This window comes from Amblyomma americanum, chromosome 10 (genome assembly GCF_052857255.1).
Source record: "Amblyomma americanum isolate KBUSLIRL-KWMA chromosome 10, ASM5285725v1, whole genome shotgun sequence".
NCBI classification, from domain to species: Eukaryota; Metazoa; Arthropoda; class Arachnida; order Ixodida; family Ixodidae; genus Amblyomma; species Amblyomma americanum.
The window spans coordinates 84,296,332-84,368,091 of record NC_135506.1 but is presented as its reverse complement, the minus strand read 5'-3'; the positions used below and the strand labels follow the sequence as shown (position 1 = coordinate 84,368,091).

Below are 71,760 nucleotides of genomic sequence, written 5' to 3'. Positions count from 1 at the left end.
TCTGCGCACCGTAGTCAGACTAAACGCAGCGTCACGCCGAGAAGAGTTCAGCCTCGATTGCAACCCCCTTGCGTGCGCAATTACGGGAATCGAGCTGAAGGCATGGCCGCGAATATCTCGAAACACAGCTGTGCTAGGATAGCTACTCTTGTTGCTGGACGGAAGCTGCAATCACATCCGATTATTGCGATTTGCGTTTATGTCTGAGAAAGTTCAAGAATTAAGCTGATAATTTTTGAGCGTTTCTGAAAATCGAGAGGAAAAAAGCAGAAAATAGATTTGTGCTCATATTAAAAACGCTCGGTAAGCATGCGTCACGCTCTCAACAATGCGGCGGCAGCCAAGGGCAAGAAAATCCAGCCGGTTTCGATCTCCAATACTTCAGCACACTCTGGTGACTGAAGGACTTATGGCTAAACTAGCATAATTTGAGCGCATGCAATTAGCACCAGAAAAAGCAGAGGTGGCCTAATTGTCTGAGGCACCGGAAAATGAAGTTCCTTCGCGTTCGCAGACAGTAGTTCGAATCCCGCATAGGCGTGAAGTTTTCTCCGCTTGATACTGTTGCCATGACAGCGCAACGAAGATCCGGTCGGGTTTTTTTCGGCCTCTATGAGAACTGGCGCTGACGTCTGGATTATCTGGACAATGCTGTCAAAGTTCCTAACCTTGGCGGTGGCAGTTTTCTTTGAGGCAGTTTCCAAGCGCCAGCGACGGTGAATGTGTACGTCGGGACATTGCCTCGGATGACAGACATCTGGTCAGTGTCGGGCAACTGTAAACAAGTGATGCGGAAATGATGAACGTACTGTTTAGCAATATCTAAGCAAGCTCGCCGCGTACCAGCGCAGTTCGCAGTTCTTGCGCACGCTCCATGAGCATCTGCCGACGCTCGCAAAAAGACCTCGCCACGACGGAGCACCTGAAGGTGAGTGCATTTGATGAAAAATTAAATTCAAGCGAAGAAATTTGCCGACGCAGAGTGGAAAGAGTGCTGAACATCTTATTTGTTCGTGTAGAAAAAGAGATTACTTGCCTTTATTCGGACGCGTGTAACTTACACGTGTCTGACTGAAGCAAAGAAATTGATGCTTAGTATGAAAAAGGCTGCGTTTGTATTCCTAACAGGTAAGCGAATTCCGGATTCGAACCAGAGTAGGTAGTTCATGAATAGTGTCTACCTGCGGCAGCTTAGGTGATCATTCATTTGCATGCGCGGAACGATAGTGCAGTGTAATGGACATTTTGTACGCATAAAATAGAAGTGACGATACAAAAGACTGTTTACTTAGACTTTTGCCCTAGCTGAGGCACCAGCGACAGCGCTAAGATATGAACTCAGTCGAATGGTGCAAAGAGCAGCAGATCAAACGAGTAGTTTGAGTTCTGCTCGCAAGCAACGCTGGGGTGCAAGCAAGACATTTCGAAGAAATTTGGTTCTTATAACTTTCGATCAGATTGGAGGCACGAACCCACTGAGCGTGCGCTTCAGGTAGCAAGTGGTGTTGTAGCGAATGCTCACGAAAAAAAAAACAAGAATACCGAACAATCTCAGACCAGTGGCTCGTGGCGCGATTGGTGACAGGGTTGTCCTAGTTGTTCAGTGAAGCGGGTGCTCTCAAAGATGCAGAGTCCACTGGTACGCATGAGCCTAGATGATTTAAAAGTCGTGCCCTCAAGTTTTTGCACAGACGGACCAGCTAGCACAGAAGAGGGCGCAGTATTGCGGATTATTACGAAGTATATCTGGCAGGCTCACGAAGTACTGGTTGTTATTTAACGCGACAGCATTAAGGGCCCGTGTGGCAGAAAAGCCGGCGCCGTTGACTGTGAGCGAAAAATTTCAGTAGTATTCATAGATAAAACCGTGAAGGAAATTGTTAGAGTTGTGAAATCGAGGCAGAGCTTCCGAAGTGCGAAACGAGCACGCTAACCACTCCGCCACGCCATCTCGATGGTTTGGAATGAACAAAGGCGCGTCTAGTGAATACGGTGTTATATTAGAAGAGCGTTTCAGAGACATGTACTGTGGTGTATATCAGTAATTATGAGCATGGGAATTACAGAACGCGCAGTTAAGCGAGTAAGTTTTGCGCGCAGGAAGCGCCATCAGGCGGCGTTCACTAAAACCACTCCCTCAATCTCCTCCTCGCAACGTACGTCACACCGCCAGCAGATGGAGCGCGACGGTAGCGCCTCCTCTCGTCTCGTTCGGGCGCAGTGGGGTTGTGCGGGGACGCAGGAATCAGGAGGTGAGCGCCGAACAACGCAGTGCACCTCCAAGGCGCGTTCACCACGAAGCTTGCGGCTCGGTGCCCGCTCATTCGGCGCGGAAACTATGCTGGCGTTCGTGGCATGGGGTTTGTCGAGAATGATGTGCAGACGAACTACTACTGCAACTGGAGCCCCACGCGTTTCGGCAAGGAGGCTGGAAGCGCTTCTACGTCGTTTACCGCTCCACGCGTCCGCTTCACCGTACGTAGCATCAGCGGCATCAGCTTCACGCGGCGTCGAAGGCTTTGGACGTGAGCGAAAAATCCCGGAAGGACTAATAAATAAAAAAAAGAATAGCAAGTTGGTCTAGGTAGGGAATATACAACCCATTTCGTTTTCGCGACATACCCTAGAAGGGGAGCTGGAGTGTCCCTCCAATATTTTAAACCGAAGTAACCGTATCCTCGGAGGAACTCAGCGACCTTCGAGAGCAGATGACCTTTGAGAGGAAAAAGTTTAGGATGCTTTTTTCCTGTTTCTTTGTTCTGAGAGAGCGGGTGAGTGTAGTGTCCATTAATTCCTTTCGATAGACCAGACTTAGTAGGATCAACGATATAGAAGAGATTTTGGGATTTGCGTGAATAATAAAAAGAATTTTGCTAAGAGGGGCATTATGCTGATCTCTTCAAAACAGGCTCGTTTTTACTGGGTCAAGACAATTTTCTGGCAGTGCTTCCGGTTATTAAGCTAGTGAGAACTTTTTCTCCTGCCCAATTCCATCTGTCCCGCTTTTTTTTTTCTGGAGAAGATGTACGTCTGAAATTATCTGTGTAACAACGTGATATGAGAGATATTCATGTTATGGACATGAATATTTGATTTCGTTTTGCGGTGTTTAACGTCCCATAGTGAATCAGGCTATGAGGCACGGCTGACGCATTGAAAGGCTTCGGATATTTTTGGCCTCCTGGGGTTCGTTAACGTGCACTGAGATCGCGCAGTGCAGGGGCCTCTAGCACTTCGCCGCGACCGAAATGGAACCGCCACGGCAGGGATCCAAGTTGATGTGTTTCGGGTAACCAGCTGAGGACCATAACTACTGAGGCACCGAGCACCTTGGTTGAAAGCTCAAAAACATGCGGTCTGCGTGTCGAGCACGCAGTTATATTTTTTGTTCTTTACGTGCTAGTGCTTGCCGGAGAATCTATTTAATATTTAATAATTCATTACTTACTGGTAGATTAATCACGTTTTCCTCCTCTGAATAAACTGTTTCTACTTCAGAGTTTTTGTGTGTGGAAAGAAAAGTTAGACCAAGCACTGTGCGAGAAAGTACCGTAATCCACACTTGGTTTAGTCGAAGTGCAGTAAGCCATATAATCATAATTTAGGTAGTCAATCTAATGGTACTTTGAAGACTGCGTTTCCCTCAAACGGGGGCTGTCTTAGAGCATCCAGGTACGCCTCCAGGCATGAGATTCCCGGTGCAGACAATCATGAAGTGTGAACACTGGGTGTGACTGTTTCAGAAAAAAAATGTCCTTTCTGTGCATGTGGTGCTGACCGGCTGTAAAGAATGGCGCTGTCACAATGTTGCAGCTTGCAGATACAGAAAAAGAGCATATACTCCTTTGTCATTTCTTCATACACAGCTTTTCGGCACAAGAGCATTTTAAAGGATAGTAATTAAGAGGTCATTTCATATATTGCGAGATTCCACTGTAATAATCAATAAATCGGCAGATCCTTCCTCGGAAGGCTTGCATTTTTTGCAATTAAGGTTCCTGCTGTAGTCAAAGACGTTCCTGATTGGCTTACTATTGCTGTCCTAACTACCCGATGCGAATGGTGGAAAACTTGAAAAGAAAGATTTTGCCAGGCATCAGAACAATAGATCCTTGCCTCAAGTTTGTTCATAAGTGTACATTACGACATCCCACTAGTCGAAATTTTTCACTAAGAAATGTGGTCAACACCGCTAATTTCTGGCGTTTACTTACTAATTCTAGTGAAAAGTCATGGTAGTGAGCACCTCAGAGAGTGCTTTCGCCACTCTGATTTTCACCGAGCCGAAGGCAATGCAAAATAGAACACGTGCATCCGTCGTCGGAGTTCAGTGTAGGCGGCTATCTGTCGATGTGCGTGCTGTCACCTTGTGAGATTTTTTGGTTTCTGTTTCCTTAAACTATTTTCTGTAGCTCGGCTCCATGAATTATTGATACAATGTTTTTTTTTCCGCCTGCACGATTAAAACAGACGGCTTTCAGACCTAAAACGATCCGTCATGCCAATTTTAGAGTGAATAGTTGTGCAGCACAATCTCAAGCATCGGCGCAAAAGTGCTTCGAAATAAAGGAAATCTATTTCAGAAAATATCCGGCGATTGTGATGCCTTTTCTACCTTATAACAACTCCGCGTCCATTGAAATTGCCTCTTTTTTTATTAGAACGCGGAAATCTACTGATACATGCTAGCATCAACTGCCAGTTGGAGTCTTGTTAAGTGTCTGTAATCAGATTGACCCGTGAACATCCTGTTCGCGCGTATGCGAGAGTCCAATCGTATGACGTCTGCGAGTTATTTTGGCTTCGTTTTAAAATCAGATTACGTTGGGAGAAAATAAACGGAATTGTGTGGGTTTTTAAATGTTTGAGATGAAATATTCAGTGTTCATTTTTTTTTAGAATGTGTGCTTTATTTTCCATAAGCAAGCACTGGTGGAGTTTAAACTGATATAATAAATAATAAACTCTAGCTCCTCACGCGCATGGACACGATTTTTTAAATACTTTTATTTTGAAGCTATGTGGGGGCAAATTTACGTAGGTTTCTCTATGCGTCAGTCATCTTACATCAAAAAAAAAAATTGGAGGGGAGAGTTGAGGGTATCGCGTGAAAACTTTAATGGTCATTCTCTCTTTAACGATGCACCACTCCCGTCGGAGTGTTGCAGCTGTTGAGTGATGCAACACTACCCTGCGATGGCGGGCGCTGCCATCTGTGGGGCTTATGCGACCCATGTTGCTCTTCCCGAGGAACCTCTCGAGACCAATCATTAATTTAACGGCAACCTGCCACGGTGATCAGTTTTCGCGCAATCCTTTTTGCTGTGTGTTATGACACCACAAGGTAGCGTGTCCTAGGTGGCCTACCTGCCTACGACGTCGACACTGGATTTGCGACCCGATCTCCTCACAGATACCCCTTTAAGGAGTTGTGATTATCTTTCGGAGGCGGTTATCTAGCAGTATGATTTTGAAACTTGCAACCACCTGTCCGCATCTTACCAAGAGTAATTTTCTCTCAACGGGATCCGAACGGAAATACCTCAAATCCTTGCATTAATAAAACCTGCAATAAGAGTTTAAAACATCCCATTTCTCCTGGTATCCCTGTGGGGCCGACTGTATACATTATACCAAGGCACTATTGATACCATATAAGCTGTAGCGGACCCGTTGGTCCGTGTGTGCTCGTAATCCTGGCTATGCTCGTGAACGACCGAATGAGAGCGAATTAATGTCAAAGCGACTGTGTGCGGTCTTGTTCTATTTGGTGACCTGCCCTGACTGCTTGAATCGCTGTGGCTGTAATTCTTCCTTTGAGGATCTTAGCAGCTTTTCGGCGGGTTTTGTAAAGCACTTAAGGTATGGAATGTTCTGGTGCTGGGTGTATAAAGAGAAGGTTTATTGATTCTTAGTATTTCGTCGTCAACATCCTTTATAGTAAAAGCGGTCTAATGATTGCCGCACATTATAATGAATTCAGCCTCAAGCGGCATCATTAACACAACAGGCTGTAAATGCATATCTGAAAGTTTGTTGCTGTTTACAGGAATTGTCACTTTTTACTGTTGCCAAAAATAGGAATGATGTTTTAGAGCGATCGCGGTACCAAGTCCGAAACACGATTTTATTCAGCTTCGGACTGAGCGATTTCATAGCAACAGCCTTAAATGAGGTGCCGAAGCATACTTTGACTATGGCCAATGCGACGGTTTCCTCAAACTTGTCCCTGGCCAATATCAACGTTGGCCCACCTCGATTCCCAACATTTAGCCCGCCCCAACCCCTGAAATTAGTATTTCGTCGATTTAGAACAAAAGCGATAACCAGGCTAACTTGACTATGGCCAACACGATGATGGCCTCCAAATTGGACATGGGCTAATTTTACCCGGCTTAAACAATTAAATCTTGCAAATGTATAATTTAACTTTATACAAATAGCAGCCAGAAACAAGTCAAGACAAGAGATAAGAAACAGCAAAATCGTAGTAAAGCAGGCAAAGGCTTCCACTTGGCCATCGGTGCAGCTTAGGTAAAGCACTATCATTCTTTTAACAACTCGACGAACACCTTGACAGCTAAGTTTATTCTGCATCGTGGGTGCAAGAGCAATAGAACTATTCTGCCTTTTCACAAGCAAAAATTCGCTACTAAGAAACAGAAGTCAGGCACAGAGTGAGAAGAAAAAAACGCCATGTGGTGTTGCATAGGATGCAACTTTCCTCCATCACGTTGCTATAGTCCGAGGAAAGCAATTCTATTGAGAAATAGCGTTTTTTTGTCGAAAATATATTAACAGAGCTAAAAACGAGAAATAGAGGGCCGTGGTTGGCACAGAGCACCTGGTAAGTATTTTCGTCTCGCACAAAAAGCGCGTCATATGCATTTCTTCGTAATATCAGCTGTGGCCGGCTTTTCTTTAAGTGGTATAATAATTATGCTAGCTGGTGCTTGGCATTACTCCATGAGCTTCATGACAATACGTAGCTCCAATGCTCTTGTCTGGAGACCTTGTCCCGCCATTTGTGAAAGCTATAATCGCCTCCCATATCTGGGCTCGGAGGCATGCGTTAGTGAAAGGCTCCGGATGTGTTTAGAGCATTCTAAGGCGCTCGTGTGCTGTGCGATGTCAGTGCACGTTAAAGATGCCCAGGTTATCGAATTTAATTCGGAGCCCTCCACTACAGCACCTTTTACTCTCTTTCTTCTTTCACTCTCGCCTTCCTCCCTCTCCTTACAGCGCGGTTGAGGAGTCCGTCAAGGTTTGAGACAGTTGCTGGGTGATTTTTCTTTCGTTAAACAACCAAAGAATCTTATGCATTAGCTTTTTTGCTTCCGACTTGTTGAGACGCCACTTAGGTAGGAATGGCAGGTGTGTATTAATCACAGAATGAGTTCGACGCGGAACGAAGCCTAAGTTGCTGCCAGCCTTTAGGACACAGGTACCTTAGTGGGTGCTCTAGACTGTCATCAGTTGTCAGGTGCGGCAAGCTCATGATGATGAAGAGTTGTTGCCTGCAAATGGGTGCCCTCTTAGGTGTACATGTGCCACTTATTTGTCGGTGTGGGCCCTGGATAATGATAGAAGGAAAAAACTCGAAATTTGGATCAGAAAACAATTTGCTACAATTTATTACGCTATAGTCGTCATGCCACTTTTTGTGAAAGCTGAAGTTGAAAATTTTGGCCATAGCAATAACGACGTAGTTTGTGACTACTGTTCAGCGCGCCTGCACAAGATGACATTGTGGACAGCGAGCATTCGGGCGAGTTCTCATTATTCTTGAAGACTTCTTGGTTCAACTCGCCGGATATGCCGCTGTAAGCGTTACAGCCCCTGCTGGATTATTGACTACGCGCAGATTCAGGCTGATTCTCGAACTTTCGGGGCCCGGAAAAAATGGCTAGCAACACCACGTGATTTCCGACAGTATAAACTTTGATTTGAAATGGTTATCGACCATGTTGTACATCAGTTATTGGCGGTGTATCTAAGGCGAATTTCTAGTATCGGAAGCCCAGGTCGTATTTGTAGGTTTGAAAAAGATATACTTCTATTGTAAGCGTTAGAGATGAATTCAAGTGCCTCATTTTGTTTCCCTTCAATGTGGCTTATTGAGGCAACTCTCGTCAGGCCACATGAGTGTTGCAATTCAACTTGCTTTGATTGCCATTGGTGACAGTTGTGGTTAGAAGGCTTTAGTTGTGCTTATAATTGATGAATGGAATGTGCACTACTCACTCGCATGGAGTGATCATGAAACCCATTGTGGCTGCTCTTTGCCTTTCCGCTGAGCTGCCAATCCCAAGGGCGATATTATTCGATGCCCTGGGGCGCTGCCGTTAAAAAACCATAGACCTCCGAATCAATACGGAAGCCTCCATTATGGCGTCCCTCGTTGCCCGTGTGTCGCTCCGGTACGTTAAAGCCCGCAGTTTATAATTTACAAGCGACCATGAAGCTTTAGTTGCACTTGTCTGGTGGAATTCGCTAACTGCATGGATAAACCTAGCAAGTCAAAAACCCCAGCCCTATGCGGTTAATGGCTTGTTTATGGCAGATCATGCTGAAAATATGGGACAATACTTTGTCGATTAACTGGCATGATTCCCTGAAATCAGTTCATTTGTTCAGGGCTGTCCTGAGCTGTGTTATCTACTCTTTTAGCCTTTTATATGCCTAGATGCCAAAGCATAAGCTAACTACGTGTTTTGCCTTAAGTCTCATTTGGTTATGAATCCAGTGAAAAAATGCAGGAACTGACGGAATAGTGAAAGTCCAGACGCGTTATTGCAGGGACTTGTGAAACATTTGTTTTATACTGTTGAGAGCTCTTGCACTGAGGTAGTGTACTCAGTGGTGCTGCTCTTTATGTATGGTGTCTGTCTGACGATGCAAGGAAGTGGCCCCTTGGCATGTAATGCACCTTGACTTTTTCGGTAAACCATTGCAGCGTGTACACGTAGCATTGTCCCTACTTCAATATTATAATTAATTTTGGGCACAATCTGCTCAACAGTGGCCTTCAGATGACCGCCTGTTCTGCTCAATTTCTCAACTTTTCTAAACACTCATCACTGCTGATGCTGTTTTTCTTTCATTTAATTCTTTCTTGTATAGGTGCAGGCTGTTTGCTAAAGTTTGTTTCACAAATCCTGTTTGCTTGACATGATGTTTTTGTTAGATCCGCTACAGTTGTGCAGAAGAGCAAGGCATTGAGCTATTTTCATGCAGATTCGTTGTGGCAGCTTGTGCATGGTTGCTTAATGACACCTTATGCATAAACCCTATGAAAGAGGAAACAAGGAACCCAAGCCAATTAAACTTGACGGCTTATGCTCTACCAAGGTGAGAGACAAACTTGGTAGTAACAATGCAGCCATAGTGCGGTTAAGGCGCTCATTTTATGTGAATCGGCGGTGGTGTAGCTTTTGTTACACCTGGAGTGACGCGATATCTACAGATAGCCGAGTGGGACTTGGTCACGTGCCAACCACGTGACGAACCACGTGACCAACCCCGTGAAAGCGTGGCGGGGCAGCCACAGGGTAGCAGCGCCGCGATGGCGCCGCCACGCTGAAGGCTCGAAATGCTACCGTAATGTAGCTATCGCTACAAAACGCTATAATGTGTTTGCTGTGACGTGCGCAATAGGCGAAATTTTATTTTTACCGCATTTGTCACAAAGCGCAAACGTTTTTAACAGAACATGCATAATTAGCGACGCCACATGTCGCTTCATACGCGCATCCAAGAAGGAAGTCGGGCCAGGCCAAGGGGGAAAAAATGAGACGAGTGCTTCAAAGTGTGCTAAATAAATAAAAGTGTTTTATGGTGTGAAGAAAGGAGACTAAAACGCACAGCTGCTGAGATTATCTTACAATAATGGCGCTCCAATGCAGAATAATGACCCTACAAGCGAGAAAAACTTCCCTAAAAACGTTTCCTCAACACTGTACAAGTGTGTTAATACTGTTCTTTATTCCCTCCAGCGTTCAGGACAAGACTGGCCATGTCTGAAACCGGCGACACTTTTTAACACATAAAAGGCTTACCATGGCTTTTACCGAAAGTGATGCCAATTTGGGCTTCAGGTATATCTTTGAAGGCAGCCTTGTCGACGCAGAATGTGTGTCCCGCTAGTCAGAGGTGCGAGTATGCAAACACCTGCTTCGATCTGCTCAGGGCGGAGCCAAGTCGCAATTCGCAAACCAAAGTGAGCCACAAACTCACCCCCAGTTCATGATATTCTCAACTGAAGTCGCTCTGAAGGCTTTCACCATGGCGTCTTTCCTTTCTCCATCGCACATTGAGAAACAGTGGAGGCAAAAGCATAGTTGGCGCTAAGAGTATCAATTTAAAGAGGCGATTTTATAAATGATTGCACCATATCCGTTTAAAGAGAATCCAAGGCCCTCGTGTTTGACCGGAGGTGGTCAATTCTGTGGCGTGGCACATCACTCTGATGACACTGCTGGGCTTACGCAGCGTCTGCGGGCCCTCTCCCCGGCGTCTCCCCCCCCCCCCCCCCTGATCCTCTGCAGCGTTTGCCATTCACTACAGCTCAAAAAATTTGAAAATCGCCGCTTGGTGGTATGTGTTAGAAACAGTTAAGAGAAAAGCACGCAGTTCCCTCTGACCCGTGCTTATAAACCGCGGCGGTGTTTCGACCTGGCTCATACGTCATTGCTCGTACGTTGTTTTTATATCTCATGCATTTCCCACCTTGAGTGAAATGGTTGTTTACAAATATATGCGCTCCCTTTTACCCGAGTTCGAGCCCGGTGAGGCGGAGTTTGAAAACGAACCAACGCCACTAAACCTCCCATCTCATGACATTAGCGTGTAGTGTTTTGCCATCCTCCGGCTATCCTGCTATTCAGTTTCTGGCCACACCGTTCCCTCCCGAGCGGAGAGGAGGATTTCCTGTTCTTTACTTTGGAACCTGCCCACCATAACAGTTTGAAGCTGGATTTTCTTTGTACCCGCGGCTGACCGATAAAGGCACATGTCGTACTTGAGAGGTCTCTCACCAGTATGCGTGCGCATACGAACACAGACATTATAAGACGAAGCAGATGGTAAAGAACACTTGTCCTTCTTGACGGGTCACTCATCACTGTATGGTTTTGTGCTTAGTCAGTTTCTGATGAGCTGCTCCAGATAGGCACTTGTCACATTTCAAAGATATCTTGTTAGTAGGCGTGCGCTTGTGCTGAGATAGATCCAGAATGAGCAGCTGTAAAAGGGCACTAGTCGCACTTGAAGGGTCTCTCACCAGTATGTGTGCCCATATGCACAATGAGATTATAAAACCAAGGAGATGGGAAAGAACACTTGTCCTTGACAGGTCACTCGTCACTGTGTATGGGTTTGTGCTTAGTTTCAGATGAGCTGCCGGAGATGGGCACGTGTCACATTTCAAGGATCTCTTGCTAGTATGCGTGCGCTTGTGTTGAGATAGATTCAGAATGAGCAGCTGTAAAAGGGCACTAGTCGGAGTTGAAGGGTCTCTCACCAGTATGTGTGCCCATATGCACACTGAGATTATAAGACCAAGGAGATGGGAAAGAACACTTGTCCTTGGCAGGTCACTCGTCACTGTGTATGGGTTTGGGCTTAGTCAGTTTCCGATGAGCTGCCGGAGATGGGCACGTGTCACATTTCAAGGATCTCTTGCTAGTATGTGTGCGCTTGTGTTGAGATAGATCCAGAATTAGCAGCTGTAAAAGGGCACTAGTCGAAGTTGAAGGGTCTCTCACCAGTATGTGTGCCCATATGCACACTGAGATTATAAGACCAAGGAGATAGGAAAGCGCACTTGTCCTTCTTGACAAGTCACTCATTGCTGTGTATGGGTTTGTGCTTAGTCAGTTTCAGATGAGCTGCTGCAGATGGGAACTTGTCATATTTGAAGGATCTCTTGCCAGTATTCGTGCGCTTGTGCTGAGATAAATTCAGAATGAGCAGCTACAAAAGGGCACACGTCGAACATGAAGGGTGCCTCACCAGTATGTGTGCCCATATCATATGCACAATGAGATTATCAGACCAAGCACATGAGAAAGCACTGAGATTACAAGACCAACAAGATGGGAAATAACACTTGTAATTTTTGAAGGGCCTCTCTTCACTGTGGCTGCATTTGTGCTTAGTTGAGCATATTTGAGCATATGGAGACAGGTTAGCACACCAAGAGCTGAAAAAGTGCGCTTGTCCTGCTTGTCTCTCCACTATGTGTTTTCTTGAGCTGAGTTAAAGCTATAGACTGAGCACCAAAAAACTGCACAATTCACAAATGAACGGTTTCGCCATTATGCGTGCGCTTGTGGGCAGTGAGATCAGAAGACTTGGCAGGTGTATTTGAGGACTTGTGGCACTTGAAGGAGCTGTCGGCACTGTGCCTGCACTCGTGGATTATTAAATTGCAGACTTACCAGCAGCAAAACAGCACAAGTCAATCTTGAAGTGTCTCTGGCTAGTGTGCGTGCAGATATGAACACGGAGGTTATTTATGAGATGCAGAGGCTGCAAAAGAGCACTTGTCACTTTGAATAGCCGCTCGTCACTATGCGCTTGCGTTTGGGGAGCTGAATATTGAGACTGAATAGAAGCAAAAGAGCACAAGTCACCCTAGAAGGGTCCCTCGTCAGAATGCCAGCGCAGGTGGTGATTGAGAGATTGACGCGTAGTAGTCGCAAATGAGCACCGGGAACACTTGAGGGGTGCGTCCGTGTTGTGGCTGCGCTGGTGGGTTACTAAATCTGAATGCTGAGCAGCAGCAAAAGGGCATAATTCACACTTGTAGGGTTTCTCGCCAGCATGCATGCGCATGTGTAAACGCAGATTAAAAGACGAATAATTTGCAAAAGCGCAGTAGTCGCACTGGTACAGTCTCACGTCAGTGTTTGTAGGCTTCTCTGGAGCTGTAGGATTAGGCTCGACAGCTGTGGAATTGCGCATTTTGGATTTAAACGGTCGCTGTTCTGCATGGCACGGCATTCGGCTGCTATAGTCACGCTTCACAAGCGCCAGTGCATCTGTCGGGCTTTCAAAGGGCTGTGCTCCCGTGTGACACTGCTCGTGTCTCCTAACATCGGCATAGTTCGCTGAAGTGTACGCACATTCCGCGCACTTGAAGAGATCTCCTTTTCCCGGAGGTCTCCCCTCCTGATAGCTACTGCTTTCCATCAAAGAATTCGAGAACTAAGCGCCTTTGCTGGAATTGAGTTCGCTGCTCTTCCACGCTGGTCGTTGCCGCCAATGTGCCCGGAACCGAACTTGCGTGACGAAATTGAGGAAAGCACGCCGCTTCTGGAAATAAAGTTAGCAAAATTAGCACGGTAAAAAAATCGGTGTGTTTGTTTGTCTTTCTTAATCCTACATCATCATTTACATTCAAAGGCCCAATCGTGGCGGCCATTTGGCTGCAGGGAAATAATATTCGGACAGAGACTGATGCTCAGTTAACACAGAAAAAAGGACAAATTGAGGAAGTACACTACGTCGACGACATAAAGAGCTATAAGCAGTGTATTTATGCAGTCTTTCAAATTATGCCTGTTATCTGTGAACAGTGTTCGAAGAATTTTCAATTAGGCCAGTGCAAATGTGTCTCCATATAATAACGAACTGTACGACTATGTCTTTAAAATTATGGCGGAGCAGAACGCAATAGAGGCGACGGTCTTTCGCCTCAACGATGATTATTATGCTAGAGCCTTCAGCAGGCCTAGCTGCAGAGAAATCTGCCTTCTTTGGGAAGAACGTTTGCAAAGCGGGCATTTCTAAAGAGCACTGTTCCGAAAAAGTTGAAAATATTTGCCTGCTTCGCTTCATTGCTAAGAAAACGGTACATTATTCGATGAGGCATTCCCTGTTGACGAATGAAATTATTGTTGCATGTAAGCCCATCCCAGTATCTATATGTTTAGCACAAATCTCACAGCATGCCAGAAGGCCATCTATAGTGTGGCAATTAAACACAGCTGGTGCAATAAAAATGTTACATACAATACCAAAACTCAATGCAATGTGCAACCCATTGAAGTACTATACAGAAAAAAACAAATTAATGCTCTTGAAAGAGCTGCAAATCTTGAAATTTACCCTAAACACTGGAAAAAACAACTCAGCCGAGAAAAGAGCGATTCTCCTAAGCAAAAAGTAATGCGTCTCATCCTGAAGATATGTGGCTAAGTTCCAAAGCTCCCGCCGCCGCGCAACCCATTTCACATGACGGTAGCCGCTCGTTCTGCGTTGTAGGCCTCTGCAAAACCCTGAAAAAAGTATATTCGATACCGGTACTCGATACAAGCGATAATTGTATTTCCGATACTGATAAAAGGTACATAGTTTAAATTGACTTCCAACACAGACACTCGTTCGTGTATCGTCGATACTTTGATACCTCGATGATATAGCCAGTATATGTAAAGCTAGTAATCTGATTACCTGGAAATGTTACCATGGCATCAAGAATATTTAGTGTATTTTATATAGTGTAGTGTTTATCGGATCAGCTGTGTGAGCAAAAGCTGCTACTTAGCGCTGTTTCTTTACGCCATTCGCTCTATCGGTGAAAATGGGTGCAAGCGTCCCCCAGCTCCTGACTTCCCCAGGGATGCGCTTAGGAAGCTACGGACACCCCGCTACACAGCGCTGTGTTGCCCTTTACGGGATGCTCGCTTTTTTTAGAAGTTGTAACGTTGGACCGAATACATGGTTGTGTTGAAGTGATCACTTCCATAAGCAGCGTGGCAAAAATTTTTTTTAGCTATCGTTTTTCAATCATTGCTGTGAGCACATGACATTATAAAAGCTGACTTGAGAAATTTCTGATGGTTTTTTACTGCTGCACTAATTATCTGCCTCTGTCTTTATGTATGCTGAAAAGTTCATGCTGCGTACGTTTGGGACAAGAAAACGGTTTATTCCTCAGCACAGTGTTTAACTGCCGAACGTCTGGGCATTGGCCGGTCGCTTAACTGCGGCACCAATGCCTCAGAAAATCGTACCGTTACTGCCCGCTATCTATGAATGTAAACAGTGAAGGACGGTGTCTGCGAAATGATACAGAAAGAGGAGCGCAGGCTACTGAAGGGACCCATTAATGCGTTCGTGTCATACCATTAACATGGATGTTAAGCAGGGGGGTGGTGGAGGCGGCCAGCCCTCCCGCGCTCCCTCATCAATCGAAAAAGAAAACCATGCTAAGGCCAATTTTCGGCCCACACAAGTCTGAAAAATATTTCCACTCCCATCCCACCACGCTCCGAACTACCTTCTCCAGATGTGCCCTCATAAATCTGCCCTGAGCCTAAGTGTGCCCCGAAGATTTATGGCGGATTTTCTACCAAAGGGAAAGAGGGAAGTTTATAGAGACGTCGAGTGCAGGATCCTAGTGGTGTAGTTAAGAAACGCAATCTTTACTAATACCTCTTGATAACTATGGCTTGTTACAGGGCTTGCTTCTCTAAAGGAAAAAGATGGACTCCAGGCCCCTTCAGGGACCAATTTTCGACACCGCATTATACCCATCAGAAGGAGCTTAATTGTGCCCTGGAATTTTTAGTGCTGTATTGCTTTTAGTGGCTTTTCTCTCATTTAGCAGTTGTGTGCTCCTTTCTTTCTTCCTTTGTCTGTTCGGTCATCTGAAGCCTGCCCACCGGGCTGTGGGTAACCTGCCAGGCTAAAAAGAAGACAGTCACAGATAACACTATGGTCAGACACGCGAGAATACCTCACGTCCTGCTCTAATTAAAGTCCAGTATGAAGGTAGAGAGCAAGGTCGCACTCAATGCTCACAAGCGCCTGAAAGAGGGCAATTAGAGACGTCTGAGGAGCTTTCAATGACGGACTCATGTTCCCTATACCTAGAAGAAACTCCCCCCTGACAATGGGGCACTTTATTTCAGCTCACATTCTAAGCAGGTGTAGGACTGAGAACCTGTGGCCAAAAACAACTAACATTGCTAAACTGAACAGCAGCTATCGACAAGACTTGCAAAGAGCATTAATCTGGACGTGCACCTAGACTTGACTCTGGCATGAACTCAAAAAACGGTGTGGGTGGAGAAATTGAGCGAAAAATTTGGGTAGAAATCATTTTCTACTGCATAATGCAGTCCAAAAGAAAACGTGCGTTAAAACTGACCGCCTGGGATGCTTTAGGAACCAGAGCGTAGACCGAAAGAGGGAAAAAAAGACTGCTCTTGCCAAATTCTTCAAGAAACTCTAGGGAGATACAACCGGTGTGGCAACAGGTTACAGGCTACTGCAAGCAATACCGAAGCCGACCGATAATGTTAAAACCGCATAAAAAACAAGGACCAAGAACGAAGGGAACACATTTTACGTGTGTGCTGTGTCTGTTCCGCAGTTTGCGTTCCCTTTGCACTTTCTACAGGACACGCGCCCTTCAGAGAAATAACCAAATGCGTGGCGCGGGAAACCGGCGAACAACTTTGAAATTGTAATAACATGAGGTTGACGAACTGATAACCGCGCTGACAGAGTATCACAATGGAGTCTAGGGAACGAACCCACTCCCAGAGGGATAGCGATATGCGGAGATAAATTGCATCCACAAGCCGGGCACACCGGGCAGCCTCCAGAATCTCATCGAAAACGCAGTAGTGAGTTGATTACGCGTTCACCTCGAAAACAACTAACTTTTATCACTTAATTTTTGGCTTAAAATGCAAAAGCCATGCGGATGTAGGGAAAAAACGTCCCAAAATATCTAAGACATGGCTTCCTAAAAAAAAAAATTCCAAGCGTTTGACAATGCCAGCTTTTACCTAAAGGCCTATACAGGCTCGAATAACAAACAACATTTAACACAAATAATATTGAGAAAATCAGAACGTTTACGTACATGTTTGGGCAGTGTGATGTACATACAAAATAGTAAGAAGACTTTAAAAGATAGCTGGTTACGAACAAATAGTTTAATCATACAGGCTATCTGAGATTACAACATCATGGTGAATAGCTCAGGATAGGTATGTAAAACTCGGGGAATTATAGACGTCAGCTTTTGATGGCCGTAATTTGTGCGGGACGTAGAAGGGTGGAATGAATTACATCAAATGTTACAAGTTTGCGGGGTGTCAAGAGAGGCTTTCTCGAAAATTTGTCTCCTTTGTTTTATTCGGTTTGTTATGCACATAGGAAGCTTCTTATGATACATTTTTTTCAGTTCCAAGTAGCCTAACTTGAAGAAGAATCTTGTTCTGTGTTTTCACTGAGCGCGAGATTGGATATTGCACGCATAGCTATTTTTCTAAGGAATATAATTTTGCTATACTAGTAAGTGTTGCTCTGCCCCACACAGGGCACAATATCACAAAAAGCAAAACAAAATACTTGCTTCCCGAAGGCATCCCTCTAATGCAGGCACACTTCTGTAATTTAAACTGTGTGCCGTAAAACACCCTTAAAGGACCGTGATTAAAGCGGTACTCGCAGTAGACCTCAACGGATCATTTGATAATGCGACTCATGAGGCTGTCCTGGAGGGCCTGGCCGCAACGAGCTGAGGAAATTGTATGGGAGAGTTTTGCTATCCTTTGGAACAGCCACACTAACCAACACGATCCACCTGACCGGAAAAGGGACGCCGCGGGGTTCGGAGAAATGGCTCCAGATAGCGATGTTGGGGGTTTTCGTCAAGACTGGATGAAATTTCTGATGTGAGGCCCGCCCTATATGCGGACGATGTACTGATATGATCAGCGAAACGGTTGGAACACCACACGCAACAAAATATACAAGAAGATATTATAGTAATGCTGAGAAGCAAAATTCAATGCAGACAAATACGTGCGCCACGGAGGAATTGGAACTCTGATAAAAATACGACAAGAGCCGTGAAGAACGAACCCAGAAAAGCGCTGAAATCGAGCTGTATGCCTTTGCCAAATGAGGAAATGCTAAATGTATTCGGCTTAAACCTCCTTCAGATGGACAACCAAACCGATTTTGCTACCCCTCAAATAATTACCTGTGACTTCAAGCAGACGAGGTGGCCCCTTAGAAAAAAAAACCGTACGAACTGTGCTAGAATTCCTGATCAGGTGAAAGCCCCACCACGCTAGGCCAGTAGCGTTGCTGCCCTTACACGAATGTACAGCCACAACGGGTAGATATTTTCATACAAATCTTCATTTATATGTTTAGCCTCGAACACACCAACCCAGCAAATGCACCATTAGGTTCTGCACAATGGAGCAGACCTAACCAAGACGCAAAGAATAAGTCAAATAAAGTGCCTCCAAACAATCTGGACGGGTATGACTGTTATAGGGAGCTTAGAATACACTTAATGGAAGACCCTTTCTATCAGTGCGCACAGAAAATCTCAGTGAGATTGAATGCGAAATTAAGTGCCGTTACAACACGAAAGAACACGCCCCCCCCCCCCCCCCCCTAATTACACAGAATCGCAGATAAGCCACGCCGAAGCTCTTCAGACGGTACGGAAATAACAAGAAATTGCTGTACGCAGAAGGAGCTAAGTATCAGGAGAAAAAAATTAGGGGGACAATCTCCACCTGAAGGGCATCACACGATAACCATAATGAGTCATTTCAGTGGCCTGGTTTCCTTTTTAGCACATAATTTCGTAGGCGCTGGGAATGTCGTGTACTAATTTTTATTTTTGCCCAGTTATTGTCTTCTTTTGCACAAGAGGGAGAAGCCCCCTCCCCCCCCCCCCCCCCCTTTAACCATGTCGAACCAAGGTTCCACAAAGGTTAAGGGGTGAGGACACCGGCTTACGGCCTATGGAGCAGTGGTTCGAATCCCGCTTCCCTATTTTTCCTTTCAACGAAATTGGGTGTCGGAATTTGCCTGCGCTAGATCGTGTGGTTTTGATGCAACAACTAGGTTGATCAATCGCGATGTTCTCGAACGCCAATTCCGATGTAGACATCTTCGGTGAACGGCCCCTTTGAATGCGTAGAACCATAAAAGCAGCGGTCACCAATGCATATGACACAATCGAAATAAGGGGCCCGGTACACAACTAAAACATGAACGGAGTGATGATAACGGCGTTGTGAAAAACGAGTAGTCTTACATGGCGCACTCTCCAAAGAGCTATAAAGAGTTTGAAGCGCACCCGATAAAGAGCTCACTTCCGCCCACAAAGATTCGAAGAACCAGCCACCGGCGATTGAGTTGAGTTGAGTGGTTGTAAACTACCGGTGGGATTAGCCTTGCAGTTGCTGCCGGCAATTGCTCAACCGTAGCGACACTTAAAAAGAAATCGCTGAAACACTGTCCGCAAAAACCCAAATAGGCACTCCTGAGGTCACCATGTGGAGGTCAAATCCGTGTCCTGCAGGTAAAGTAGAAGAAGGCGAGAAGCATCCCTTCTATAGGAAAAGCCCTGCTCGCCGACCGTCTGCGAACGGAATCACCACTGCTCACAACCGGGCTTTATTTTATCTTAACAAAAAAAAAACTGAAGATAAAACGCAAAAAGCAATGTCAGCAATACCGCTGTTCAAAAACTTGCGCTTGGCTGCGAAAATTCCAGATAAATCTCGTTGAATCACACGCCGCAATTTGATAAAGCCGTATGACGGCGTTAATGTGCCAACAAACGTTCCGAACCATTTTGGAAGCTTAAGCAGTTGACAGAAATACCCAGCCACTTTCTTTGTTCACTTGGCTGTTTGAACTTCCGCCAGAAGCAAATATAAATTCATTCCGAATTGGCATCGCTCGAGACCGTTGCCTGGGCGAGAGCTGCCGGTTTAGTTTATAATACGAAACACTGCACATTTCAGGCACCGTCGGCTTCCTCTGCCTGGGCCGAATTGCTCCAGGGTGCTTCTTGTGGTAATTGCCATTGTAGGTGAAGGCTACTTGCCTACATTCAGAACACATGCGGCTAACACAGTCGTCAGCACGTCTGTCTTGATCTTTTGAACGCCACCTTGTCACCAAAGGCAGGGTAATATTTCAACAGGTATGCAGCCCTAAAGACAATGTTTGGGTTGGAACGAAGCAAGAGTAACGCACAATTTGCTCTGACGAGCGGCATCGCTCATTTTGTCCGCTTCTCTTCGCACGCCCTGTTCCTGTCGCGGTTCTTTTCTGCCCTTCAGCATCAGCAATAGACGAGCTGAGTGAAGGCTTCCGTTGATTCCGCAGCCCACTATTCCAGCGCTCTAGGAAGGTGTGCTGACGACTGTAAGACCCGGGCAGGAGCGCACGGCGCTTCTCGCCATGTATGAGCATAAGTACGCGAGAATAGGGTTGCGTAAAAAAGCAGATCTACTTACTTGGGCTCTCCTGAGGTATGGCTCGTAGGTGTGCAAATCCAGCTAGGTCGTTCAATGCACCGTGGGCTTGCTCCGCGGCCTATAACTTTGAGTACTGTGCCTCTGCAGCAGCTAGACAGCGTAGCAAGGGCAAAAAAGTGGACTATGTGAATGCTGCACCCAGTACGGCCGGTCTGACTACCATTCCCACGCTCTCTGTATGGATAAGCATAACCTTTTCAATCGGGCGGTGGTTCCAGCCACGGAGCCATGACTTGTGAAATTTTATTCTTGTCTTGATTTTAGCCATCAATCAGATAACCTTCGCAGATATCCTCTTAACTTTTGGTGTGGCGCCATCATGCGGCACCAACAAAAAACAAAACGCACAAGTAAACAAAACCAGGGCAAATGTGATATTAACACAGCAGTGTTAGAGCGTACGTTGGGAGGAAAAACTGGCCAGTGGTCAAAGCAATTCAAGATTGGCGGCGAGGATTGTAACGTCAAACCTTGCTGTGTGGATAGAAAGCGATAAAGGTTAAGGTAAATTGTGACGATGAGGTCGTAGCATGACTGAAATGTGACTGTGACGTATATGAAATAAATTAAATTATTCCGTGTTAAAGAAATCTGGGAAAATGAATTGGGAATAGTAGCCGTGACCCTTGCGTTGGCAGTCAGACTGGCTGGCCCGAGGCCATTGAGACAGGTTGGTTTGGTACCACGTGGCCTAGTATGGATACTGTTATAGACTAATCAGTGTGAATAGAAAGTGGTACCAATTCAGAAAAAGTAGCAAAAATTACAAAATATACTTGAGAGTGCCTTCGCGCATTGATTGCGAAAGCATTGCCTCGAAATGAATTCTGCTCCGACGGTCATTGAAAATTCCCCCCTTGCTAATGAAACGCCTCCTTATTAGCGTACACTCGTAACAAAGCGGATACACCAGGTTCACCGTTATGCAGTTCAAAGAACACCGTTCTTTGGTCGATGGGTTGCGTGAGCGTCTCGCAATCTGGAGGTCCTTAGCTCGAGTCCCGGTACCCTCTGAGGAATTTTTATTTTTTCTCCTTTGCTGTAGACATCAAAATCTTATGGTGTAGTGCTGGCGTCATTAAGAGCATAGTCACATCACTGAGGAATGACGGCGCAATCGACGGTGAGGGATTCTTTAATAACGATTCACACTTTTACGTCATACCCGTAAGGCGGAGCTTATGTGTCCAAATAATTATTCTTTTCAAGTTCACATAAACAATAGAGAAGTAATATTCAGAAGTCACCAAAAGAAACACCAAGTTAAAGGAAAAAATCTATTATATGAAACATGGAACAAATACTGACCCAAGAACGAAAAATAAATGTGGATCGGCGTAGCAAACAGAGGAGATACAAAACAAAAGCTGTCGGTGCTCATTGTGTTTGTTGACATTGGCATTGACAACTTTCTAGGCGCCGATGGTTTTGAGGAAAGGAAGGGCCATTCGCTATGCTCGTAGCGGCTATACCGCCGCGGAGGATATAAGCTGCGGAGTGGCCGCTCGCCTTTGGACAAGGCGCAATGGAAAGATAGGACGCGGCTGCTGGCCGCGTGTATTGCAAGCGGCATCTTCAGAGCCTGCGGGAAGCTGCCTCTACCGACCCCGAAGTAATTGCGTGGCGTAAGGCTGCCCGTCCACGTAAGAATCAAGCGCCGAGAACTAAGCGCATGTCGGAGACTCCAGAGACACGTGAAGAACGTCTTGCCAAGCGTCTTCACCTTCCGCCAGCCGCATTTTCTTCCATTGCGCCTTCTCCCAAGCCGAGCGGCCGCTCCGCTAATTATATGCACCACCGCGGCGCAGCCGCTTAGGATAGCGCATGCGCAGTGAGGCGCACAACTAAGTGCTGACGTCATGCGCGGCGCTCCGCGGAGACCGGCAAGGCGACGGAGTGCGAAAAGCGCCTGTGACTCGGCGCAGCAGGTTACCATGGTTACGGCGCATGCGCAGAAGTGACCAGCGCGGACCGTCTTAAGTGCGCTGCTGACTAGCCTAGTGTAACTTTCGCTACAAAAATGGAGGGGACACTTGAACTCCATCTTCAAGGCCATTAAGCGATGACGTAATGGTATGATTTCCGTATATGCAGAAGGTCATTCTCCTCTTTACATTCACAGATCCCTGACATTCCTCATACCCCTGCGGCGTAGTGGTGCTGCGGTTTAGCAATGCGCCACTGCCCTGCAATGGCAGGGGCTCCCGAGAGGTGCCTTGGGCGGCCGAGGTTGCACTTCCGGAGCGACCAACCATTTATTTTCTGCCACTTGCCACGGTGGGCAGTTTTCCGCCTATCTGGAGGTCAGGTTTTGATGACGCCGCAAGGTCACGTGACCTAAGTGGCCGGATCACCTCTTAGGTTGCTCTCTGGTGAGCACCTGCCAGAAGCATGCTCCTAATTTTTCGCTCACAACGCCGACGCCAACAACGCCAGCACCGGATTGTCTGGGGAACGGAGGCTTTAGCGCCATCGCGCAAAGAGCCAAGTGGCCGGAGTCGCTCCGTAGCTTTGACATTCGGCTCGTCATCGCACAGTCCCTGGATGGAGTCCGGACCAAGGCGGCCGCATTTCAATGAAAAGCTTGCTGATATATACTGACGAGCGGCGCGATTCTTTGCATAGTGGCGCCTGTCGGGAGCAAGGCTTATGAAAGGCTGCCGAACACTTTCTCCTCTGATGCACTTACACGCATTGGCAACATGAAATTTAACATGAGACAGAAACTCGTGGCTTCAGGGTTTCGCGAACTTGGAAACAATCGGCAGCGAACAAGCTTGTGCACTAAGCACGGCCATCAGCGCTTTTTGCGCATGCGCCTAGTGCCGCCCATTCTCGCCGGTTCGCAGCGGCAGCGCTTCGGGACTTCCTTAATGGCGCTACCTGTACGGCCCGACGCCGACAGCGTGCGCTGGTGTTGGTGACGTTGCGGCGGGTGGAACTCAGCGCACACGGCAACGGACGTCGTCCGGTTTTCAAGCTGATCGGCGGATAAAGGATCTGTAAACTGAATCGCTTTTACCATGCAACACATATCTTTACCAACAATACTGCAAAATTTCTGGTTGCCTGCGAGTTATGAGCCATCACATGACTTGCGTTTACGCTAGTCGTGCATGCTGCGCATAATTCGTGCTATGGGTCACGTGAAGTCTGTGAGTAGTAGAAGCTGCAATGTTATATACGCTCTTCAATGTCTTAGGATCTCGGAAGTCGTGATGTGCAGTTATCTAGGCTCTCGCTACCACAACAGACGGATAAGCGCACACAGCAAAGCGAAATGCCTCAGATCTTGATACTTCACTGTGTGACACACTAGTGCCTCTCGGGCCAGGCACATATCCCACATGCACTCTTTTTCTGTCGTGTGTGCATCCTTGTGGTGACCTATTATCTTAGACCGAGGCGCTGTAAAATGACTCTTACTGCACTTTTGCTACGTGTGCCTAAAACGAAGTACGGAAATTCCCACTTGCCTACCCAAAGTTACAGAGGCACTCCGATAAGCATCAGCTATCCATACTAACACAGCTCCCTGCCTTCTTCCTCTCCTGCTTGTTGTTGCAGCTTCATATGGTACGTGCATGAAAACCATTCGTCATGAGTGCCATCCGCTATAACTAACTGTTCTGTCTCCTGCCTTCTTTCTCATGGTTTATGGTTTATGGGGAATTTAACGTCCCAAGGCGACTCAGGCTATGAGGGACGCCGTAGTGAAGGGCTCCGGAAATTTCGACCACCTGGGGTTCTTTCACGTGCACTGACATCGCACAGCACATGGGCCTCTTGAATTTCGCCTCCATCAAAATTCGACCGCCGCGGCCGGGATCGAACCCGCGACATTCGGGCCGGCAGCCGAGCACCATAACCACTCAGCCGCCGCTGCGGCTCCTTCTTTCTCAGTTTGGTTGTCCTCCTAATCCAGATTTCTAAGTAAGACTCCGTAGTTACTAAGATTTCCTCACCCGGCCGTACCTAATTACTAAAACACCCCAACATGATTACTCGTGCTGCAGAACACAGGCTGTTGTCGAAATTTCTATTATCTCTTGAGTGAACGTGCCTGCACTTATTTTCATCTGTTTTGTTTAGCACCTCCGCAAAAGCCACACGTCGCGTTCTTTGCTACGCAAGAAACAATCGGGAGCTTTGGAACAGCAATCAGTGTAGGTGTGAACTGATAGATGAGCTTGCATAAGGCCTATGGATCAAATTTTGGGCTCATGGAGATCTTCAGAGATAATTCGCGCGAAGCTGGCATCATTAGCTGCAAATCGCAAAATGGGCTCGAAAGTTATCGAAGCATGCAAGGAGGAATGAAGGTTCTCTCATATATGTTTGAAATTCTTAAGTATTAAAAAAATTCCACTTATGCTCATTTCACATCTCGCACTTTTTCATGCTTTTATAAATACCTGGCTTGCCTGTCACCCTATCTGCACAGTTTATATTATATATAGATAAGTGCAGGCAATTTCTTGCTCCATTTGCCTAAATGCAGCGATGCCCAATCTGATGTTAATTCCTCCATAAATTTGAATGCATTCTTCAATATCTATTGTTATGCTCAGCACAAATTTAAAGCACACTCGCGTACTGGCGCGCTACTCGCTTGAAGGTACATTTACAACGAAAAACTACTAGGCAATTATGGTTCACTGCATTGACAAGTATTCATGTTGTCTACTTAGCAAACTACCTAAAATGATTCGCTCATATATTATTTGAAAAAAAAATTCGTTTAGTTTATGGGGGTTTAACGTCCCGATTCGACGCAGCCTATGAGGGGCGCCGTAGTGAAGGGGTCCGGAAGTTTGGACTACGTGGAGTTGTTTAACGTGCACTGACTTCTCGCAGTACACGTGCTTCTAAAGTTTTCCCGTGATCGAATAGCGAACCCCTGGCCGGGAACGAACCCGCGTCTTTCGGTTGAGTAGCCGAGCGCCATAATCACTGAGCCATCGCGGCGGCTAAAAAAATAATATGTTTCATATAATTTTCTTGTGTGAATGACAAAGATATCAAGCCACTGGATAGGGCTTCTCTGTTGAGCTTTTTCATTTTCTTCAGGAAACGTGGCGCCGCATGCTTTCATCCTAACGCCCGTCTTCCTGATCGCTTTTCAGGGGCAGAACTCCTACGTAGAAGCAAAGAGAAATCCTTGTGGGGCAATCGTCATGATAATCATCATCATCATCATCACCTTCGCTGACGCGCCTCACGACGTCAGTCCTGCGTATCCCCAAGTGGGAGTTCCCGATATATTCACGGCGGGAGAATTAATAATAATAATAATTGGTTTTAGGGGGGAAGGAAATGGCGCAGTATCTGTCTCATATATCGTTGGACACCTGAATCGCGCCGTAAGGAAAGGGTAAAGGAGAGAGTGAAAGAAGAAAGGAAGAGAGAGGTGCCGTAGTGGAGGGCTCCGGAATAATTTCGACCACCTGGGGATCTTTAACGTGCACTGACATCGCACAGCACACGGGCGCCTTAGAGTTTTTCCTCCATAAAAACGCATCCGCCGCGGTCGGGTTCGAACCCGGGAACTACGGATCGCCAGTAATTTCAGGTCAGGTTTCCTGGGCTGTACCAAGAGTAGATTTAAGCGATAATCTTTTCCTGTTTGGTGGACGTCCTCAAAAAACGACACACTATTAGTAATAAGTTTCTTTTTTAAAATTGCGCATGTGTCAGTTTCACGTGTTTCGAAGCATGAGAAAAATGAGGCCGTCACGAGCCCCGCGCCTATCGCGTCATAAGAAGAAGAAGCAGCCTCTGACGAACAGCACACGTTCACAGGGCAAATTTCTTTATTACGAGGCCAAAAATACTAAATGGATTCCGCCGGGAAGACAGCTGCAACTTCCTTGAAGAGCTCCAAGCGTACAAGCTTATCGGCGACGAAGAAATCCGTCGCGGGTAGCTCGGAAATCAGTCAACGGAAGAAGGCCAAGTCCAAGCTGTCCAGGCCTACCAAGCCCCGCCCACCAGCAGCCGTACACCGTGAAACGAGTGAGTGTAGCATGGAGCAGATTCGACCGAGTTTCGCAATCCTGCAGGTTTACCACACAGAGGAGTAATCTATATTTTTACTTAACATATGATTCTTGCGACTGGAGTTACTGGGGTGTTGGGCCCAATTTAGGGCTTATTTTGTCTGCTTATTCAAAAAACCGTTGTGATTAGCCGGCGGTGGCTTGTTTTAATTGACGGAAGTTTTCGAATTTGCAGACAAATATCATAGCCGTCTGAAGGCATCATTGCAAACGAACAGTTCTCAGCATGAAGTATTAGGCCGTAGGAGCGCCGGGTCTCACAGACAGAGGTTTTTATTCAGCCCACTAGCCTCTCGACAGGGAAGAGCTAAAGTCTGCTTACAACCGTCGGTATAGTCTTATCGATCTCATTGAATCCTCGTGGTTTATACGGTCCGTAAAGGACACTACAAGCTGCCAGGCATTCCGAAATCTGCCAGGAATCCCTGCAAGGGTGGAGTCCATAGTTGTGTTGCATTCAACCTGCTCCCTTATGAGGACGAAATCTCTGAGGCCCACTATAGACCACGCAGGGTTTTACGAAGGAATGCTACACGAAAGAAATATCGAAGAAAGAGATTAACTCAGAGTCCGTTTCAAACTTCACGTAGAATAAGTCGCGAGAGCAACGGTGAGCTACGCTGGTGACTTCGCCGTGGAACGTGCAGGGCGCATATACTTTCTAAGCAGTACCATTAGTAATCATACAGCAAGAACGCCTTTTAAATGACATTCATTCTGTAAGATGGAGTGTCAGACTGCGGCAGCGGTTGTTCTAGGTTAGCACGCAGAGAAAAGTATATTCGTGGCGGTACACCATGGAAGGCTTAGTAGGAAGCTGCTAGGCACTCCATCAGCCTTTCATGCATTCAACGAAACTGCAATATTGTGACCATTTTTCCAGTTTGATCGACGAAATGAAAAGGTTGCTACATATAAGAACAAACTTGTTCAGTCTTTTTCCAGTGAAACACCAGCAGAGTTCTCTTATTTAAAAAGTCTATACATTCAATTAAAACTAATTTGACTGTTTTCAAAGTCTACTTTCTCGATAGAATTATAGAATGCTGTCCCTTTTCGGGAGGAGCTTTTTATTTACACGTTTCTTTTCGCAGCCACCGGTGCGTGGAAAGAGGCCTCACCGAGTCCAGTTCTCCCGGCCGCGGCAGCGGACGCTTCGAAGAGTTCGGGGTCAGGGCTGGGGCGCGGCTCAACTTCAGAACAGGCATGTGTCCCAACATCGGCACCTGTGTCTGAACATCCCGTGGCTGGGCAAAGTCATAGAAAGACTCACGTGAGATCTACCTGTTCTTTTTTGCTTCAGTTTGTAGTCATCTGCAGTCTGCACCGACAGTTGACGAAGAATTTTATTACAACATAAAAGAATGGAACTTAGAAAAGTTGAGACAACAACGCTGAATCCTGAAAACTTGTGCCTAAACCTGTCTGTGGGTAGTTTTTTTAATGTTTTGCGTTGCAATGTTTTGTCATGGATCACCAATTAGTCCTTACCTTTACCTTTGTTACGGAGAGTTGGGCATTGGTGCTTTCATTCTATAGACATCAATTTTTTTTTCGGAGAGAATGCGGACGCTGCTCAGTTTATGTAGAATATGAATCGAACGTTGCAAAAGAATCCCAGTTCTTCGGGGACGCGTGAATGTGTTATTTCGCTTACTGTACTACTTAAAAAATTTCATCTCTCGTGCGTTGCGGTATGCTAAAGGCATATTGCAAAAAAAAGGTTTTTTGAATTGATCTTTGAAAATGCAGAATAACTACGAGAATCTGAAAGCTGCTCATTCATTTCATCATGAGCATATGCCTGCGCCAAGGAACGAATCTAAAAAGTTCTCTCCATCTCCCATTTATAGTTTGGGGACCAATTGAAGTTCACCTTGTCAGCAGACGACCGCGTTTTGATGACGGAGGACTGTTTAACTTACGGAGCCTATTCATTTAAGCAATGAAAGAAAAAAAAAGATAATACAGGTATGCCCTATACTTTATTTTGTCGAAAGCACATTCCTATAACGTAAAAACCGAGTTAAACACGGATCTCTGAGGCCATGCTATTTGTCGTTGCACTTTGTAGGGCCGTGCTGCTTTCTTTTTTCGGTTCGTGAGCAGGCCACCGCCACTGAGGAGCACAGTCCTTGCAAAGCCTGCCGATTTCTTCCAGTTGATTAGCACAGCATAGAGAAATGCAGATTGTCACGCAATAAAAAAAAAAACAGCGCTGTATGCTTGCAACGAAATTGCTACAAGTGCGGCTTGCTTATTACGATGGAAGGCTAATACAAGGTGCTCCTTCGCACAAGCAAACGCCAAGGACATTAACAGACCGTTCAGATTATCTATCCGAGGAGTTGTCGGCAGGTACAACCTTTCGCTAGAGCATTGCGCGACTTGAAGCGCAAGTTCAGTGTGCCTGCTTGATTGTTTGACCAACGCTTATTGCTTTAAAGACATGCAACCGACTACTCTGATGACAGACAGTATAGAAAGGTGGCAGTGTAAGAATGGTGTTGAATTTATTATCTCCGACAAAGTGTGAGCATTCTGGTGTCAGTAAACCACTATTCAGCATTCATATGTAGTGAAGCCGATCACTCCTGAAAGTATTTATTCATATTCCTCCTCCACCTATCCTCACCCCCACTCCTCTCATCACCGAGAAAGAGAACAGCCAGCCTCGTCCTAAGTGTTTTCACGATTTCGGTGCACCGCGCATCTCAATTTCCTCGTTCGTGCCTTCGGTCACTTGTGGTGGCCCGTTCTCCAGAAGATCCGGTGTTGGCGTCTGAGTAGTGAGCGAAATATAACGAGCATGTCTATGGCTTGTAGTCCCAACAGAGTAACCCAGGAGGCAGGAGGTCGCGTATATCACGTCATCTTGCGGCGCCATCACAGCCTGAGTGCCGGATACTGAACAAACTGCCCACCATGACAGGTCTGAGATAAATTAATGATTGGTCGCTCCGGAAGAGCAACCTGGACTACAAAAGGCCAACCGCTGGGAACAACAGCCATCGTAGAACAGTGGCGCGCCGCTTAACCTTTGCACCACTGTGCCAGGAGGGGTATCGGGACTCCTACGGTTCTATCAATGTAAAGTAGAAAATGACGTTTTGCATACCTGCTAATTTACCCATTAAGCTATCGCAACATATGACCCCAAGGCGAAGCTCAAGGGTCCCCTCCAATATTTTTGTCTGTGCACTGCGCGTTCCGCTAAAGCCTGATTCGCCTCTCGCAACCCTTACTACACCAGCGGATGCCAAACACAAGAGACCTTTAAGAAAGCTTATATCGACACCTCTACACTTCAGCGCGTAGCACGAGCCGGATTGTTGCATGCGAAAATAGCTATGATGCCCTGGAAACGCCAGATGTACACGCCAGCCGAGTAGGGATCACCAGTGGACGGACGGTTGTGGCTCGAGGTAAGAGGCAAACGGTGCAGGTGACTGTACGCGCCAGTTCTCCGGCTGCGCAGCTGGAACCGCATGGCGCGTTTTCCGCGAGCGAAAAACGCGACGCGCGGCGAACGCCCGCGTTAACGCCGACGCGCGAGCACCCGCACGAAAAAAGAGAGCGGCGCTTTCGCGTCGCGGCGCCATGCTCTCTGCCAGCGAGATAAATACGAAAACGGCGGGTAAACATGCCAAGTTCACATGCTTGTCGAGGCGAATGTACATAGAACAAGCAGGGCAGCCACATCACGTGTGCACAGATTCAGATTTGGTGCATACCGTCTACGCTGAGGGCATCTGCTATATAGCTCTCCAAGCCTGGCCACGTTTCATGTTGTTTTTGTAGTTGCGGTCGCGTACGTCCCACAGGACGCGACGCTTCTCCCCTTAAGTTATTAGGGCCTAGTTGAAGGTTGCTTTGTCCATTCCAGGTGACACGATTCGCGAACGAAATCACGGTAGCACGTGTTTTCTTTGACGCACGCGCAAGTTCAGCCGAGAAAAAAAATTGCACAAGGACGCGACGCTTCTCCACTTAAGTTATTAGGGCCTAGTTGAAGGTTGCTTTGTCCATTTCAGGTGAACACGATTCGCGAACGAAATCACGGTAGCACGTGTTTTCTTTGACGCACGCGCAAGTTCAGCCGAGAAAAAAAATTGCACCAAAGAGGTTCCGTCGAGATGCGCAGAGAGCAAGGCCATCTGGTGGCAAAACCACAAACCCAAATGCCACGTGACCAAATGCCACGTGACTTACCTGAACTCTGATTGGCGGACGCGCCGCGTGAGGCGTTTTTTTCTACTCCGAGTAGAAGCACGCGGCGGCGCGATTTCGTGACGGATCATACTGGGCACGCGCCAAATGACGCGCGCGTCCCACCATCCGCGCGTCAATCGCGCCTGAAATCGCGCCATGCGGTTCCGCCTTAACAGCGCACACGCGAAACAGGGGACATGTCTCCATGCCATCTGGCAATATGTATGTCAAATTGATCCGTCGTTTATACAAGTGATCGTTCCAGTGCAAAAAATCGGTAAGTTTCCACAGATGGAAGGAGTTTCTTTGCAACATTTGCCATGTCCACTGCGCTTTTGTGCCAGAGATCTAAACTTTAAAAGGTCACCAAGGAGTGCTTTCGGTCATGACGTCGCTGGTTCGACTGGAGACACTGGAAACAAATGTTTCGTTTTTATTCAAGATTTCCCAGCGACAACATGCGTGTTTTCTTTAGTTTATTCAATGTGCTTCTGCCGTATTTGTTTGTATTCACGGGGTGCTACAACTATGGCTTATTTTTTTTAGGCTACAACATATTAAACAAGCGCGAAATAAGGAGGACCCTGTGTTGTTTGTTTTCTCGTCTGCTCCTTACTTCGTGCGGGATTAATCAGTTGTAGCAATGAGCCAATCAGCCCAGACCAAAATACTGTTTCTTAAGGGTACTGTCTTTTATTTTGGGTTGTTTCCTATCCTGCTTTTTAAATTTTACTTCGAAAATGCCGATGTAAATTGGCTGCCTTGGCCTAACCATGCTATAACGAAGAAGAGTTTTTCGTTGCAAAAATTTAAAGATTTTTTATTCGCCAGAGGCCAATTAGTTGAATTTTATTCAACGCATATCAACTACCGCAAAGATCCAAGGGCCGACGTTTACTATGAACAAAACTATAAGCGTCCTCCGTGTTCTCATAAACGAGCGAATGCAATCGTCATTCATCGCTTCCAGCTGAATATATTTAAATGATTTTGGCTTTCAGATTTCTTGTGTCTTCAAGTGCTAATGAGTACTTATGATGAAAATATAAAATTCAGCGGCTGTGGCAAATGCAGTTATGTCAAGGTATTTAAATTTTAATGCCCAAAAAGCAGCATGTAGAGCGTGGGAGACAAAAAATCGCAATAATTTCAAAATCTTGTTTCCTTAATGTGCACTAACACCGCACAGTACAGAGAGGCTTTTTGCATTTTTGTTGCATCAAAATGCAAATGGCGCAGCCAAATAACGCAGCCGTCACGGCTACATTTAATGCAACCAGGTACAAACATGCTTGTTTCGCAGGCAGCACTCTTCAAGGGCACGGCGACACCAGGATCGAACATCCTCAGGACCATCGTGCGGGGGCCGGCAATATCCGAACACTCGAAAAAGGAACATAATGGTAAACCTACTCGTATATACATAGACTGGACGGCTACCAGAGATACCATACACGGTTAGTTTTCGTGCAACGGTGCGCCTCTTCCAACACCAATCCGTGCTGCCACCTCTGTTTGATTTACATTTGTCATGTTTCTTTACTATGCCACTCTACAGTTTGCTTGCGTGATATGCAAAGGAAGTTACAATGCTGAACATAAAAGAACTTATTCAAATACGCTGACTTTGGGCAGCCGCTCATGATATTAATAAACCGCTTACGTTACCTTGACATAGTTATGAATGATTTTGTTAATATGTTCAGACAAGAGGTTGACCTTAAAAAAACGTGGTTTAAGACAAGAATGCCAAACATGAAGTGATAAGATATCGCAGAGAGGATGATATTTTAACTCTGCGATCAGTGAACAAAGCGAAAATAAGCACATCAGCATCATGTTCTCCTTGGGTGTGACAGCGGTTTTTTGGTCACATACTCCAGATCCTAAAAAGTGTAAACAAAGTCAGAGGAGTTTTCGAGTGCCCAGCGTAAGCCTGTGCCCGTGCGGTACTAGAGCTGGTGCCCAAAAACATGCCCACGCAAACTCCGAGTTCTCTTATGTCAGGCAGAGTGGCTCCGCCCATGGCTATGCAGGGTACGAAGAGAGTAATCCTAATTATTTAAAACAATACACTGGCACGGATGAGACTAGTTTAACGTGGTAACATTTAGTCCCAGGATATCGGGCATCCAAGGAGTTCCACGTTCGAGTGCAGCCTGCTTCATGAATTTGAAGGTTGTGCATGTCGGAACATTTGCCATCATAACGAACTAGTACAGTCCGGAAGAAAAGTCTCTGAACCACGTGTTCCTCTACCAAAGCTGATAGCTCTGCTATTAGCCGGCGGTTGGAGACCAGGTTGTGGAGATTTTGAAAGAACAAAATTTTGTTCTGTCATCTTCACAAGTCTGGTCTCCAGCCGCTGGCTAACATGAGAGCTGTCGGCTTTGTTTGAGGAACATGTGTTCCAGATACGTTTGTATCCGACTGTATACATTAAGATTGATCGGGGCGACACATGCCGAGAAACGCATAGTCGACAGTGTTTCTGCAACATTTCGCATATCCCCATCGCTAGGGGATTGAATTAAACAATTGCACGCTAATGCTACAGCGGAGCAGAGTGCTTAGGAGTTTCTCCATATTGTTTCTTCTGTGCTTCCTTGAGGCAGCATACCTGAGTCTAAACACATATATCATTAAGACCACATAACGTACGCCTGTTCACATTACTATAGTATACTAGAGAAGGGCACCATATGCCCTGCTGAGTGCACGATTTTCGTAGGCTAAATTGAAGGTCGGGTCAAACCTGCTCGAAAAACACGTACACCCAGTAAAGATGATAAGCACAATGTAGAGCTTTGGTTGTCTTCTCCTTTCGGTGTTTGTCTTTTTCGAGCTTATATACCAGATTATGAGTGCTTACGAAATAGGCAAGTTCGACGCCCTTAAAGCTGAATACAAAAGCGATTCGAGCCTCCGCGGTGGCTGAGTGGTTATGGCGCTCGGCTGCCGGCCCGAAAGACGCGGGTTCGATCCCGGCTGCGGAGGTCGAATTTTGATGGAGGCGAAATTCTAGAGGCCCGTGTACTGTGCGATGTCAGTGCACGTTAAAGAACCCCAGGTGGTCGAAATTTCCTGAGCCCTTCACTACGGCGTCACTCATAGCCTGAGTTGCTTTGGGACGTTAAACCCCTATAAACTAAACCAAACCCAAAGCGATTCGGCTGAGAGAATTCATTAGAGTCATGAGTCTGAGGTGCTGTGTGCATAGCTCCACCAACGACAGCGACACCATTTTCCTTCTCAATGAACGCAGCGCCAAGTCCAGCCAAGAACAGCGCACCCAGTACACCACCCGAGGCACCCTCTGTCCGCCCAGCACCCACCCCGTCGTCAACCCTGAGGGCCTTCGAAGGGGTCGTATCGTTTTTTGGGCTTCGGTCAAAGGTACGCGTTAACGACAAATAGTTGGCGTAAAACATGCCGTGCGCGTTGGTAACTAGACTCAAATTTGATTTCCAGCCGCTGTAGTAAGGGCGAACAAAGGGCAGTTTGTTATTCGTTGCTGTCTTCTATAGCACTCAAGCCGATCGAGGCTCGTACATCAGTTAGTTAGTTCGGCCGGAACGGTGGTGTATGATGAGCAGGTTGTCCGGCGATGGCCAGCAAGGCGCCCAGTTAATGCTCTTCACCCAAATATAGCCACAGTGGCTAAAACGCCATTATCTGCTCTAGCAGTTGATCAGTAATTTCGTCCATTAGCAGAACGAGCTGCCATGGTGTAGTCGCTGCGGCACTCGCTGTCGAAGCAAACAATGACAGGCAGTAATGACAGAAATTACTAACTGTGGACCCGAAAGACGCGGGTTCGATCCCGGCTGCGGTAGTCGAATTTCGATGGAGTTGAAATACTAGACAGCCGTGTACTGCACGATGTCAATGCACGTTAAATAATCCCTGGTGGTCGAAGTTTCTGGAGCCTTTCACTTGGCGTCCCTCATAGCCAGCGTCGCGCTCCTATATTAAACCCCAATAGACCAAACCAAACTGAACAAGCTTGTTGGATTCATCGTGTCCTTTTTCTAGCTCTATAAATGAGGCCTAAGCGTACAAAGTTGGCGCTTTTGCTCAACTAGCATGTTTCATCACGTCGGGTCGACAATTTACTTGACCGTGAGGCATCAGCAATGATAGGTCCTTTCACTGGACCACCTGTCTACCTGCCACCGTGGTCAGAACCTCACAGCAGCCCGTGGCAATCCGGCTCGAGTGCATGTTCTAACTTTGTAGTTGCGTGACACAAAAGTTGTAGGTTTCAAGGAATTTTTTTTTGGCTGCTTTAACTTTGTTGAAAAATCTCTACTACTCTCATAAGTTTTAAGTTATACCTGCAAGCCTCCCAAAAGTTAAGTTGCATATGGCTCTGTGTCTACAGCGTTCGTGCTCTTGACAGAAGTACTCTGAGCACGCACTTCCACTATTGAACGCATTTACATGAAAAAAAATGCTAAAGCCCCTTTGTAGCTATATTATTGCTTCCTTTAAAAAATTTGCTATTCAATATCAACCTTAAAATTGTCACAACAGCGTGTTTCATAAAGCCCAGAATATAGCTTAGACAAAAAAATATTCCTAGCTCTGCAATTTTTTTTTATGAGAAGCCATTGATACATCCCCCCCCTCCCAAAAAAAAGGACGCCGCTAAGACCTCCAACAAATCCGACCCACTAAGGCTTAAAATTTTCTTTCTCACTGAACAAACTAGACGAAGCTAACTATTAACAGGCACGTTCCCTTGTGTAAATTGGCACAATAGCGAAGCATATTACGTTTTCCTGAAGTTTACGCCGTTTCTTTTCCTTAAAAATGTTGGATTTGCGAGGTCTATCGCAGTAAAGTATTCCCGTCAAATCGCCGTGCCAGTCGTCATTCCTTTTGTTGCAGTGGGCATGTCTTGTAGGAAACTTGCTGAGTAATTCGTCACTGGAAAGCGAAATATAAGATAAAATTTAGGCAGTCCTAGCGAGTGTTGTAAGTAAGCAAATCAGCTTCAGATTTTGATTGGTCATAAAAAATCATACTCATAATGTCACGGTCCTGTCTTAACAACGTTGATTTAATCGTCTAAATGTTCTTACGACTGAGCAGTATAGTTTGTGAGGCCAAAAATGTACAAAATTCTTCTTTAGTGGGATGAGGGTGTGTCATCCAATTCTCACTCTCCTAGAGCTCCTGAGGGTGGCGCAGCGATCAGCTAATTCTCGCTTTAGACTTCCATTCAACGGCCGAATTTTTAATGCTGTGTTGTGCCTGCAGTTTTTGTTTCAAAAATTCCGGCAAAAACAAAGAAACTCGGGTGCGAACGGTGTCAGGTTGCAAGAAGAACCCAAATATATGAACAAATACTGCAGCTACGTTGTTTTCTTGTTAACACAGTTCGACTGCCTTTATTTTTATCTACTACAAAAATTTGCACTCTACCTCGCCGTCGCAGTAATCATGAAATGTTCCGCTGGGAAGGCATAGATCATTATACGGTGGTCGATGAATTGTACATCTTCTGCACACGGCTACTGGCATGTTCCTCTGAGGGCTGGATATGCCACTCTTTCGCCCGCTTTTGTATTTCAGCTAGACAGCGCACATTGACTCCTTGGCTGCCTTCGCGAATATCAGTCAGAACACGTAGCTTGATGAGCGGTGGTAATGGCCGAGTGGTCGTACGCGTAGACGCACCGTCTCAGTCCTTTCGTTTCCGACAATAGATGGCGCTGGTGGAAAAGCTGTTGCAAAAATTGCTTTTCGATCGGAGTCAGGGCAAAACAACCAGGCAAATTATTCTCCGGCACTTCCGGCGATAAAAAAAAAACACTACACCATATGTCGTGAAACTATCATTGGCGGCGGCACTTCTAAACGCATGGAAGCTGCAGATTAAGTGGGTGCGTTCGCACTCTCGATGACTACGCAGCATTTCGGCACGGTACTCCCCCCCCCCCCCCTTCCCCATCCCTCCCGACATTATGACAGACAAGATACCACAGCAAATCTATGAATGCCAAGCCGCGCATTGACCTTCTTGCAATGCATATACCGCGTAATCCATTCGTTGCCAAGGCGCCCCACTGGAACAGACCTAATGGTATCTTTGAGCCAGACATGACTGGAAAATTCTGTAATAACCTTACAAGCTGCCAAGTTCATGCGTGGTCTGATACGGAGCTTTCTAAACGTTTGCAACTACACGACTCACTTTCTTAGGAAAACAATTTTGGTGTGACAGGTTTCGCAATATGCCCAAAACAGCGCTCTAGACAAAGGAAATTTCTGTAGTTAGCATTTAACACCCAAAATAAAAAATAGGAAACATGTGTATGTACATTATAACAAGATGCATGCTTATTAAATTCGCGATCAATTTAGGCAAATGACTTAAATATGAAACTTGGCGCAAGGAAACTTCTTACCTTTTTATGATATTCGCGAGAAAACTCGGAAGCAACGTCACGTGCCATTGCTGGCATGCGGCCCACACGTGTACTGAGGAGGAAGTGGGCGCGGTAATAGCTAAGGAGGAGGATACCAGCTTTCGTGCAACGTTGTTCAACGTATTTTTCTCGCAGGGAATTTCTCATGTTCCTACGCCGCAAGCGGAGCCTGCCGCCAAGGAGGAAGATAAATCAGTCTGCCTCCTTCCCGACGAAGAAATGAAAGAAGCCAAGGCCCTGTGGCAGAGCACATGCAAGCTTCAAGACATGGTAAGGAACATCCTGTCAAGCCTGGACTCAATGGTGTAGTTCCAGCCCAGCGGGGGTTCAGTGGAGTCGTTTCCGTCCAGCTAGGGTTCAGTGGCGTCGTTCCAGTCCCGCTGGGATTCAGTGGTGTCGTTTCCATCTAGCTGGGATTCCCTGGTGTCGTTCCAGTCTACCTGGGATTTGTTGCTATCATTTCTAGACCTCCTTTGGTCATATGCGAGTAGACCTATTAGCCAATCGAGCTGTCTGTCAGCTCATACATATGAAAAAAAAGAACAAATGTTCATTTCAGCGCATTAGTCGAAAGAACTCTGGAGCAATGAGTCAATTTAACCAGGTAATGCTTCAAACATGAATTTGTTTGTAAACAAATTACAAGGCAAAGAGAAACGAGGGCCATATATCATAATGTGTACTTCGCCCTAACTCCCGAATAAATAACTAAAGGCAGGCCCTCGAATCATTTCGTTCTCCCCAAGGATCAGCCAGCCGTGGTGACTCCATTTCGATAGAGGCAAAATGCCATACGGTGCGTGTGCTGTGGCATCGTCAGGGTACGTTAACACAATTGTCTAAAATAATTTGCAGCCCTTTAATATGGTTACGCCGCATGGCCCATGTACCCAATATTAAAGTACCACTGTATTAAAAAAGGTTCATTACTACAGCTCCCGGTTCAACACCCCTACGAAGAGAGTTCAGTCGAGCAAATTTTTCTGCAACGAATAAGACTGCAAAGAAAGACAGGTAGTCTTTAAATGAAGAGATTTCTCTCCTGGCAGTTCTGTGTATTAGTAGATTAGCACTAAGCTTACGAATGAGTAAACTTGAGGTCAGGTCCTCTTGGTAAATGTGACTTCATCGGGTCTTTTGTTATTTTGCATTCAAAGTTAATAAAACAGATTGGCACACAAAATGTATTTTTGGGTGACCTCTTCAATGATTTGAAGCCAAAATCATCGTTCAGAAATCTGTGAGATGACCAGAGAGTGTAACGTAAAGACTTGGCTCAGTCCTCTTGAGGCAGCAGAATTCTGCCATGCCGTCTAATTTGCTCGCTAATAGGCTCACAAAGGCACACACACACAATTTATTTTGCGAGCGCACCACTTCTATAGGCGCTTACAAGAGTTTTCAAGGCACGAAGACAACAATAATATTCAAGTTGTTCCTGCCCAGACTGGTCGGCTAAGATGGAGTTGTGCATTGCAAAGGAAAGACACGAAAGCGCACAACATGTAGTTCGTTTAGTCGAAGCATGCTTAGGCAAGAAAAAGAAATCAAGCTTTCCCGAAATATTTCTGATTAGGAATCTTGTGTGGGCGGAGCTGCGCTTGAGATCACGACCTCCGTATTATGAGACGGTCTTCAGACAGCCCCAAAAGCCCACGAAAAATTGCACAGGAGACGTTACACGCGTAAGCAGCGTCTTTCTTGGCATACCGTTCTTTTATGAAATCACGCCAGTGATTTCAAAACAAAATCCAACCTCTAATTGGCACTGCAGCGCCAAAAGGTGTTAATTTAAACGTCAGTGAGTGACAACTTGCGCCCACCGTAGCAAATAGTTTGGCCCTGAAAACAGCATTTATTTACTTTCGAACGCCTTTTTCGCTAAAACACCCGAGTTTCACTATCACTTAAACTTTCCTGCTATAACCAATAAAGGACTAAGAATGCTTCATACGCGATCCGGTGCATTCTCCGCAATTATTCCAAGTATTATTTACTGATCGCCAATTAACCAGAGAGTAGCTGTCGAATAGATTTCTCAGGATATGTATGACGATGTTGCGGAGCTTGTTCTGTCTAGCTCATTGAAAATGCCCTGAAAGACGTGAATAGGTAAATATTTCGTTTTCATCACGACCTTAACAAGGAAACGTGATTCCACTGCTGGGACACGCATTTGCAGCACCTTGTATTTTTCCGCTCTATTTTCTTTGATTTTATGGGGTTAAATTCCCAAATCTGCTGGTTCTGATAGATGTCGTATAGAGAGCTGGATAGTTCCGTCCACCTGGGGTTCTTAAAGAGCTCTGACATCTTGCAGCGCACGGAACTGCAGCATTTCGCCTCCACTGAAATGCGACCACCGCGGCTGGGTTAGAGCACGCGTGTTTCCGGGCAGCAGCCGAGCACCATAACTACGGAGCCACCGCGGCGGTTAGTTTGCACATTGTATACCTGGAACATGAGGCAGCTGATGTTTACGCTCTCAATGCCTAAAAGTGATTCCATGGTGCTACCTTCTGTAACCGAGGAAGGTGCAGTCTTCATCAAGACTGAAGAGAACAGGGGCTTTTCTTCTAAGCCATGTATTGTGGTTAATTTACCACCCATGACGTGTGAATTTCGGAAAGATGAAAACGATAGTTCCCCTTAGTTTAAAGTGACTTAGACAGCTGGCGGTTAGTTCCGGGTAACGCAGTGTGCCACACAAGCAATTACATCAGGCTTTACTTACTACAAAAGCTGTATTTGTGCCATGTATCAAGTTGATGCCACATGTGTTGTCTATCCTCTCCGCAGATGGGACCCACGACCCAGACGTCCCCTCACGGCTGGCAGTCGTACTTGAAGGCGCATGGCGCCTGGTTGGCGTTCGCAGTCGGCGCCGGTCTATTTGTGGCGTTTATGTTGGGGCTGTCCATGTTTGCGCGTTACCGCAATGCCATTGTGACAGCGCAGAAGATCTGCCGAACCGAGGACTGCATGATCCACGAACGACTCCTGCGCCAAAACATTAACGGCAGCGTGGACCCGTGCCAGGACTTCAGTGCTTACGCATGCTCGGCATGGAGCCCGTCCAAACAGTTTGTGAGCTACGCCGCGGCCACTACAAGTGACGCCATTGAAGCGTGGTTCAAGGCACGTGCATGAACGCGATCTCTTATCTCCTTAAAGCGCATATTCTTGCAAGTTGTAACGTTTTTGAGCGTCTCATACGCTTTTTTATCACCATTGGAAAGCTATTGTCGGCTTGATAGTCGACAAATTTCAATGGAGGTTTTCGACAAACAAGAAAATAAACAGCTTTAAACATCCGCAAATCGAGACTCAAAGATTCTTCAGCAATGCCGCGCACAAACCTTAAGCATGATGTAACTCTCCCTGACACCGTAATTCACGAATCATCTCTCGCGCAATCCCATATGACCACTCCTGCAAGATTCTAACGGCTAAGACTGTAGAGCCGGGTCACTGTGATTCTTCAATGTATTCCCTTAAACAACAGGTTCTCTCCACTTTTCGGTTACTCTCTACTCATTAAGACGAGCCTGATTATTGAAAAATAACCGGTTATCAATACTGAACTGAAGTGATTTTCATGTGTATATCATTGAGAAAAAACAACTTCTGGGCCAGAGCTCTGCTTGTCGCCTCGATCCCCGTTTCCATTCTCTTTTGTTTCCCTCTGGCGACTATCTCTCGTCTAAGACTTTTCGTTCCTCAACCCCCCCCCCCCCCCCCCCCGCCCCCCTCCGTCTCCCGAGTATTGTTCCTCGTCGCCACTCCTGCAAACGCACCGTGTGCCTGTCAAGTTCTTGGACGGCCCAGCTGTAACGTCAACCATCTTCACTTGCAAACAGGCGGGCCTCGGTTGCAATGGCTGCGAGGGGATTCAGCGTTCTTTGAAAAGGTCGTCGCGCTTTCCTGCATCCAGCTCTTCCCACTAACGCTATCCATCTGTTCGGCTTCAGCTTTCCGACCCTCTTCCCACTTACAGCTGTACTGTGAGTAGTTGCGACCGCGAGTCTTGCTCCCCACGATCCACACACACATACACACAAGCACACATATTCGCCATGCGCTTTCCGTCCGCTCTCTGGCGCGGTTGAGATGTACGCACAATAAATGTCATTGGCCATTGTTATACAAGTGAACCTTGATTTAGCTAAATACGGAGAGCGAAATACTTTCGGTGTCGCGGATTTCGCAGAGCCTGAATGCGCACAAAGCGCTGTAATCGGGGTTCAGTGCCTCGCAATCGCTCACATTAACCTCCTGGACGAGCTGTGCTAATTCTGGCAGACTGATATCTGGCGCGTATTAAAATGTAGCCAGGCAGTCTCGGAGGAAAGGGGAATAAAATTTCTTAATGCGACATCAAACATGCACCGTAGTTAGTCCTTGAACTATAATGTTTGGGCATGCCCTTTGAAGGACAACCTGTACCAGTAAACGGAGCTAGCACCCTGAAAGAGATTGTGGCCATTTTCACGGCTATGTCCAGTTATCCTCCGTTAAAAATAATTCAGCAAGCTGCAGGATACCAATGTGGAACCATAATCCTTGAGCCATTCGGTTTGTCACCGCTGCAGGGCTTCGAAACGCTCCTAAGCAAGGGATCCCAACTGAGAGTCGCAGGCAGGAAGGCGCTGGCCATGTATAGAGCCTGCATGGACGCAGAGCGCATGGGTTCCACTGATGACACCGGCATGGCGGACCTCAAGAAGGTCATGCGGGAGCGCCGCATCCCGTGGCCCGGAGAGCCCAATGCCACAGCGAGTCCACTGGGCATTCTCCTGGACTTGGCCTTCAACTGGCAGACGCCTTTCTGGTTCCACGTGCAGGTGTTGTTTTCACAAATTGTGGCATTCACAGCACGAGGCATTTGTTGGAGTGGTCCGTGGCATATCACGTCGCCAAGGTCCACGTGGGCAGCGAGAGATGATGCATTGGGGTGGAAACGGGGCAATTTCGAGCTCTGAGCGTTCTTTAAAGTGGGTTGCAAATAACACAAACGTTTATTGATTAGAGTACTTTGAAATGGTGCCGCCGCGTACGGGATATCATGCAGTGACCTTGGATCCAGCAGCTCAATGTCAAGTCTGCTAATCTGCCGCAGCGTATGTGGTATTTAATTTGATGAATTGGTAAAATTAAAGCTTACAGCAGACACCATGAAACGCAAGAGGAGCCTTTCGTCAAGTAAGGTTTTCGTCAGACAACGGAAGAATTTTGGAATAAATGATGATCCACGGATGTGTGCCATTTCAGTCGCATGATTGGCTATGTCAAGCATCGACGGACTCATTAGCAACTTGTAGTGGGTGTGGGGTTCAGCAAATAAAAATGCTTATGCGAAGAAATATCTATTTACGAAATATTTTCGTTATCCACTAGTTTTTTTTCCCTTTCGTGATCGAAAGTTACAGAGAAATATGCAGTACAAATTCAGGAATGTACATTTTTTTAGTGCGCGGTGAGTGAAATTTTTAAGCGAACCATGCTACTGATGGTCCCGGCGCTGCCGCATTCGTATGTTACCGACGACGAAGAACTACCGTTTTAATAAAATGGTAGTTAGGGCTTGTTGGTACCGGATATGAAAAGAAATAGCTCACCACAACTGTGCTGTCCTTTTCTCTGTTTTGTTGTGCTTCGCTGTGCATTAAACTGACACCATTTTAATAACACTATGAAGGGAAATTGTATTCTTGGCTGGATCCCAGGCCTCATTTCTCCAACCAAAAACAAATTCAAATGATGCGATAAGTGACGCAAACCACGAAATAAAATTCAAGGGTCCTTTCCTTAGCCTTCTCATTTTGTGCAATTGATAGCAGTCATTAATTTGACTTTTCTTATGACGGAATTCACTGAATCCACAGACTTTCAGGAGTGCAAGAGAGCTCTCCATTTTTGTTTACACAGGTGCCTTAAGATCCTAAAGTTATTTTTCAATGAAACGTTCTCATTAAATTGTGCATGCTGTGGTTTAACTTAACATATGTCTGAGTATTGTGTAAAAAAAAATAATAGTTTTAATGCATACAACTCTGCTTTATGAAGCGGTCACAAACTCTTTCTCGGTGACGACTTTAGCCATTGGGAGGCCTTTACGACGGTGTGAGCTGTGATTAGTGTTTAACTAGTACAGCTAACCGAAACGTTTATACACTTCAGAAATCAACCTACCAGCTTACATGTCTGTGCCATTTTGGTTTCAATTGCCGCGGCCCAAACTTAAAATCGCTCATATGCTGCAGGTGTGGCCGGATCATAGCGGAGACCGGAACGTGCTGATGCTTCGCTCGGGCAACTTCATGATGTTCTGGTCTAACTTCCATAAGAGCCTGATGGCCGAGCGCGTTTAGTACAACTACTACATGAGCTACTTCGAGGCCTTTGCTGGCGTTAACGAGTCGAAGCTTACTGAAGAAGAAGTCGCGAAGACAGCGGCAATGGAATCGGATATCCTCGGGCGCTTCATGGAGGTGCTGATTCGGAAAAACAAGGCAGGTGAATTAGAAAGAATTGTGAACGCACGAAAAGGAAAGCTAGCGGTCAAGAAAAAATACCATGAACTCTTAATATTCTGATAGGCGTGTACTGAAAATGATGAAAAGGAATCCCAACATCAAACGTCTCGTATGTTCTTGGTTCTGAAGAGAAATATTTCCACACATATGCTGCGAAAGCTATCGTGACATGAAAACAACAGAGAGCTATCTAAACTAATTGCTCAAACTCTGAAGCCCATAAAGCTAGGCATGCATGTAGTTATGTGGCATGTAGTTGAATCTACGCAAAGTTTCTTCTGGAGCTTCTATTGTTTCTGCAGACTCGAAACCCCTAAGAACTAATCTTTCCTTGCCCCGACGGGCCTTTGCGCAGACTCCGGCTGATTTCCATCTGTCGGAGATCGAACGCCTGACGCCGAGTATCAACTCCTCCGAGTGGTTGTCCGAGATCGGCTTGCACGCGGCGTTGTGGCCCGATTTCGGTGCTGGCGACCACGTCCTGGTAGAGGACACAGCGCTACTCACCACGGTCGACCAGCTCTTCGCCAAGTACAGCCGACGCGAGGTGGCGCGGCACATCGCGTGGTTCTTCGTGCAGGTATCCAGTCACTTGAAATGAGTCAACAGTGCTGCAAAGTTTTCGGGTCCGCAGGCTTACGGGGAGTCAAAAGAGCTGATAGGAGGACACAGTCAAACTTGACGTCCACCTGGCGACATATCTGTTTGGATATAATTTTACAAGAGGTCTACAGATCGTTTTGCCTGAGGGATGGCGTATTTCTGTAAGTGAAAATGTAAAATAGTCACAACGACATGTATACCTCTAACATTTTTTTTTCTGCAAGCAGAAAGGCAAAATATTCACTTCGCAAGCTGCAAAGCCCTTTTGGTGACATAGCCATTAGAAGCACCTACTCTTCTACCACCATCGCACTAGTGTTCGCAAGCCCTTCTAGACAATGATGGTGGCCATTTTGCATCAATTGGGAATATGCCAAGGGCACACTAGTCGTATGCAGCAAAAGTTGCGCACCTGATGGGCACATCATCGTATGAAATGCAAAATATCGCATGGTATGATTTCCTTACAGGTGTCTCTTTGTCGCATATGTCCGGTGACATTGTGACTTTCCTAGGTGATGACGTCATTTCATTCTTGACGGGGACAACAAGATATCGGGTAAACGGGGGGTTTCAACAGCTAGTGCTTTAAAGAGATTGAAACACAGAAGAGTGCAGCCGCAGAACCGGTTTTGTGCCGCAGGTGTTCGCCCCACTTGGAAACATCGAATTGCTAAAGAACAAGTTCGGTGAATTCGATCGCGGCATCAGCAATCGGCCGGTCTTCTGTGCCACCGAGGTTGAGGCATCCTACGGCGTGCTGATCAGGTTGCTGTTCCTGGAAGCACACTTCACCACAAAGGTTAGCGTCATGATATTATATGTTAAAGCAGAGACGCTTAAAACCTGCAACCGTAATCACATTTGTATTGTGTACTAACCTGAGAGTATTTTTGCTGACCGATGCTCACTTATATAGGGTTGTAGGCTGGAGTTTAGTGTTAAGAGAAAGAACCGGAAACGATCCGTAATCTCACTGGCTATATGAATCAGATATGCAAATGACTCTGGGAGCAGTGAGGGCTAATTCAGGCGATAAGAAAACTGTCACCTGACAAGCTGCAATGTGCTTTACACAATAAAGAACTTGCAAAAAGGAGTGTGTTTTAAATTCCACGCTTCCTTTAAGGGGAGACGCGGGTATTAAAATTAACATTTTTATTATTAAAAATTTAGTAATGAAATCACATGTGCATAAGGGTGTTTTCTACTTGTTTTTAAGAGATAATTAGTTTTAGTATATTTCAAACACTTTGTAAACCTTCTAAAAGGCATCTTAGCATGAATGCTTAAAACTCTGCGCTGACGAGCATTCATAGCGCGCATTACTGTACAAATTTTGGCAGATCTTAACTGATATGCCCTGTATTAAAATGGCAGCGCAGTATATCATCACATATATGGTTTTCGATTCAAGCATGTTGAACACAAAATCTGTTTGCCATGCAAGCGACGATAGTTCAAGCAAAAGTAAAAAAGATTATCGGCTTTTTTTTTTCTTTTTCTGAAAACTTACCTTTGCACTCCTAGTATTTTCCATCATTCATCCTGGATGCTAACATATGGGGTTTTCTTGGGCAGGAACTAAAGGCTTGGTTGCGTCTATCGGTCATTTTCCTAAATAAAAGCTGTCACACCATGACACTGTCAGCCGTGGAAGAGCGCAGCTCTTGCACCTCTTAAAATGACAATAAGCCAGCTTTTGTTCTTGCAGATGAATCGTTTGTTACAACCTGTTATGCCAATGAATTGTCAAAATACCACCGATCATTTACTGTCTTCTCATGTACTTTGCATCGTTTTTCATTTGTCACATACATTAGCTGCGCACTAAGTGGTTCCGGAGGCATTATTGAATGTGTCTGAGAAGTAATTTTATAGAGGGGAGGATGTCTTCAAGGTTATATTCTGTCATTTTTTGTAACGCTCATCAGTTAACGGGAGGAAAAATGAATGTAGCATACTTACTGTGCGTTTACTGGATTTTGAGTTGGTTCAGTAGCGATAACATTGAATATTTTTATAAATGCATAAATTTTCAAAGGCCCGCTCCATTGTGGACCGCACTCTGGAGGACATCACAGAATCAGCGAGGCAAAGGTTCGCCACAGTCGCCTGGGGTAGCAATTCGTCCAGTTCCAACGCTTCCGCCGCCGCCAAGAGCAAGCTGGACAAGCTTCGCGTCTCTCTATGGCCTCCCGACTCGCTGCTGAAGTGGCGTGCCCTCAGCGAGATGTACAGCAGCTTCGCTCCCGCACAGGAGTCGCTTGCCCGCTACTGGGTGCACGGCCACGAGCGCCTGAGGCAGCTCTCAGAGCAACCGCAATACGCTCAAGCGCTGGCGCAGCGAGCGAACTTCCTCATGCCATTGGTCCGTTACGACTACCTCCGCAACGTTGTGTCCGTGTCCATGGCGACGCTGCAAAGGCCACTGTTCTACCTCTACGGAACGCCCGCCATGACACACGGTGGCCTGGGATTCACATTCGCCAAGGACCTGGTCAAGGCCGTGGACAGCACGGGGCTCATGGTGAGCGGTGCAGTGCACAGGCTTTGCAGATCGGCGAATGTATACGACCGAAATGTTTGCATAATGAGCTTATAATAAATGTATCGTAGGATATATGAATATTACTGTCATAAAACAGGCGGCGTTCTGGATTGAAACTCTTGTAAGGTGAGAGGCGCACCGGAAGATTGGATGCTAGAGTGAACACTTTGTAGAATATAAAATTCGAAATTAGTGTCGACACATAGTTAAGCGCAAAGAATAATGTACCGTTTACAACGTAGTTTCGACTCCATGAATGTAAAACAAACTAGTCCACGCTTTGCGCTTCCTCTTCTGAACAACATCGGTCGGTTCCTGTCTTTCCTGCCAAACAGTCTTTCAGTACCGTCAATGCAGGCCTGGCCGATATGTCACTCCATACCAATGTTGTGGCCTAGAGCTCGGTCACTATTTTTACAAAAAACACCCATATGCGAACATATCGGAATGGAGGCATTTTTACGGATCCTAACTAATTTCTGGAAGGCGTTAAATAAACTCCACTACTAGTTGGTTATGTCTGTACTATTAAAATCCGCTCGAAAGCAGAAAAAGTTCCCTCACCAGAAAGGTCTTACACCTTCTTTGGAACGCCATATTTTTGGAGCTTCGAGGCAACATTGAAGAAATCGAACTCATCCTAAGGCGCGCCTGAAATCGCCCTGCAGGGGCGTTTTTTTTCGCTTTATCGAATTAAACTTTGCGCTGTCGGGAACGAAGCACGCAACTGACTTCTTAGAGGCATGGCTGCTGTAGCCACTTGGTCAAGGTGAATGTTGATGAAGTGATTTCAAGGAGGCACAGAGCTTCCGACTTCCGCTCCTCGCCCTCTATGATTGCAGGTCGATCCGTCCGGCCGCATCGACGATTCGTGGGTGCCGGCCGAGTGGCGTGAGTACACAGCGCAGAGGGCTCGCTGCCTTCCTTCCGGCGACGACATCTTCCCGGAGGTGCCCGCACTGCGCATCGCCCACGATGCGTTCCTGCGGCGCCGCCGTCGAGAGGCGGGTGGCACGCGCGTCTCCCCGCTCTGGTCCGACCAACAGGCACGCCCTACTTTTGCCGCTTTCAATGTGACAACCGCCAATTCAGGACTCTCGAGAGAGAGTTTGAAGTACCACCATCGGTTTATTCCGCCGTTAGTGAAACCTCTCGACCTTACTTGATGGTCATCTGGGAATGAAATTTAAGGCCTTTGTAATCAGGGATTATTATCGACCTGTGTCAGAAACTCGGCGCTCTCAAGATTGTGCCCTTTGTAATCATATCAGAGTGGGCCCGGTCCCTGTAGCACCTGATGCCCTAAAGGGGAGGCTGGAAAGGGAGGAAGTGGATAATGACTTTGTGGGGCATGACAGACTCATAGCGCGCAGTTCATTTGCTTGGGAAGCAAGCAGAAGCTCATCTTTGGATGGAAGAGGACACGAATGTTAAAATATGCAGCAAATTGCTGTCTTTAGAGCAAGCAAGCGGGCAGAACGGTATGTGCGATGTTTTGCCTGTGTCTTCGGTGCCGTCTACGTAGCAAGGCGTGCATACGGAGCCGGGACAAAAGAGTTCGCAGTCACGAGCCAGCAGCCCTCTGCACGGACGGATGCATGGCGACCATGAAATCATTCGAGAACAAAGCCGAGGAGTTACTGAATCTAACCGGCGGCGGTGTGCCTTTCAAAACTAAGTGCCGTAAGGCGGAAAAAAGACGCACTTAGCTAACTCATTAACAAGAGTGGAGGCTGCCGAAAGAAGGAGAGCGGATAGAACGAGAGTGGGTAGACACATCGCTGTGTGATTCTGACGAACAGCGAGGCGCAATAAATCTTAGATATCGTTCCGTTCCGTTGTTACGGGCCTAGTATAAAGATGAGTGGAAACAAATTTGCAATGATACTGGGGGATGCGAGGTGAAGTTGTTCGGCGTCATTGCTTTTTCTATGGCGAATGTGGCAGAGATCACTTTCTCCACTTGTTTTCACGCCTTCCCATCTCCGTTAATGTGTCCACTAGTGTGAGATACATACTGCTCTTTCTCGCCGCTCATAACCTAAAACAAGCAATTTTTATCTGGGCGCGTATAGTTACACATTTTCGGCGCCTTTGCTTTCTTGCGATGGCAGACGATAGAATGCATCTCGCATGAGCTATGCCAATCGACTCGGCCCTGTTGCTATTAACGGCGTTTGTTTAATGACCATGTAGAGCAAGAAACATATCCCGGTCATAACAACCGCATTTCAGTGGAAGAAAAATGCTAAAGGTAATGCACGTAGTGGCAGCGGCAGCAACGGCCTGTGACGGACTATACATAATCCTTTCAAACCGTGTTTTACAGCTGCTTGGCGGTGTGGCCCGACAACACTGCATGACCTGCATCTTTGCCTGCATCCCGATTGGCCCGTCCGGAGCAACGTCATGAGTGACAGCCCATGGACAACTATAAGAAGCGGTCGACGCACCAAGCTTCGCATCATTGCACGTAGTGGCAGCGGCAGCAACGGCCTGTGACGGAATATACATAATCCTTTCAAACCGTGTTTTACAGGTTGGTGCTCTTTTTCTTTTTTTTTTTGCTCAGATAGAAATAAGCTCTAAACGACTAAGTAGTTGCGAAATTTTTTCTGCTGCCGCTGCTGCTGCTGCTGCTGTGTTTTCTGTTTGATGTGTTGCGGTGTTTTCCTAGACGCTATGCCTTGTGACGTATGCCTGGCTTGCCAGCAGACTATTTCAAAGGAATCTACGGCTATAAAATGTTCTGAGTGTTCATTCTCTTATCATGCTGGCAACTGCTCAGGAGTGGGGGAAGCAGCAGTGAAATCCAAACCGGATATAGGAAAGTCATGGCTCTGCCCGAAATGTAAAGCTTCTAAACTAAGGGGGGGGCCCAAGCTCTGCAAAGGGTAAACCTGAACAAGATGCTGATATTGCGGCTAGGCTAATCGTGATGAATCGGAACATCACCGCCCTACTCCCACTTCTTGAGAAAATTGATGATCTCATGTCAGTCAAAGAAACTGTCGAAAGCATTGAGACAAGCATCAGCTTTTTGTCTGATAAGTACGATAAGGTTATCGAAATGGTTGACTCACAAAAAAAGGACATTGACGACCTCAAAGAGAGAGTGGAAAAAATCGAAACACAAACAGCGACTGAAGAAATCAAAGAACTTAAACAGCAACTAAACGACCTGGACCAATATAACCGCCGACAGAACCTTGAAATTCACGGCCTCAAGCAGACTGATGATGAAAATTTGTTGAGCAAGCTGAACGACATTGCACGAGAGTTGAACATTGAAGAAGTCACACACAGGGACATAGAAGCCGTACACAGGCTGCCGTCCAAACCCCCGAAGACACCCATTGTCCTTGTACGGTTTGCTTCGCGCGCCGTGAAAGAACAGTGGTCCGAACGAAAAGCACTTCTCCGAACGAAACTTCCCGACCTTAGTTTTTTTGACAACATGACTTCACAAAACCGGAAACTGCTGTGGCTGGCTAAGATGAGGGCAAAAGAACGTTCGTACCAGTTTGCTTGGCAAAAAACCGGCAGGATCCTTGTCAGGAAAAAGCAAGGTGAAGCGGCCATCCACATAAAGTCAGAAGATGACATCATGCAAATCGCTTGATCGCTTGAACAAGTCACGTGTCTAGAGGAGCGCCTATCATCATGGCTGAACAGTCTTGTAACTGCTGTTATCATGACACAAACTCTTTCAACAAATTGATAAAAGAGCAACCACGGAGGAAATCTATATCTCTATTCCATCTTAACACCCGAAGTTTGCAAAATAAGCATATCGATGTTGGTACATATTTGGACGCACTGAATCACAATTTTTCCATACTAGCCTTCACGGAAACTTGGTTCGAAAACGCGCAAGATGCTGTGCACTTCGACAATTATAACTGCGAAACACTGTGTCGTCAGCGGCAAAGGGGTGGCGGTGTGGCACTTTATATCAGCAGAGATATTATGTACACTGTTATTCCAGAATATACACTTATCACAGAAAACTACGAATGTCTAACAGTTGTAAGTCATGCTTTTGCAGTAGCCGTTATTTACCGTCCACCTTCAGGGTCTGTTTCCGCATTCTTAAGCTTCTTTGAAGAACTCGGCGAATACCTGCTCTCATTACATATTCCATTCGTCATGCCAGGCGATTTCAACATAAACATGCTTTCTTTCGACAATTCTTGCAATGCTTTCCTCGCGACGATGCATTCGATAGGACTTGTTAATGTGATTGGTATCCCAACACGCGTAACACCAGACAGCGAGACGTTAATTGATCTATGCCCTACAAACTGTTTAGAGGACACCGTGTGCTGTGGAGTGTTTTCAGTGAACATTAGTGACCACATGCCATTTTTTTGTTTTTTACCTATCATCCAAAGACATAGCGGACCCCAAACTGAAACATCGCGCAGATTTATCAGCGTTAATGGCATTGCGCAATTCCGTAATCTTCTATCAGAAACAACATGGTATGACGTCTTGAGCACCGACGACCCGAACGGTGCGTATAACTCCTTCATTCGTACAGTAAAAGAATCATATAATATTGCTTTCCCTCTCAAACAAATAAAAAGAAATAAGAAAGGAAGAAAACCATGGATTACAGATGAATACATCAATAGACTGAACTATAGAAATAATCTGTTCCACTCATTTATTGCGACTAAAGATAGCTCGAAATTCCGAGAATTCAAAAAGGTTAGGAATAAGTTAAACGCTGACTTAAAAAAAGCCCGTACATCGTACTACATGAGCAAGTTTACAGCAGCTTATACCTGTCCGAAAGAAACATGGGCACTTATGCGCTCTCTTGTCTGTAAAAATCAAGATTCTGTCCCCCAGCAAATAATCATTGATGGCAAAACCTATTCAGGTCCTTCACTGGCAGATAAATTTAACGGTCATTTTCTAGCATCTGGTGCGGCACAGAGCACGCAGAGCAGTTCATCTAGGACTTACATAACTAAGATAGAAACTAGTTCCATATTCTTGTCTCCAACCACGCCAAGTGAAATCGAAACAGTCATCAAAAGCCTCAAAGATACTTGCGCATGTGGTCATGACGATATTGCAGTCCGTGCGGTGAAAGGATCATGCGACATTTTGAGCGTACCCCTTTGTCATATCTGCAACTGCATAATGCGTCATGCGTCATTCCCTGATGAAATGAAGATCGCCCGAGTGTGCGCAATACATAAGAGCGGGGCAAAGAACAATATTGGTAACTATCGCCCGATATCCGTGCTTCCAGTTTTCGCGAAGGTGGCGGAAAAAATAATCAACACTAGAATCAGCAGTTTTTTGTCCTCTAAGGGTATAATTTCAAACCAACAGTATGGTTTCCAAAAAGGGAAATCCGTTGAATCAGCACTACTGAATATTAAGGAAAAAATAATAACAAACATAGAGAGACAGCTATATACTCTTGGTATATTCCTAGATTTCAGGAAGGCATTTGACTCCATTAAACACGATATATTGTTTAGTAAACTTTACGACTATGGAATCCGCGGAAAAGCTCTTGATTTTATAAAAAGTTATTTGTACAACCGCCTCCAATTCGTTAGTATTCATAACAGCAGATCAACAGCACAGGTAATTAAATATGGCGTACCCCAAGGTTCCATCTTAGGTCCTCTCCTTTTTCTCTTATATATTAATGACATTGTATCAATACCCCAAACCCCCGAAATAGTGTTGTATGCTGATGATACTAATGTGTTTTTCCATGGCAATTGTCTAATCACCCTAATGAAGAATGCCAATACATGGCTCGAAGAATTATCGACGTGGTTGCAGCATAGCCAGTTACGACTCAATACAGACAAAACCAACTACATTATCTTTCGGGCTAAAAATAAGGCGATTGACACTAAACTTAACATTAAACCGTGTTAGCGCTCAGAAATTTCTGGGTGTACATTTCCACGAAAACTTGAACTGGACACACCACATAAACTATTTGACTATGGACCTCGCGAAAACTATTGGAATGCTAAATAGATTTAAGTTTATGCTCCCAGCGTGGTTCAAACGCCAGCTTTATTATACCATGATTAATTCAAGACTGCAATACTGCATACTATTTTGGGGCACCACTACCACTGGTAATTTGGAACGTCTTCATATTCTTCAAAAGAAATGCATCCGATTCATAGAAAATGCAGCGTTGCGAGAACACACAGCTCCACTGTTCGTAAAAAATGAAATACTTGCAATTACAAGTATATTTCGACAGCGCTTGGCACTGAACATATTCACTCACATAAAAAAGTAACCTAAATTCATTTCTTGGGAAGTACCGACGTCAAGAATGCGGCTATAACTTTAGGGCAAATTCATTTGTTAAGAAAAAAGTCAGAACTTCCTATGGTACACAATCGTTAGACTACCAGATTCCTGTCCTTTTAAATTTGTTTCCAGAGCTTATTGACATCGCAGTGAATGTACAGTCACCGTATACTTATAAAGCACGGATAAAAAAAGTACTCCTGGTAGAAAAAAAATGACCTGTCTCCTTGTTATCTCATTTAGGTTTGTGTTTCGTTTGTATTGCTGTTCCTTGTTAGATTCTTGAAATATGTCGATACAAATGTTGCTTCTTCAGGCTTTTGACTCTGTAATAATTTTCTGGTTAGGAGCTAATCTTTTGTTGAGAAAAATATTTATGCAACTGCGGTTCTTACCTTCTGACACAATAATAACTAACAGGTTGTGATGTAAGCTTTTTTTTTTGTTTTGTGAAGAAAATTTCTGTTGTTTTCTGTAGTACTTACGGTTTTAATTTCATATAATGCTTGTTCACAATGCTTCTGTTTTCTACACGTAATGAATGGTACAATATATTTTTTACAACGGCTTTTGTAGCATAGAGAGTGCAATGTATCTCGCCAGGAGGCGAGGCCTTGTCAGGCGTAGATGAAACGCCTTTTGCCTCGTCTTCCTTGGTAGAATAATCCTCTTTTAAACTCTCTTGCTCATGATGTATACTTGCTTTCTACCTGAAATAAAGTGAATTTGAATTTGAATTTAGTTCTGTGCAGTGCAAGTTCGAGTTATTATTCCCGCGTGATACAAAATAATCCGGAGGCCGCCGCTCCAGCCTGTAATTCTTACCTTTTCATTGCTTCCTGTATTGCTTTCCTGATGGTATATGGTTAACGTGCCTTGATCTTAACTATATAATTTTAAAAACTGCAATTTTGTGGTTTAAATTTGTGACAACAATATTTTTCATCTAAATTGCTCACTAATACAAAAACATGGTGAAACCTAGTGTGGAAGTCACTTTTCACGTTGAGACTAATGATCTCTTATATGCAAGAGAATTAGTGTAAGAAACAATCCAAGCTGTCGACAAACAGCACACCGCCTGTTATAAGAACACCATTGTCCTTCATGAAGACGGTTTGCCTCAATCACATTTGCGCATCATATTACATCGCATTGAATTAGGCGGAAGGGTTCCAGAGGTATTTATATTTATTTTAAAGCCCACTGTGGTAAAAAGGTTTTAACTGTCCTCTGCAGGACGGCAGAGTCTTCAGGTGCAAATTTCGAACTGTGTGGGCATCTGCCACAACACAGTACGAATCGCTCAGATAATACAATCGGCACAATGAGAAAGACTCATGCGAAAAGCGTGTTGTTCTCCCGTCTGTGTCTCTGAAAGCATCGTTAAAACCTTGGGCTTTTTTAAAGGCGCGCTTTGAGATTTTAGTGCTCAGGCACAAATTGAAACTCATCATGAAGCAAGTAAAGACTCAGTAGCTGTCTTACTTGCAGTGTGCAATTTAACTATATTTTTACCTACTATAATTTAAAGGGCACTGACATTTGAAAGCACGTTTAGTTTTTTCATTTACGCTGCTTCGGCAGGCAGCTAGCTCTGTAGACATACGATTCCCAGGAATATATTACTATTTTTTTTGTGCGGAGACTAATGCCCTCTATGGCTATTTCATTCCATGTGAACATTTTAGCTGGCCTGTGAGCGAATGGGTAGCAGTAGGAGTAAAAGAGCGAAGAGATAGAAAGATTCGCCACAGTACAGACCTGAGGAATAATTTTGACGATCTTGGGTTATTAAACGTGTGCCGAGATTGCACAATATACGACTATCTTTCGAATTCCACTTGGATCAAAACATTACTGCCTCAACCAAGAGTTAATCCCGACTGTTCTTGCTCGGAATAAGAGCGCTCAAAACATTCAAAGAGTAACACAGTTTCTCGCAAACACTTGCTGCGTGACATTGATGACAACGTCACGATTTAAATGAACTTCCTAATCACTGGTCGAAAATGGATGCCGGTTTGATCTAGCCGCACATATCCGCGTCCCTTCTTTGACGAGTTTCCTTTGTCACACGCAGGTGTTCTTCACCACGGCGTGCTTCAGCATGTGCGGCCGCAGGGGCTCTGCCGGCAGTCTGGAAGGAGACTGCAGCAAGGCGGTCAGCAACCTATCGCCTTTCGCTTTGGCCTTCCACTGTCCCAGTGGCTCACCCATGAACCCGGAGAGGAAGTGCACCTACTTCGAATAACCCGCACCCCTTCTCACCGAGAGCAATGCTTAATATCTTGCTCCGTCCAAGTTCTCCGTTTTCGATGCGAAATCTGTGTGCACACTGAAGTACGACTTCTGTGAAATTGACTGCGCGAAGGCATTAACTTCGCTTGTTCTCAGCTGTTTCCTGATATTGGTGATGTAACCCATAACTACTGCCCTGCTCTATTTGAACGGTTGCCTACTCTTCACATTTGCATCTAGTCGTTGTTCTGCTAATTGTGTTGCTAATAGCACAGAGAACTTGTGAAAGCGTTTGTGAGAAAACGCTACTATGCTGTGAGGGTGATGAGGATCACTCGAGTGATGTTTAGTGAATGTCGCTGCTCAGCACCTGATTTTCTGTGTGTTGACAACCGAGCTTCAGGTTTTCTGCATTGATTTCGCCTGTTACATAACGAGGGAGCTATTGTGCTCTACACTTTTCTATTTATTGTCAACGCTGTGTTTGTGTCGTGGTGGATCAGAGATGATATGTGCAACTAGGTAGTGCAGTCCTGGACAAATGTATGCGGGAGTCAGATTCGAGGTTTGAAAAAAAATGATTTTAGCCGGATAAGGCAGAATCATTTTAATGAAAAGGAAATATTTATGCGGATACATGCGTACTCTATCCAATGGAAACGATACAACCTAACTGGATAGCGAGATGGAGCAGAAATCTTCTTTTAAGAATCCGCATCCTGCAAACTTTTGTCCATGACTGTGCATGAATAAGATGCTAGTGTTAATAGCTTGATATGTTCCCTGTAACTCTACAGAACAAAGTATGATCTCGTCTCAATTGAGAGGTGAGAGGAAATCTGAGCCATTAAGGCTTTGGTTGATTGTTACGAGAGAAGGCGATCAGACATGTTTATCTTCCAATACGAGCATTCATTTATTTGGAGCTCATTATCATTACACATGATTTTGTACGCATGTTTTTAAGTCTTATTAGGCCATTACAGCTATGTGCAACCCTGCGCCAATCTGTGAGGGCGTGCATACTGCAAATTTCTAGCATTTCTTCGCGGTGTTTTTATGCTTATTGATGTTTTGACCTCCAAGTTGAGCACAATTGTTACTCTGGGCTATTATGTATGTCACTGTAGTCAAAAAAAGGCTGTGTATTGTTTTTATGCCTGCGCTACTTTGTCTATTCGTAGAATTTCGTCCTCGACTTTTCTTTCTGAAATTGCTCTGTGTAGCTCAATTTTCCTTTCACACAAATAATTTTCAATAAATCTTTATATGAACGCTCCATGGTCCATACCATACCATGCCGTCCACCTGGAGTCCTTTCATGGGTGACGGGATCGCAATCAAAGAATTTTCTGCTGTTTTCCTTATCAACCTTTTCTATTAAATTGCCGAGACTCGCTCCCTTGGCGAATATAATTGACGGCTGCTCGAATGCACGCTTTCGAAGCTCGCAGGCTTCAAGTCAGTACCGGTCCCCCCCCCCCCCCCCCTAAAAACAAACAGTCCTACAGGTAAATAGCGTTTGTGTCAGTGCCTCATCAATCATATTATGGGACTCCAGTGGATTCTGCTCAAGAGTTTTTCTGAAAGATGCATTAATGGGATTGACTGTTAACTTGTTTTCCTTGGCTCAATCAGCTTTCGACTGCACACTCCTGGATGCCACAAATTCACCTGTTTGGCTTCTGAAGAGAGTGTAATCTGAGGGGATTCTTAAACGCTGTCGGATAGGATATGAGCGGGTGGCCCTCTAGTGGCCACTCCTCGCCCTTTTCAATATTGCTTGGCATGTTCTTCTGCCTGACCATGACATTAAGTACCGACAACAGTCCCCACCATCGACCCCACACTCTGGCGAGGGGAGGTTTTCAGGGAGCCAAAGCTCGAGGAAATAGAGGATATATGTCAAGAGGAACATGAAAAGACTAATGTCGGGCTAAACGTCGTGCATCACTGCATAGAAATGTTCTGTATATTCTTGTTTTGGGCATCTTCCCAATATCAGATATTTGGAAGAATACCCTTTCTTTCCCCGCGTGTTTCTTTTACCTTTGAAAATTCGGAAATTTTATAGTTTTAAATCAAAGAAAAATGGCTGCTGCAATAACACAGCACCGGCGGTTGCGGTAACAGCGGCTCTCTCCGGTGGCAGCGCAAACCCCGTGACTTCTGGTTTTTAACCTTAGCCGAGAGATGGCAGCACAGTTAATGTTAACGAATGCAGGAAGCACAGCTGGCGGGCAGAGGAGTAAGGAGGAGGAAAAACGTGTTTCAGGACAGCACTAAGGCCCAATTAAGAAGAGCGCTTGTTCCGCAAGGTCGCGAGGATAATCTGCCACGCCCGTGTGAAGTCAAGCACTCCAGTAAAAAGGGGGAAGGGGACGCAAATAAGGAGAGGCAATGACGATGTTACACGAGTAGAGAATGTGATCGGTTCCTGCCTTGACCGTTGTACAGTTGGGACATCGAGCTGTGTCACGTAATCCGAAGCTGTAGAGTATTAGTGGGGTGAAGAGTGTGCTTGAACTTAGCGAAGGACGCATGCTTGTTCCGTCTTCAATGACGGGTGAGGTTGGAGTAACATTTTGCGATTTTTCCTGGTGTTCCAGTAGTTTTCAGCTATTTGCACATTGTATGTTGCAGCGTCTTCCACTGGCGTTGTATTTGGACAGGAGATCGAAGGCACCTGCAGTTGATGTCGCGGGCCGGTTGTTGAGCAACTCATTTCTCTCGATCCCAGCATGACCACGTGTCCAACGTAGGGTGATTGTAATGTTCGGATTACTGTTATAGGATTGCACTAAAATGTCATGTGGGTGGGTTTCCGGTAGTCTGCGTTTTATATTGCGGACGGCTTTGCAGGAGTAGGTATTGATGCTTTTGTTAGTGGTGTGATGTTTATTTAGTAAAGATGCGTCCCCTGTGGCACATATCGCGTGACTTTCAAGTGTTGTTATGTTGGAAGGGTTAGAAAATGGCCCACCTGTGCGGGTGATTTGGTTCTCTCTGTCCGGATGCGTATATTGCACACGCTCCTTACCCCTTATTAAGCCCTGTGGTGTTCTCGTATACCGTCATACATGTCTTGTGGGTCTGCGGTGTTGGTTTGCATGCTTTTGATGTTCACCGTCATGAAGGTGTGGTGCTGCTTTTTGGTAGGTTTGAAAATGCCATGTGGCGCGGTAACAAGACATGCACTTTATTTTCACATGTTTCTTTCTGCACATAGTGTATCGATGCCCTATCCGTCCTTTCTTTTTTCTCCCTATATCAACCCACGCAGTCTCTGTGGCCAACATTTTCCCTCTTTTTCTCCACCTATTTTTTTTTCGCATGACTGCGAGTGCTTTACAGATCTTTTTTTATTCAGCCAGCGTCGACAATTCACAGTCCAGTGTTCTTCACATGTACAGTGGCAACGCAGAAGATGTTCAGCAAATAAAACATCTACGAAAGAAAGTGTGCTGTGAGGAGGACTTTTAAAATACTTTTGGCGAAAGTGAAAAAAACGAACGAGCGTGAGTACTATGAATACTGCACGGAAAAGCTCTCCTCAGTGCCCCTAACAATGGCCAGTGTTTTAGGTCCCTTAGCCTGCGCTATAGGCAATAGAGACATGCAATTAACTTTTTGCTTGCGCATCTAAAGAACATTGGATACCTTGGCACGCTCTAATTTCGCCTTGCATGTTGTCCTCATGCACTCTTTTCGCAGTAAAATTTGTTAGCGCATTTATCAGAATATGCACTTCATCATTTCAGATGTCACACCATTGCTCGCAGACGCACATTTTAAGCATCTAATGGCTGCATTTGTAAGTTTACTGCTGTTTACAGGAATTGTCACTTTTTACGGTTGCCAAAAATACGAATGATTTAGAGCGATAGCTCTACCAAGTGCGAATCTCGATTTTAATAACCTTCGGACTTAGCGATTTCATAGCAACAGCCTTAAATGAGGTGCCGAAGCATAATTTGACTATGACCAATGCGATGGTGTCCTCAAAGTTGTCCCTGGTCAATATCAACATTGGCCCACCTCGATTCCCAACATTTAGCCCACCAAACCCCTGAAATTAGAATTTCGTCGATTTAAAACAAAATCGATACCCAGGCTAATTTGACTATAGCCAACACGATGATGGCCTCAAAATTTCACTTGGGCTAATTTTACCCGGGTTAAACGATTAAATCTTGCAAATGTGTAATTTAACTTAATACAAATAGCAGCCAGAAACAAGTCAAGACAAGAGATTAGAAACAGCAAAATCGTAGTAAAGCAGCAAAAGGCCCTCACTTGGCCATCGGTGTAACGGAGGTAAAACACTGTCATTCTTTTAACAACTCGACGAACACCTTGACAGCTAAGTTTATTCTGCATCGTGGGTGCAAGAGCAATAGCGGAACTATTCTGCCTTTTCACAAGCAGAAAGTTCGCTACTAAGAAACAGAAGTCAGGCACATAGTGAAAAAAAAAACGCCATGTGGTGTTGCATAGGATGGAACCTCCCTCCATCACGTTGCTTATAGTCCGACGAAAGCAATTATATTGAGAAATAGGCGTTTTTTTTTTGTCGAAAAGATATTAACATTGCTAAAAACGATAAAGAGAGGGCCGTGGTTCGCACGAAGCAGCTGGTAAGTATTTTTCGTCTCGCAGAAAAAGCCCGTTATATGCATTTCTTCCAAATATCAGCTGTGGCCGGCATTTCTTTAACTGGTATAATAATTATGCTAGTTGGTGCTTGGCATTACTCCATGAGCTTCATGACAATACGCAGCTCCAGTGCGCTTGTCTGGAGACCTTATCCCGCCATTTGTGAAAGCTGTAATCGCCTCCCATATCTGGGCTTGGAGGCATGCGTTAGTGAAATGCTCCGGATGTGTTTAGAGCATTCTAAGGCGCTCGTGTGCTGTGCGATGTCAGTGCGTGTTAAAGATGCCCAGGTTATCGAAATTAATTCGGAGCCCTCCACTACAGCACCTTTTGCTCTCTTTCTTCTTTCACTCTCGCCTTCCTCCCTCTCCTTACAGCGCGGTTGAGGAGTCCACCAAGGTTTGAGACAGTTGCTGGGTCATTTTTCTTTCGTTAAACAACCAAAGAATCTTATGAATTAGCATTTTTGCTTCCGACTTGTTGAGGCGCCACTTAAGTAGGAATGGCAGGTGTGTATTAATCACAGAATGAGTTCGACGCGGAATGAAGCTAAAGTTCCTGCCATCCTTTAGGACACAGGTAGCATAGTGGGTGCTCTAGACTGTCATCAGTTGTCAGGTGCGGCAAGCTCATGATGATGAAGAGTTGTTGCCTGCAAGTGGGTGCCCTCTGAGGCATACATCTGCCACTTATTTGTCGGTGTGGGCCCTCGATCATGAGGGAAGGAAAAAACTCGAAATGTGGATCTGAAAATAATTTACTACAATTAATTACGCTGTAGTCGTTATGCCACTTTTTGTGAAAGCTGAAGTTGAAAAACTTGGCCATAGCAATAACGACGTAGTTTGTGACTACTGTTCAGCGCGCCTGCACAAGATGACATTGTGGACAGCGAGAATTCGGGCGAGTTCTCCTCATTATTATGGAAGGCTTTTTGGGTCACCTCGCCGGATATGCCGCTGTAAGCGTTACAGCCCCTGCTGGATTATTGACTACGCGCAGATTCTGGCTGATTTTCGAACTTTCAGGGCCGTAAAAAATTTCCAGCAAAACCACGTGACTTCCGCCAGTATGAACATTGATTTCGAATGGTTATTGACCATGTTGTACATCAGTTATTGGCGGTAAATCCAAGGCGCATTTCTAGTATCGGAAGCCCAGGTCGTATTTGTAGGTTTTAAAAAGAGATACTTCTATTGTAAGCGTTAGAGATGAATTCAAGTGCCTCATCTTGTTTCCCTTCAATGTGGCTTATTGAGGCAACTCTCTTCAGGCCACATGAGTGTTGCAGTTCAACTTCTTTGATTGCCATTGGTGACACTCGTGGTTAGAAATTTTTGGTTGTGCCTATAATTGATGAATGGAAGGTGCACTACTCACTCGCATGGAGTGATCATGAAACCCATTGTGGCTGCTCTGTGCCTTTCGGCTGAGATGCCAATCCCAAGGGCGCTATTATTCGATGCCCTGGGGCGCGGCCGTTAAAAACCATAGACCTCTATTATGGCGTCCCTCGTTGCCCGTGTGTCGCTCCGGCACGTTAAAGCCCGCAGTTTATAATTTACAAGCGACCATGAAGCTTTAGTTGCACTTGTCTGGTGGAATTCGCTAACTGCATGCATAAACCAAGGAAGCCAAAAATCCTAGCACTATACCGTTAATGGCTTGTTTGTGGCAGATCATACTGAAAGTATGGGACAATACTTTGTCGATTAACTGTCATGATTCCCTGAAATCAGTTTATTTGTTCAGGGTTGTCCTTAGCTGTGTTATCTATTGTTTTAGCCTTTTATATGCCTAGTTGCCAAAGCTTAAGCTAACTACGTGTTTTGCCTTAAGTCTCCATCTGGTAATGAACCCAGAGAAAAAATACAGGAGCTGACGGAATAGTGAAAGTCCGGGCGCATTATTGCAGGGACTTGTGAAACATTTGTTTAATACTGTTCAGAGCTCCTGCACTGAGGTAGTTTTCTCAGTGGTGCTGCTCTTTATGTATGGTGTCTGTGTGACGATGCAAGGAAGTGGCCCCTTGGCATATAGGGCACATTGACTTTTTCGGTAAACCATTGCACCGTGTACACGTGGCATTGTCCCTACTTCATTATTATAATTAATTTTTGGCACAAGCTGCTCAACAGTGGTCTTGAGATGACCGTCTGTTCTGCTCAATTGCTCAACTTTTCTAAACACTCTTCAATGCTGATGCTGTTTTTCTTTCATTTAATGCTTTCTTGTGGGGTGCAGGCTGTTTGCTAAAGTTTGTTTCACAAATCCTGTTTTCTTGCTATGATATTTTGTTTTTGTTAGATCCGCTACAGTTGTGCAGAAGAGCAAGGCCTTGAGCTGTTTTCATGCAGATCCATTGTGGCAGCTTGTGCATGGTTGTTTAATGACACCGTATGCGTAAACCCCATGAAAGAGCAAACAAAGAACCCAATCCAATTAAACTTGACGGCTTATGCTACCAAGGTGACAGACAAACTTGGTAGTAACAATGCAGCCATAGTGCGGTTAAGGCGCTCATTTTATGTGACTGCTCTGGGATAAATTTTTCATCTTGTTTGTTCATTTCCATACCTAGTTCCTGGAGCTTATGTGGACATATTATATACTGCCTGAGGTCTGCTGCTGTTGCCTATAGGACAAATAAATTAGCTGAAGGAACTATCTGCCAGTACAATAAATAAATTAGCTGAAGGAACTATCTGCCAGTACAATAGCGTGGACCATTTGTCTAACTTTTTTTTATATAGTGTTCAAAGTTCTGGCAGCAAAGCGATCTGATTTGAGGTCATTTTTATGTATTTTGGCACGTTGTTTATTCTCCTGGACTGAGCTGTGCTGCTCTGTGCAAGTGCAGGCTGTTAAAGGTTTTTAAATGTCGCCTGACCGGTTGGGCTTCTGACATTTGTGAGCCAGATGTGCAGCTGGCACAGTCGCTGCCTCAACCAGGAGTGGATTGTCACTGAAATACTACTTACTAAGTTATGCTCACGACTGACACCGTCACATCGGTAACTTTTAAAAGGTTTCGTATCTATAGCGTGTCAAGCTAATTTAACACAAAGAAATTGAAGAATACGAATAATGAAACAAAATAAAGATATCCAAGATTGACATTCCTCTAAAAATGTAGAGAACAAACATTTGTAGAGATATTAGAAAAAGAAAACTTGAAATGCGCGCCTGAAACTAATCAAAGCAATTAACGGATAATCACGATAAACAAAGCAGAGGTGAGTTCGGCGCTTATTCATTATAGTTCAGGCTAATTGTGGCAGATAGCTAAGGCAGTTTCATTTTCAATAAAATCGGAGTCTAATTTCTCGTAGCTAACTTCACTATGCGTGAATTCAAAATTATGGGGAATAAAAATACCAATCACAGATAGTTTAAAGCAGCGCGCTAAATGTAAAACCAAGTTTAACAGGTCTCACTGGCACCCAAAATAACTAATCGTGTTTTTTTAGAAGCGGGAAAGGCAATTAGCTTTAGAAACAGTGCAAATACAAATTGAGATGCACATGCCGTCACAGAAAAGAACCATAGTAAGAACACTCTTAAAAAGTATATATTTGCAGGCCTCTGCTCTACGTAATGTTTCTGAGCACAAAAATACAGCTTCAATATGAACTGATGATGTAGAAAGGTAAATAAAATTGTACAAAACAACAGGCACAGACGTGCACTGCGTTTCAGTGGAACTGATAAATAGTGGCTGGATCCTTAACTCAAGGACCGAGTCAATCTGGTATTGCCGTTACTGCAGGCATTGCAAGCAAAGGAAAACCACATGGCAAGAGGGAAGTCTGTGAGAGTACGGATATTGTGTTTGAAGGAAAGGCAAGGAATTAATTTTCAGTTTATCACAAAGTGAAGAATAATGCTAAAAAAGAACTTCCCATGGCATCTAAACAACAAGAAGGCCTTGTGATTTGGTGAAAAAATGACTAGCTGAATTCCTGAAGACCTTTGAGTATGCCCATTTTATACTTGAAAGCACATAGGTCTATCAATTACGTCGTCATTTCAAGTTATTCATGTTTATTTCGTGCACAACATGTATAAATTCCAGGAACTCCGCCAAGTTTGAGCATGGAAAGACGGCTGACAAACTGTAAAGAAAGACTGAGCTGATGTTTCCAGGAAGCTGTGCGAACTAAATGCAAAAAGACTGACTGAATAGCCTACAGTAGCGGAGAACAGAGGGGAAATGCGGTGACAATTTATAGCGTAAAGATCGTTATGGGTTTCTTATTTGTCTTTCGTCTTTCTACAGTGTCACAAAACGCAAGTACAGCCTTTGTAACAAGTTTATAACCCAAAATTTTGCTTCTCCGGCTGGAAGCGCTTGGCTTGCAGTTAGAGGAATTCTCTTCCTGACCAACCCGAATGTTAGGGCGTCCAAACACGCTTTAGGGCCCTATTACATGGCTTAGATGTTGGAGCCTTCAGCTGTTTACGATTCACAAAGGCGGTACATCAGATTAATCACGAATTCCTGATATACTTTTTCTTTTAATGCAATTTAGCCAACTGCTTAATGTAACATGTTAACTTCATGAGATAATGAAATAACAGTTCTTGTTCCACTTGCGTTGTTCGGAGCTATACTATACAACTAGATATATACACTTCTTCACGTAGCTGTGGTTCAGTTCGGCCGGACAAAGCAGTTCAATAAAAATCAATGGTTTTTAATAAATATTGATACGGGAATAAAAGAAGAGGCGGAGAGCGAGCGCGAGCGGCGAGCGCGTGGCTCTAGCACGAGGGAGATAGAACGAGAAAGCTTGGCCGCCGCCGGTCGTGCTTCGCCGGCTCTCCTCCGTACTGCTGCTATAATTCTCTGGGCGGGCCCGTGGCCACCCCGTGGCATCCCACACCGTAACATTTTGGTGGCAGCGGTGGGATCATGCCGCTCACCCGCTCCCAGAATCAAGCACCCGACGTGCCAGACGACAGGAGTCCACCACCAGCCGATAGCGCCGACGACGCGGCGGCCGGCGCCGCTAGACCTAGGCGCTCGGAGAGGCTCGGCTCTTCGCAGCAGCCGGACGCCGGTGTTGAGCGCCTCCTGGATACAGTCACCCAACGGATGGACGCATGGGAGGCCCGTCTGACTGCCCAGGCTTGGGAGATGGAAGCTCTCCGGCGCGAACTTCGTCGCCTGGTGCCAGCCGAGCCGAGCACAGGTCAGGTGCCTTTGGGCGTCCCCGCCGCCGCTGTTTACGGCTCTGCGCTGGGCCTGCGGTCGTGGCCGCCAATGGCGTGCTCGGCGCGGGTGCGTCCTCGCCGCAGTGTTCGTTGGACGTTGTGGAATTGCCCATATTTAACGGCACCCCTGTGGAGCAAGTCGGACGTGTCGTCGTCAACCTGACAGCACTCGGAAATACCATCTCCACCGAGTTTGTTGTCGCAGACAGCCCTATTTGGCCAGTGGTCCTCGGGTGCGGGTGGTGCCAGCAAGCCGGAGTCGTCCTTAATTTTACTAGAACCAAACCACGGGCGAGCCGAACTCTCTGTGGGCCGGGCTGGCTTAGCCGGGTTTCCAGCCTCGGTGTCGCCCTGTGGCAGTCCCTGGCGTCGGCGACCAAGCGTGCCTCAGCATCTCTGCGTGACCTCGCGACGAAGTGGCCGTGTCGAGTCAAGCCGTTCGACGTCACTACCGTGACTGTGGCGTCCGCCGTGACCCTGCCACCGGGTGCGGCAACGTGGGTGTATGCCAAGCTTGACAGTCCGGTCACAGCAGACGTGCTGTTCGAACCCATCCGGTGTTCAGCTCCAGCCCGTCAGATGACCTCCCCTCGAAGCCTTCTGCCTGTGCTCAAAGGAGAGGCCCACGTATTTATACTCAACATCAGCAGCGTACCTCTCGCGCTGACTCCCGGCACGCAATTGGGTACAGCCTCAGTTTTGGACCCCGGGTCACCAGTGGCGTCTCTGCAACCTGAAGCCCCGCCTCGCCACCCTCCAGCGCCGGCGATCCTATCATGGGAAGAATTTAACTTTGGACCCAGCCTGACCTGCGCGGAGCTCGCCTCTCTGAAGACCTTGCTGCTCGAGCATCGCAGTTGCCTTGCTCTCAGCGCCGGTGAACTCGGGTGCACTTCCTGGGCTCAACACCGGATCAACACCGAAAACCGCGGGCCCGTTCATCACCAACCTCGCCGTGTAGCGCCAGCCGAACGGAGAGTCATCCAGCAGCACGTGTGCGACATGCTTGACCAGGGAATCATTGCCCCTTCTTGCAGCCCTTGGTCCTCCCCTGTCGTCCTTGTGCGCAAGAAGGATGGAACACTCCGCTTCTGCGTTGACTATCGGAAGCTAAATGCTATTACTAATTGCGACATGTACCCGCTGCCTCGCCTCGACGATGCGCTTGACCGCCTGAAGGGGGCCCGTTATTTTTCCACGCTAGATCTGCTCTCGGGCTACTAGCAGGTGCCTGTTCACCCCGATGATGCGGAAAAGACGGCTTTCGTGACTCCCGACGGCCTTTACCAGTTCAACCGTATGCCCTTCGGTCTCTCGAACGCTCCAGCCACCTTCCAGCGTCTCATGGACCGAGTCTTAGGCCATTTGAAGTGGACTATGGCGTTGGTCTACCTGGATGACGTAATTGTCTACGCGGCTACATTTGAAGAACACCAGAGACGCCTCAAACTCGTCCTCGAAGCCCTTACCTCTGCTGGGCTTCGCTTAAAACCAAAAAGTTTCTTCGGTTTCGCGGAGGTGACGTACTTGGGTCACGTTGTGAGCCGGCATGGCATCCGTCCCGACCCTGAAAAGCTAAAAGCGCTTACAGCTTACGAAGCTCCCACCACCGCCAAGGAGCTCAAAAGTTTCCTTGGATTTGCTTCGTATTTCCGTCGTTTCATTCCGGACTTTGCCAAGCGCAGCGCTCCATTGACCGCCCTGCTGAAGAAGAATGCACCGTGGAGTTGGACGCAGGCCCAACAGCTCGCGTTTCTTGACGTCAAGCACGCCCTCCTCGAGCCTCCTACATTGGCCCATTACGACGAATCGGCCCCCATCGCCCTCCACACGGATGCCAGCCAAGATGGGCTCGGCGCTGTCCTCCTGCAAGAAGACGAGTCTGGTGACCACAAAGTCCTAGCTTATGCCAGCCGCCAGCTTTCCGACGTTGAGCGCCGCCGCCACTCTTCAGAACTCGAGTGCCTGCCGTTGTCTGGGCCGTCGAGATGTTCCGTCCCTACCTGTACGGCCGTCACTTCACCATAGTCACGGACAATAGCGCTCTCATTTGGCTGCAGTCCGCCAAACATTTGAATGCTAAGATTGCACGCTGGTCCCTGCAACTTCAAGAGTACAATTTCACAATAGTGCATCGGCGCGGCTCTGCCCATCAAGATGCCGATTTCCTTTCTCGCCACCCTTGTTCCGTGACGGCTTTGACGGACCTGAGGACTGCACAAACGCAAGATCCCGCCATTGCTGCCATAATCCACTCCCTTGGCACCGCCGCCGGCGCAGGCCTCCGCCAACTACGCCGGGTCTATCGAATGAAGGACGACCTCTTGTGTCATGTGAAGCGGCTCCGTGGTCGACCACCCGTCTGGTTGCCAGTTGTGCCGGCAACACTGCGGTCGCAAATCTTGCGCGGCTTACACGACGCTCCCACGGCTGGTCACCTTGGTCGCGGCAAGACCTACGCACGAGTGTCGGAGCGGTTTTGGTGGCCTAATATGTCCAGAGATGTCAAGGAACACGTGGCGTCCTGCCAGACATGCCAGTACAGAAAACCGTCCACAGGTGTAACCAAGCCACCCCCGCAGGCTTTTTCGCCACCAAGTTCACCTTTCGAGCTGGTTGGACTGGATCATTTGGGCCCGTTTCCGAAGACGCGTGCCGGCAACCGGTATGTTCTGGTTGCGATCGACTACTTCTCCAAGTGGGTCCAAGCACTGCCCGTTCCAGACACGTCGTCCGCTCATGCCGTCGCGTTTGTGGAACAGCATCTCGTTCTTCGGCACGGTGTTCCCCGGCGCCTCATCACGGACCGTGGGAGCTGCTTTATGTCCCATGAATTCGAGCGAGCCCTCCGCTCCTTCGGCATTGCGCATTCCACTACATCCGTCAATCATCCGCAGTGCAATGGCCTCGTGGAGCGTGTTAACCGTACCCTCGCGGATATACTCGCATCCTACGTCGCTCCGTCCCACACAAACTGGGATCGTTTTGTTTCTGCTGCAGCTTTTGCAGTCAACACTGCAGCGCAAGAAACAACGCATGTGACGCCGTTCTCAGTCGTCTATGGCAGAACGCCCTCCATCCCTCTCGACGCGCAGTTTGGCCTTCCCCATCCTACTGCGTCACCAACTGAATCTGCTCAACGACTTCATTCCGCCCGCCTCGACGCCCAGCGCAACCTCCTCACGGCTCACGCGCGTGTGCAAGCGGCCAACGCGGCAGCACCACCACATCCCCCCTTCCGGCCCGGTGACTTGGTCCTCGTTCGCCGCACCATCCGTGCGACTGGCCGTGCCGCAAAGCTCTTGCCCCGATACCGCGGGCCTTACCGTGTCGTTGCCCGACTCGGCCCCGTGACATACCGCCTCGAAGACCTGCCAGAGCATCGACCATGCGGTGTGCACCACATTTTCCCAGAGCATGTTTCAAACATGAAGCGATATGTCTACGGCGCCTGCGGTGACTCCGACTTAGCTACCGGGTCCTCATCAGTGCCGTCGTCGCCTGCTGGCTCCATGCCTTCCCCACGCAATGCAGTCCCATAAACGGATCGCCGCTCAATATGCATAAAACTCCCTGAAGTTAGCCTAACCGGTGTGGGACCTTCTTCGGCGACTGCAGACACCTTCGCCCAGCTCACACACTTCGAATTCAACGAAGAGTGTGACCGTTTCCTATCTGCGAGCCCACATTGCATCGCCCCAGGAAACCCTGCATCAAAGCACGGCCTGACTTCTCCGCCCCCCCCCCCCCCGGTGGAAAGGTGATACGGGAATAAAAGAAGAGGCGGAGAGCGAGCGCGAGCGGCGAGCGCGCGGCTCTAGCACGAGGGAGATAGAACGAGAAAGCTTGGCCGCCGCCGGTCGTGCTTCGCCGGCTCTCCTCCGTACTGCTGCTATATTTCTCTGGGCGGGCCCGTGGCCACCCCGTGGCATCCCACACCGTAACAATATATGATTTGAAGGCCATTGCAGAATGACTTATATCAAGCCAGGCCTATAAAAGCGTCTAAAAAGCATTGAAGAGAGATTGTCTTAATTAGGGTCTTTCACATGCAATACTAGGAATGCTGTGAGGAGAATGCGCTCCTGAAGCGAAGGGGTTTTTGATGAACAGGGCTGAAGAGGAAAGCTGCGCCTTGATTTCTGAGGAGACATGGTGTAAGAAGTAGCTGGAACTCTGAAAATAAAAACAAAAAAAACATTGAGAAATCTAACACCGGTAGCAGAGAAAAGGAAAAATGTTATAGTTAAATGTCTTGCATATTACCTGGCTGTTCTATCCTAAGGACGGATTTCTCTGAGCGAAAGATTTTGCTTAAACGCCCAATCTGAACACAATTTTTCCAGAGAACAAAGCATAAGAAATGCATGGTTCACACGTGGTGATAAGGAAGTGACTGGTACTTAATGGTAAATTCGACTACGAAAATGCACTTCGAATAACCAACGCTTTGTGTGGGTTCCGCTTCACGGCCCACTCCTATGTGCTGAAACAAAGTATGCACGAGCTTTATCTAACAAATTTTGTTGTCTTCTTTCGTGATTCGTTATTATGGATGATTCGCTAGATGGACTGTTTTGATCGGAGGCCGAAATGTTCACACAAAATGCACAACTGTACACAAAATTTGCCTCTCATAGCCACGATCAGTAGTAGTGGATCTACACATCTGTCGAAAAAATGAGCAAATGCGGCAATCGCCCCCCAACAATTAAGTGAAAATCCTTCCGCTGTAAAGACCACACATGGACCAACAACACATTTTTATGCTTAAATCTCCATAAAAATGATAAAGCTGCCCTTGTACCATATCTAAGAAACCGGTGTAGAGTGGTATAAACGAAAACTCTGGGTAAATTCTGGGCCCATTGACTGGGTCGAAAGAAAAGGAAATGGGAGGCTCAAAAAGATAAATTTTGAAATTCGACCTGGCTGTGAATTACACCTTGCTTATTGCTCATATGAAGCTTCACAAGAATAGTTTCCTGGAAATTGATATTTGATGCACTTTAATCGTTGAATTTACATGCAAACAGGCAGCCTAACACTAGCCGCCTGCTTAGAAGCAATGTATTCATAAGCTGTTTAACAAAAAATTCTACAAACTAGGTTGTAATCTGCATGAAGTATAAGGTTCATCTAGCAATCACTTACTCACTGAAACAAAAAGCCATTCCCTGTGAAGTTCCGCAAAGAAATGAACAAACTCCCGATAGGAATCTTTCTCAAAAAATCAGTCGCTGCGGCTTTTGAAGCGAAAAACTGTTCCACTTCCTAACTCGAATTTCATACCTGTCTTATTGAACTCATTCGCATGTTCCCTTGCTCAGGGCAACCACCAGCTCTTTCTGTTCAGAGGGTAGTGTTAAGAACTTGATGTGCTAGCGTTAATGAACCCTTAATGCTTACCACATTTAATCAGCGTTCCACAAGTTAAAATATAAACCCTGTAGATGTTACACGCACAGACAAAGCGAATTATCAACCACGGATAACCTATGCTGGGCTTACACTTCAAAGTGTCAGCTGGACACTTGGGGTTTCCCGACAGGAATTAGCCTTTGCGATTGCCTACGGAATAATGTATTTACACTACACGTTTAAAAAAGTAAAGGCCCGCCATGCAGACTGCGGGTCTCTTGATGTTAAAAGCCTCTGTAAGTGAACTCGATGTAGTATCTAAAAGCTCCATCAGAGGTCTGTGAGAACCAGCGTCCAAACAAGCAGACAACACTGCGAATTTTAAAATGTGCACATTGCGTAGAGGCTCGTTACCAGTCACAGGTAGGCTAGCCATATGATTGGTACAGGCCTATTTTATTCTGTGATTTAATTATCCCTCCGGCCGTATATATCCCACATAGCCCTGAGTGTCCCAGATGACAGCCACGCCTGTTGTCAAGAAAACAATTATTGTGCTCATTATGCTGAACATGTCACCACTTCTGAGGCCACAGGAGAAAATATAAGAAACGCATTCAGAAGGAATTTTAGCCTATACGACCATCTTAATAGTTAAAACTCCCGCTGCACCCACTGTATGACAAAAAAAGCTCCTGATAACCTGTGTTAGACATCTCCCGTGCCAGATTCAGCCAATTTATCTCCCCAAATCATATGATCTCTTGACTGCATCCCTGTTCCTCGAATACGGTACGCTTCCTTCCTTTATCAAAATGGTCATCGAATCTATGATCTTTAAATCAGACGCCTTAGTCAAGTACATCGCCTTTTGTCGATTTCGGTTACGATATGAGTAATGGTGCAACCTGAGAGCGTTATGGCTCCTTTCCTGCTGAGAACCTGGCATCGTCAGAGTTGTCGTTATCGTGTGCTGAGTTGAGGGCAATAATCAGGTGGCCCTCCAGCTACCTAGTTCACGCAACCTTGTGACGTGATCAAAACCTGGCCACCACTGCGGGTCGGAACCTGCCCACCGGAGAGTGAGCAAACTGCTCACCGTGGCAGGTGGCGTTTAACGATTGGTCGAGAGAGGTTGGTTGGCACGAGCATCTTGGGTATCGCAAGCCCCACCGATCGCTGTGTTTACAACGGACACCTGTCGGGCCATGTATTGTAAAGTATAGAATTCCAAATTACGTATGGATAGGAATGTAGGAA

The 71,760-nt window shown here is 46.1% G+C and overlaps 3 protein-coding genes across 3 annotated transcripts in view; all 3 read left to right on the top strand.

Annotated features, from left to right (window-relative positions):
• The window catches only part of LOC144108491 (uncharacterized), a 20,236-nt gene extending 17,707 nt beyond the window's left edge, over window positions 1-2,529 (top strand). The window contains exon 7 of the mRNA XM_077641712.1: window positions 2,383-2,529. Within this exon, the coding sequence (XP_077497838.1) occupies window positions 2,383-2,529 (147 nt within the window). The remainder of the gene's footprint in view (window positions 1-2,382) is intronic.
• Window positions 2,530-26,109: 23,580 nt separating this feature from the next.
• LOC144107728 (uncharacterized) lies at window positions 26,110-40,275 on the top strand. Its single transcript, XM_077640884.1, has 6 exons — window positions 26,110-26,336; window positions 27,475-27,653; window positions 31,896-31,995; window positions 33,858-33,988; window positions 37,165-37,299; window positions 39,829-40,275. Exons 1-6 carry the CDS (start codon window positions 26,159-26,161, stop codon window positions 40,177-40,179), a joined length of 1,074 nt encoding a protein of 357 aa, XP_077497010.1. The 5' UTR covers window positions 26,110-26,158; the 3' UTR covers window positions 40,180-40,275.
• A 3,366-nt stretch (window positions 40,276-43,641) lies between these two features.
• On the top strand, window positions 43,642-47,885 carry LOC144108490 (endothelin-converting enzyme-like 1). The gene is made up of 5 exons (XM_077641711.1): window positions 43,642-43,674; window positions 43,921-44,145; window positions 44,812-44,970; window positions 46,213-46,698; window positions 47,562-47,885. Exons 1-5 carry the CDS (start codon window positions 43,642-43,644, stop codon window positions 47,883-47,885), a joined length of 1,227 nt encoding a protein of 408 aa, XP_077497837.1.
• Window positions 47,886-71,760: the final 23,875 nt, after the last annotated feature.

Excerpts from the sequence above, each read along its gene's own strand:
- LOC144107728 (XM_077640884.1), top strand. The coding sequence starts at position 26,159 with ATGGATTCCGCCGGGAAGACAGCTGCAACTTCCTTGAAGAGCTCCAAG. Across the intron at positions 26,337-27,474 it reads AGCCGTACACCGTGAAACGA|CCACCGGTGCGTGGAAAGAG; the intron begins GTGAGTGTAGCA and ends TTCTTTTCGCAG. Across the intron at positions 33,989-37,164 it reads TTTTTGGGCTTCGGTCAAAG|GGAATTTCTCATGTTCCTAC; the intron begins GTACGCGTTAAC and ends TTTTTCTCGCAG.
- LOC144108490 (XM_077641711.1), top strand. The coding sequence starts at position 43,642 with ATGATGAAAAGGAATCCCAACATCAAACGTCTC. Across the intron at positions 43,675-43,920 it reads ATCCCAACATCAAACGTCTC|ACTCCGGCTGATTTCCATCT; the intron begins GTATGTTCTTGG and ends GCCTTTGCGCAG. Across the intron at positions 44,146-44,811 it reads TCGCGTGGTTCTTCGTGCAG|GTGTTCGCCCCACTTGGAAA; the intron begins GTATCCAGTCAC and ends TTTGTGCCGCAG.